General features: G+C 31.9%; 7 protein-coding genes across 8 annotated transcripts; 4 read left to right on the forward strand and 3 right to left on the reverse strand.

Annotated features, from left to right (window-relative positions):
- The first annotated feature begins 3,531 nt into the window (after nt 1-3,531).
- On the forward strand, nt 3,532-5,245 carry LOC137807944 (GDSL-like Lipase/Acylhydrolase superfamily protein). Its single transcript, XM_068608810.1, has 2 exons — nt 3,532-4,236; nt 4,564-5,245. Exons 1-2 carry the CDS (start codon nt 3,595-3,597, stop codon nt 5,068-5,070), a joined length of 1,149 nt encoding a protein of 382 aa, XP_068464911.1. The 5' UTR covers nt 3,532-3,594; the 3' UTR covers nt 5,071-5,245.
- A 1,925-nt stretch (nt 5,246-7,170) lies between these two features.
- On the reverse strand, nt 7,171-8,914 carry LOC137805940 (E3 ubiquitin-protein ligase AIRP2). Of its 2 annotated transcripts, none has more exons than XM_068605817.2 (4): nt 8,705-8,914; nt 8,002-8,173; nt 7,841-7,907; nt 7,171-7,394 (listed from the first exon to the last, which is right to left on the reverse strand). In XM_068605817.2, the coding sequence occupies exons 1-4, from the start codon at nt 8,791-8,793 to the stop codon at nt 7,195-7,197; spliced, it is 528 nt and encodes a 175-aa protein (XP_068461918.1). In that variant the 5' UTR covers nt 8,794-8,914; the 3' UTR covers nt 7,171-7,194. The 2 variants fall into 2 exon arrangements, with proteins under 2 accessions (XP_068461918.1, XP_090155719.1); XM_090299593.1 differs by having other exon boundaries at nt 7,830-7,907; nt 8,705-8,910.
- A 3,553-nt stretch (nt 8,915-12,467) lies between these two features.
- On the forward strand, nt 12,468-16,789 carry LOC137807945 (26S proteasome regulatory subunit Rpn7). The gene is made up of 8 exons (XM_068608811.2): nt 12,468-12,785; nt 12,867-12,981; nt 15,075-15,165; nt 15,246-15,391; nt 15,486-15,705; nt 15,819-15,927; nt 16,162-16,330; nt 16,423-16,789. The coding sequence occupies exons 1-8, from the start codon at nt 12,650-12,652 to the stop codon at nt 16,595-16,597; spliced, it is 1,161 nt and encodes a 386-aa protein (XP_068464912.1). The 5' UTR covers nt 12,468-12,649; the 3' UTR covers nt 16,598-16,789.
- A 3,355-nt stretch (nt 16,790-20,144) lies between these two features.
- LOC137807946 (uncharacterized) lies at nt 20,145-28,506 on the forward strand. Its single transcript, XM_068608812.1, has 12 exons — nt 20,145-20,516; nt 20,618-20,746; nt 20,972-21,166; nt 22,804-22,851; nt 22,928-23,056; nt 23,815-23,939; nt 24,610-24,720; nt 25,665-25,773; nt 26,012-26,130; nt 26,939-27,092; nt 27,800-27,944; nt 28,155-28,506. The coding sequence occupies exons 1-12, from the start codon at nt 20,382-20,384 to the stop codon at nt 28,181-28,183; spliced, it is 1,428 nt and encodes a 475-aa protein (XP_068464913.1). The 5' UTR covers nt 20,145-20,381; the 3' UTR covers nt 28,184-28,506.
- A 2,146-nt stretch (nt 28,507-30,652) lies between these two features.
- Nucleotides 30,653-31,906, forward strand: LOC137807948 (uncharacterized). The gene is made up of 2 exons (XM_068608815.2): nt 30,653-30,846; nt 31,120-31,906. Exons 1-2 carry the CDS (start codon nt 30,753-30,755, stop codon nt 31,533-31,535), a joined length of 510 nt encoding a protein of 169 aa, XP_068464916.1. The 5' UTR covers nt 30,653-30,752; the 3' UTR covers nt 31,536-31,906.
- Nucleotides 31,907-32,056: 150 nt separating this feature from the next.
- NDPK2 (nucleoside diphosphate kinase 2) lies at nt 32,057-35,711 on the reverse strand. Its single transcript, XM_068608814.2, has 7 exons — nt 35,477-35,711; nt 35,329-35,385; nt 35,075-35,161; nt 33,721-33,801; nt 33,517-33,629; nt 33,318-33,367; nt 32,057-32,283 (listed from the first exon to the last, which is right to left on the reverse strand). Exons 1-7 carry the CDS (start codon nt 35,702-35,704, stop codon nt 32,216-32,218), a joined length of 684 nt encoding a protein of 227 aa, XP_068464915.1. The 5' UTR covers nt 35,705-35,711; the 3' UTR covers nt 32,057-32,215.
- A 12,609-nt stretch (nt 35,712-48,320) lies between these two features.
- LOC137805941 (GRAS family protein RAD1) lies at nt 48,321-50,232 on the reverse strand. The gene has a single exon (XM_068605818.2). It carries the CDS (start codon nt 50,084-50,086, stop codon nt 48,530-48,532), a length of 1,557 nt encoding a protein of 518 aa, XP_068461919.1. The 5' UTR covers nt 50,087-50,232; the 3' UTR covers nt 48,321-48,529.
- Nucleotides 50,233-72,089: the final 21,857 nt, after the last annotated feature.

Consider the following 72,089-nt stretch of genomic DNA (forward strand, 5'->3'; position numbering starts at 1 on the left):
TTTCATAATAAATATAGGTTATATATGTTTTGCTTAATTTAATGTGTTTCTATATTGTACGGACACTGGTATATTCTCCTTTTTATTTATTTATTTTTTTAATAATTTTTTTCATGATAACATAGTGATGGCAAAGAAAAAATGTTTCTATAAAAAAAAAGTGAAATGAATAAAGTGGTAACAATCTAGTGGATCAATAACTGTATTAATATTTGGGAAAGGATCATACTTTACATTTATTAGCATTAGTTATTTTTTACTCCAACCTTAATTTTAAATAAAGTTTCTTGGGACAGTAGGCACTGCGCTATTGCCACAGCTGTATATTTAGCCTGAAGAAGACAGAGCCATGGAACATAAGCCAACCAGACTTAACTTGGTAGCTTTGAAAACTCAAACCACCTTAACTGTTTGTGACAACAATTTTCATCACAGTATTTAAGGTCACACACTGTAAGTGGTTGCCATTACTACCCCCACATGGACATCCATCTTCTCACAACTTCTTCCAAATTCCAATTCCATTCCTTTAATATCCTAATCCTTATTTCCACATTGTTTCTTCTCATTCCTTTAATATAATTTTTCAAAAAATAAAACAAACTATATCAGATTTGTTTTTCTTTGGAAGGAAGATTTGATATTGGAATGTGGTGTGTTAAAAATTGGACTTTAAATTTAATTCAATCTCATAAAATCGGTTTATAAGGTGAGATTTTAACCCACTTATATACAATGAAATAACTTCATCTCTAGTTGATGTGGGATCTCCAACACACTCTTCACGCTGAGCTACCAACTCATGCATAGAGATATATGTTATGGATGGTACGATAACGGTCCAATAGTAGGTGACCTGATAAATCAAACAAATTGTGGGAGTTAGCTTTACAATTTTAAGGTGGTTTTACAAAGAATGAAGAGATGCAATTTTTGTTTATTCTTATATAAAATATGTCTAATTTTCTATTTCATTTTTTTTCCTTTCTTCATCTATAATGCAAAAAAGATGTGTAATTCATTTAAAATTTAAAAAACATAAAAGTATTATAAAAATAAGACAATAAATATGTTAGTAAAATTATAAGAAAAATAGAAAATAATAATTATTTTCCAAAAAATATAAAGAAACAACGGATGTAATAAACATATATATTTAGTTGGATTAATAAATGGGGATTTTAACAAGAGACATAATTGACATATTTTTATTAATACTTTTAATTTATTAATATTTTAAACTTTTTTTTTAACTATTTAAGCTTTATATTTGGATAAGTTAATATGATTATGATTGATTTAAATTAAACTATTATTTATTGACTTTTTTTCTCAATAATGGATTAATAATAATTTATTAAAAATACCTTTTATTTAAAACAATTATTTCGTATGAAATCTACATTTAAGAAACTTTTGAGATTAGGTAGACAAAACATATAAGAAAAAGTTTTTATAAAATTACTATTTCTCTAGTCAAAATTAAAATGTTGGGAGTATATCATTAGAAATTAATAATTTATTTTAGGAGTATTCATATTAGTTTTTAAATAATCTAGTCAAATGTATTTAATAATTAGTTGAATTTATGATTGAATCTCTCTTTTCACGAATGATATTATTTTTATTTTTAATTAAAAAATAGTCATATATCCAAGTTCTGTTATCTATCTAAATTGTATATCCAAAATAAGTATATTTAATACTGGTTATGAAATAACATGTACTTTTAATATATATTTTTTTATCAATATCTTCCAAAAAAATCAATAATTTTTCAATAGATATTTAAAACTAACCTTTGTCTAACTAAATTTGATAATCGTTTCACTACAATAAATCAAACAGGTCCCAAGTATTTTAAGGAAAAATGTCCTCCCTAAACTCTCACTCTCTTCTCTTCTTCTTTCTTCTCCTTCTCCTGCTCTTTCATCCCAACTTAATAAGCAATAAATATCAGCATCCATTAGAAACTAAATAAAAATGTTGACATAATATTTAACATTTTAATATTGACTTTAGAATTATGCTAATAATCTTAAGTGATATGTTTTGAAAAAACTATGTCTTAAAGAATGAGTGGAACAAGGAGACAACGGTGGTTGGTGGATATTAATGAGGGACACAACAAAGTAACTAAACATAATATATAGCTCACATATTTACTTACAAACCTTTTTACTTTCATAAAATCACCGTCAAAGGCGTTGGTGTGGTGGGGACATACTCAATAAATTGTGCCTTAATAATTTCAATTTCAATAATTTAAAAATGTTTTCTTTTCCATCTCCTCACCAATATATTTATGGAAAATATTATTAAAATTTTAAAACAAGCGGCTATTTAATGCTAATAATACACTTTTACTTTTATTATTTTTGAACCAATATTTCTCAAATTATTGCTTGTCAGTAAAATTTTATATCTGTTATTAAATAAAGTTTTTTATTTTTGACTATTTAAATGTCTCAAAAAATTGTTCAATAAAATAGAAGAAAATAATGCGTGGTGAAGAGTAGTAGGTTCCCAGCTACCTCTAAGCAGAAATATTAATGGTAAGAGGGACACTGGATCTACACGTCAGGACGGTGCATGAGAATCATAACAATAGGGGCCAAAGTCAATTCAGGAACAAATATAGTCTTCAAAATACGACTATGGCTTTCTTATTTCCTACATTTTACTTTTAAAAAATAATTCTTCCTTATTTTTAAATTTTTTATTTTTTGGAAGAATTTTTATTTTTCTAATGAAATATTTTCAGGAATTATTATTTTATTTAATCGGAGTTATCTTTGATTTTTGTTCTTTTTAGAAAAAGTTGTGTAAATAGAACTTTAAGAAAATAAATATTAAAATCGATTATTTAATGAAAAAATTTAAAAAAAATTATTTATTTTTAGTTTTAAACAAGAAAGGATTTAATCTAAATCATTAATGTACTTATCAATTAATATAAAGTTTTTTTAAACTTAATTAATAGTTTTGAGTTTGAGTTTTTAGTATTTTCGTTAAAAAACATCAAATCTGAAATCATAGTTTTCGAGAAAATTTACTCTAAATAATAAATTTATTGAATAATTAATCTTAACTTTAACTTGGAATTTTTACTTTTAGCTTCAATTGTAAGCGATCTATATATCAATTTACAACTTAAATACCATTAAAAATACATAGTTTATCTTGCATTAAATATATCATTTTATTTATTTACTGTTCTAAAATCCTCCCTGAAACATATTTAAATTGAATTTTGAATCTTAATGCACTACACTAATTTAAAATACGATTGTGCCTATACTTTATATCTTTCAATAAAATTAAGTCATAATCCAAAGTATTTTTATACAAAAAATAATGTGAGATAATCTGAATTGATTCTTATAAAAAAAATTATTTAATTTTATTTTTTAAAAAAAATTCTTTTTTGTGCTTTCGCTTTAGGAAGATACTAAATTAGAGTCAATTTATATATATATTTCAAAAAAAATGTTGAATATTAAAGTTAAAGTAATGAAAGTGTTATATATATAAGATGAATGAACTCTAGCAAAGCGGCAACTACACTTGGGGTAATTAAGGTACCCTTTTGAAATGGCTTCTTGTGTGACATCCATGTCTTCTTCTACCATCCTCCTCATTACCATCTGCACACTGTCCTCCATTCTGTCAGTTGCTTCTGCAGCAGCATCATCTGTGGAAGGAAGGACAAGACCCTTTAAGAAGGTTTATGCCTTTGGGGACTCTTTTACTGACACAGGCAACACCAAGAACGCTGAAGGTCCAAGTGGCTTTGGCCATGTCTCAAACTCTCCCTACGGCATCACTTTCTTCAACCACTCCACCAACAGGTACTCAGATGGAAGGCTTGTGATTGACTTTGTGGCTGAAGATCTTTCTCTCCCTTACTTGCCGCCTTATCGTCACAGCAAAGGCAACGACACTTACGGTGTTAACTTTGCTGTTGCTGGTTCTACCGCCATAAACCACTTGTTCTTTGTCAAGAACAACCTCTCCCTTGACATCACTCCTCAGTCCATCCAAACTCAGATGATATGGTTCAACAGGTACCTCGAAAGCCAGGAATGTGAAGAATCAAAGTGCAAAGACTTTGATGATACTCTCTTTTGGTTTGGCGAGATTGGTGTCAACGACTATGCCTACACTTTGGGATCTACTGTCCCAGATGACACCATAAGAAAGCTTGCAATCAGCAGTGTCTCAGGAGCCTTACAGGTAATAAATTACAATCCTTTAAGTGGTTTTGGTTTTGTTTTCTGGTTTTTTGTCTTCATAATCTATGATGTTGATCTATATTGTATTCTGAATTATTGAAGTAAAATCACCAACCAATGGAAATTGGATTTAAAATGATATCAGTCTTTCACAATAAACCAAAATACAAATCACCAGCATTGGAGGAGGAATTTACCCTTAGTATCATGTCTTGAATGGAATTGTAACAATAAGAGAAGACACGTAAGAAAAATGTATAGAACAGCATTGAAATTTTGTTTATTTCAATTTCATTATAATTCCTTATTTTGAATCGTTGTTTTGCAGGCATTGCTAGAGAAGGGTGCCAAATACCTAGTTGTGCAGGGTTTACCTCTAAGTGGGTGTTTGACATTGTCCATGTATCTGGCTCCTCCTGATGATAGGGATGAGATTGGATGTGTGAAAAGTGTGAACAACCAAAGCAACTACCACAACCTTGTCCTCCAAAACAAATTACAGGAATTCAGGAAACAGTACCCCCAAGCCGTCATACTTTATGCAGATTACTTCAATGCCTACCGCACTATCATGAAGAATCCAACCAAGTATGGATTCAAAGAAGTCTTCAATGTTTGTTGTGGATCAGGAGAACCACCTTACAACTTCAGTGTGTTTGGCACGTGTGGCACACCTAACGCCACTGCCTGCACAAACCCTTCTCAGTACATCAATTGGGATGGTGTTCACCTCACTGAGGCCATGTATAAAGTTATTTCTAGCATGTTTCTGCAAGGAAACTTCACCCAACCTCCGTTTAATTTTTTATTGGCACAAAAAGAGAAGGCAGGGTGAATGCTTCACCCAAGAATAATGTTTGGAATTTGCTTGTCCTAAATGCTTTAATGCATCTCATTATGTAACTATGAGTGAGAGAATTAGGTTTTATCTGTTTTACCAGAACTTGTGTTCACTGCTGCATCATATATGAGAAGTTCAAAGGAGTATATGTTATGCTGTATTTGTATTATATCTTCTGTGTCTGTCATCAATTTGGTTTCAAATTGTGCTGGTTTAGATTAGTTTATTTTTTTTCTTATATGTATAAATGCCTTAATCTCCTAAAAATAAAGAATTGAGGTTGGGAATAAGGGGGAAATTAGATAATAGTCTCTTTTTTGTTTAAAAAAAGTAAGGACAACTAGTTTTTCCCTGTAATATGAGATATAGTACTTTATTCATAACTTTTAAATATAAATATAAAATTTTGATTTAAAGTTTTCTTGTTTATTTTTATAATATTTTTCAATAATCCATTACATAATTATTTTTTTTTATAAAAATATTCTCAATTGTTTTAGTTCACAAATAATACATGTTATAAATTGTCTTTTATTGAAGAGTTTAATTTTAAAAATTAAAACTCTACTGTTATATATTAATTATTTAAAGATAAATTTAGAAAAAAACATTATAATTATAAATTAAATCAATATTTTAAATTAAATTAATCAATTTTGTTAATGTCTTGATTTCTTATGTTTAAAAATGGAGAAATATGTAATTATTTTCTCAACCATCAATCTAGTAGTGTGAAAAATTAAATTTAAGTAGGGAAAAAAGAATTAAGTGGTCGGGTGGATATTATCGACAATCATGTAACAAATTATAAGTGTCTCGTTCCAACCACAAGATGGTTCATGATGGGATAAAATTAACCAAGATTTCTGGAATTGTCATTGATGAACCCCCATAGAATTATCATCATTCTAATAGCATTAATTTGAATAAATATATTTTGGGAATCAATCTTATCACACAATTAACGTGATTTTATTTACACAATATTGTTGATTATATTACATAAATGTTCTGAATTATTTACATAACATCCATGATTATATTACATAAATGCTCTGAATTATTTACACAATATCCCTATATTACATAAATGCTCCAATTTATACAAAGGATATTCATATTTTTGTGAAATAATACTATGATATGCCACATTAAAATTGGAGAAACTAGTGTTAAAGGGCCAAGTCCATGAAGACTTATAAATAGATGACCACTCCCACAAGGAGTAAACTCAACTCATATTTAACACTACATTTACTATATACACAAAATTTAATATTCTATCCGACTGATCTCGTCTCAGCGAGAACAATAAATAAATAAAAAATAATATTTTGTTCAATAGATTAATTTTAAAATTATTGGCCAAATTTTTATTTTTGCTTTCTTATTGAAAAGAAGTTGTTTTTAGAAAAATTAAAAATATATACACGACTAAGTTTAAATTGAAATCATATTGTTTTGACACAACTTCATCTTCTTGATACTTAATACGACTTCTTCACAATTCTAAATTGTGTTATGTTTATCACATTTTTTCATAAATGTAATTTTCTAAAAAATATAACCTCGTTTCAATAAGAAACAAAGAAAAAATTACCCCACTTTTATAAAAAAAATAAAAAATTAAGTAGTAATAACATGAAAGTGGAAACTTCTACTGGTCTAAGAAAAATGAATCCAATTTTGATGGCATTCCCTCTTCCAAATTAATGAGGGTAGGCCCCTTGAAAGTGGTGAAAGGAATTAAAGATGGAAGAAACTAGAATACTATTAATGGCCCACACATACTACTCAATTCATGCAATTCAGCTGGAATCCTTCCAAGTCTGCTTCATGTCTGCAGACTATGATTAACAGTAATTAGCACATGCTGATGGTTCTGGACAGTACCTCTCCTTCCTTCCCTGTCTTTAGGAAAGAAATATATATAGTTGAAAATGAGCATATGAAACCAAACCAGATACTCCTACCAACTTTCCACAACATTTAATACCAACCTAAGCATACGGTCTTAATAATAATAATCCAAAAGGATATATGTAAACCAATACAATTCTATTTATATTTGACAGCATTGATTAGCTCATAGTGTTTTCAATCAAGTGATTTAGAATTTTAATTCACATAAAGTATTTTGGTGGTAGACTCTAAGCAAATGCCACACTCATGCTCTCTCTCCAAGTCCAAATCTGAACCCTTCCTCTTATACTCCTTACTCCTATTGCTTATCATCTCAATGTTGTGATCATTTTCTTTAGCAATGTTAGCTTCTACTGAATCATCATGCAGGCGCTGGAGTGAAGGTAATATAACACCTGCATTTTTAGATCAATGAATGAAACTTAAGTACAAAAATGGAGAGCACTTTTAATATTAATCAGAAATTTGGTTTAACTTATTGCAAATTTTTATTACAAATGAAGTGTTGAGGTAAAACTTATATTCTGAGAGAACAATACTAAAAGCACTTCAAGAAAAATGAACCCAATTTTGTGACAGATTTGGTTGTCTTGTCCTTACATGTTCACAAACTTATGTCTGACATCAAGTTTTCATAAAAGCACAAACAAGTTTCCTTGTATATGTTTGCTGATAAAAAATAAAAAACTTCGTTATATATACTCAGTCTACAAAATACAAAATACTCCAAATCTAAATTTGTCAACTTTTAAGTCATGCACTTAACAATTTCAGGACATCATCGTATGAGAATTATATATGAAATAAGTCATCAAGAACAGAGTAAGTACTCAGTATTTACTGAAGAACTCCCTTATGGCTGCTTTCCTCCCACTAGAATACATATCTGATTTTCCATTAGTGTGCACCTAAAAACAAAAAAACAACAGATCAATAAAAATGAGAAAATTGAAAGAAGCCAACAGTTCAGCGTAGAAAAAAAAGAAAGGGAGAGAAAGTAACCTTATACATAACTACTCGGAAAAGATTTAAATGACTAGAAGGTAGACACGAGCAACACGAGCATGAGTAATCCAGCCATTGAAATAAAAACAGAAAAATTGGTGCCAGTTTACTGTATACTAACTTCATTTGAAGGTAATCCTCGCCCTTCCCCCTTGGAATGGAAGCTGCCCTGCAAATAATCATAAATGTACAAGTTTGCTTAGGTCCCTGCTCCATATATCATTAGCATGCAAGTAAATTCATCTAAAATGATTAAATGGATACAATGCCAGGGTTACTGAACTTCTTCTTCCTTATCTTGTTAGTCACAAGAATGATTTTAAGATCACCTTAGAACTTTTGGTTAGATTTTAACTCAAACTCAAAAGTCAATTCGTGTGGATAGAGTATGAGAAGTAAATGTTGCACTAAAGAGTGTGATATTTGCATTACTGAACTGGGGATTACCAAATAAGTTCAACGACAATTACTAAACACAGTTTAAAACAGAGAATTTAAATTTAAGTTTAAGTCAATTAGTAACTATTTTGGTTGTATCCTAATGAGAAATTTACAGAAATTGAGTTTGAGAATCCAAATTGTGAAAATACTACTTAGGAGGCGTGTTAAAGGTGCACATATCTTACAGAATATGAATTGCATTAGTTCAAAAAGTGATACAACCAAAGCAAGAAATACGAAAGAGAGAAAGAGAACTCACAGCACATTGGCATGTTGGATGTCAGCCTGAAGTGCCTTGAGGGGATCAAGAAAAGAGGGTGGTGAGTGAAGCATTTGGTAATACTGCATTGGTGAAAGTAGAGATTGTGATGATCCTTAGGTTGAATGAAGAGAAAGGAAGGTGGAGAATAAATGGAGTCATAAAACACAGACAAATGAGATGGAAAATTGTTGGGAGTTGAGCCAGTTGACCAAGAAACACAGACAGAGAAAAGTTCTTTGGAGACATCAGTGGCGCTTTGTTGACCAACGCTGCCGTTTGGGACACAACATTACTATCATTCATTAATTCTATTCAACCTTCACATTTCCTATCAAAAGTCCATTTTTGTTTCTTTACTTACAAATCTTTTAATTATATTTCAGCTTCTATAAGTTTTTTAAATAATATATTTTTTAAATATTATACACTAAACCCATAATTTTCGATTTCTGGAAGATTTTTTGTGCTAAAAGTATTTCATTTCGTACTCCGGTTTCCACAAATACCTGTCCCCATCACAAACTTTTCATGCAAACTACAGTGAAAAGCCCAACAGTGGGAGGCCATGGACACATGTGAGGCCCAAACCCCAAGCCCACTTCACATATTTACACTTAGACTGTTTCTTCCTGCACCTCCATCCCTTCTTCAACCACCTCCATAAATTTCAAAATCCCCAAAATTACTCTTCAGTAAAAAGATTAAAATAGAAGCAATGATTTACACCGAAATTACGTAATTAGAAATTCAAAAATTATCACTTCCAGATTACATAATCCGAAAGTAAAAAATTATCACTTTTAGATTACGTAATTCGAAATCTATTTATCAATTAACAATATTGGATTATGTAATCTGGTATCTTGATTTGTTAAATAGGTTCTGAATTACATAATCTGGAAGTGTTAAATAGGTAAGCATTTAATATACATATTTACAAATTTTGTTATATAACATAATTGAATAATAAATAAGATAAATATGATTTTTTTTATTTTTTTATAAATTTTATTTTATATCATAAATCAACTATATCTTATAATTATATTTAGAAAAAAATATTTTTATTAATCGTAGTATGCTTTTTCATAGGTATCTTCTTTTAACGAGGTATGAAGTTGATGATAATATAAAATAATGCAACAAGGTCTAATTCAATAAAGTATTTATTAAAATATGTCAACAAAGATTTAGATAAAGTCATACATTAAAATTAGTGTTATTTTTACATTCTTTGCATAAAAATCATAAAAACTAGTTGTTGATGAAATAAAGATGGTTACAACAAACATTTATAATATGACTATCACTTATTAAGTTTATAATGTTAATTTACACAATTTTTGAAAATTTTTCTTTTTCTTCATCAGATTTCTAATATATATGGATGTGTGGGTGTATGTTCTCACATTAACCAATAGACCTTTTATATTATTAAAGCAAATTAAAGTTCAAAATCCAAAATCTATTTTATATGAATCATATTATAATTATAATATTAATTTACATAATTTTCTAACCAACATTGTTCTAGACATATATTTTGAACCATAGTAACATTTAAAAATAAAGTAAAAAATCTTTTATCAATGTAGCCTAGTTTTTTCTCTCCAAAATTGAGTTTGGAAGTCAAGAGCCATGTTAAGATTATTATTGGCCTCTTTCTTAGCCTGTAACATGGAATCAACTAGAATAAAATCAGATTAAAAAACAGACACAACCATTTCAGATTGAATGTCAACCAGATTCCTTTATTTGGTCTCCACAATTTTTGTTAAAATCACAAAAAGCCTACTTATTATGAGTTATGTGATTGTTATTAAGTAGTTTGATTTTGTACTGCATAATATATAAGACATTTGTAAATCAAAATAAACTAAAAGTGATTCACAACATTGATGCAACTCACGCTTTAAGTTTTAACTTTAAGAAATTTAAAAGAACCTTAGAAGCATCAATGGTAAAATAGAGCAACAGGGATCATACAAAATCACATTAAAATTCCCAATTCTCCATTAGGACGAATGAGAAGAGATGAACAAAGATAACTTCATCCACAAATCTCTTATAGGTAGAGGAAAATTATAACCATAAACTTTAACCACAAACAGAGTCTTATTGTGCAAATTTAAAGAGATACAAATGAACCGAACATGAACTTGGAATTTGATTTTCCAAAGTACCAAAGATTAGGGAAAAAAATATTTATAATATTCTTAGCACAAATACTATAAGCGTAGATTAGTAATAGTAAAAATAAATTTTATACCAATTAACTACATGCTTAACTAACATAAGAACATTAGGATTATGGTCATTTATAAACTTCTTGAGCACAAGTTGAGAATTAGTATTAACAAGCCCTCAAATATTCCGAAAGAAGCATTTAAAATCCATAACCAAAGATAAAAAAATCTCATAAAAAAACTCTCAATATCACTAACATACAATTTCTCAAAGCACAAGCCAATAACAATAGCTAATGAAACAGAAACATCAAAGATGTCATAAAATTACATTCTATTTCTAAAAGAAAAATGAATGAAATTGAGCACCAACTCAATAGTTAAAAAGAAGCCCTACACAGAAAAAAATCACAAAAACACACAAAACGAATTCCACCTAAGATATCTCAAAAAAGACCTCAGACAACAACGGTTAAAAACAACACAAAATTTAAAAGTAAAAAAAACCAACTCAAAGAAAGATAAAAACTCCATAATCTATAAAAATTTACTAAAAATAATGCTTATATTTCTTTTGACCAATTTTCGCGATTTCTTCTTCTTCTTCTAGATTTATTAGTATTCTTTAGAGGTCCTCCATGCTTCCTAGTATTTTGAGAAGGAATCAAATCATTTTCTTTCTCTTTATTTATGGATTCATCTTCCTCTATCCATATGATTTAAATTGAACCCTCTTTTATTTATTTTTTTTAAAATATTTATCTTGTTGACCAGACTTTAATTAACTAAAATTAAATTAGATTAATTGAATTAAAAACACGTTTACAAGAATTTAAACCTCAATACTCACCGTATTTTTTATACTAAAACTTCTTTTGTAAAATTAATTATATACTTTTTATGCTCAAATGAGTGACATATTCGGGATAGTAACTTAAATTTATAATTTTTCTATGAAGAGTAAATTTCTTTATTGCATTTGAAAATTGATAGTTTATGATTATTTTTAACATTTTTTTTTTCAATTTCATCCGCATTGTTTCTTACGTAAAAAATGGTATTTTTCATCAAACAAAATTAATTACTTTCTTCCAAACTTATTCAAACAAAAAAAAATCTGATTTTAATTATAATTAATTGTACATATAACTAACCATTGAAATAATTTAATTGTCACAATTGTTTCAAATAGAAAAAATGAAAAATCCTTGCTGAATTTGTTAGGCTTGGACTAAAATGTTAATAAAAAAAACGTTGTAATTTAGAATACTCCAATAAATAAAGAAGAATGCAATTTATTGAAGTCAAACATTTAAAAATAAAAAAGTATTTGCTATTAGTTTATTACTTCCTCCATTATAAAATAATAATGTTTTTATATTTTATTTTTGTTTCAAAATAAGAATATTAATAATACAATAATAATATTAACAATTAGAAGATAATTCATATTGAAAAAAAAATATATAAATAGTACCGAAAATTGAGAATATTTTTGTTTAAAATTGTATATCTTAATATAAATCCATAGTTTATAATTAATGATTAATATTCTTATTTTGAATTTAACAATTTGCTGAATTTATGAAAGAGGTCGATGGTGGTAACTTGTAAGTTGAGCTACGCATCGTTTTGTTGCGAGCTATATATGACACAGAAATAAAGGGGAAAAAAAGAAGACTGCATTTGGAAGGTGGAAGGTAAAGCAAGCAAACGCAAACGCAAAACGCAAAACGCAAAAGCGATAGCGGCAGTGATGGAAGGAGAAGAGGGTTCTCAGCAGCCACAGTTGGTACTCGCCGACAAACTATTCCTTCTCCGCCAACCCGATGTGCAGGACATTGACAAGGTTCGCTACAAAGAGGATGTTTTCAATCACGTCAAGGAAAACGGTAACTCTCTCACTCTCTCTCTAATCCCGTTTTCTATCTTCTTCTTCATCTCAATATGTTATCACTCTACTTTCTGTTCAGATATGGTTCCTTTGTACGAAACCCTAGTCGCCGATTCCGTGTTGGACATGGATCGTGCCCTTTTGGATTCCATGCGTGCTAAAACTGAGGAGGAGCTTAACAAGATCGACGAAAAGTGAGTTTCTATCTCTTCATCTCTCGCTTTACCTACGATGCTTGCGCCGACCCCCGATTTGGAATTTGGGATTTGAAATTTACTAGGTTAAATTGGGAATGTTCGGGAGAGTGATGTTGACTGGTACCACCGTAGGGCATATGGCCCTAATATGTTATTTTTATTTTCCAATTACCCTACCGTCTTATATGTATTTTAGTTGCTGTTATTTTTTGTGCATCTTGCTAGTTGGTATTTCGTTTTTCATGGTAATTGATGTTTGTTGTCACCATCACCGTTATCGTCACTTAGGTTGTGGTCTGCAACTTGGTAATGAAATTGAAAGAAGTGAGGTGCTGGATGCCTTACACTAAAGTATGTTTGAAGTTGTGAATCCACGTTCCTCTTTAGATTCTCACGACTTGAAGTTTTCTCCTCTAGCAAAGTATTTTGGAGTTACTCTCAGTAATGTTTTATGTGAAAACTATGTTTATATTGAATTCAACATGACAAGTTAAGTTACATGATGCATTGTTGAGGGTTGAGACAGGGAAAATAATATTTTATCATAATTTTAGTTTGAGACAAGAAATTAATTGCAAGATAGAGATATGGAGACAACAAGCCTTGGAAACGCATGGCTTTCACCTGAGTGGCAATAAAGTATGTGGAATGCAAGTTTGGCAAGATTCACAATAGCTGCGTCTTAGATGTAATTATTTCATACATACCACAAGCTACTCATTTGAGTATCTTGGGTACATCATACCAAATTTCGGGGAGATAGAAGGTGATGTTGTTCACCAGATCCAGCAGGGTGGATGAAATGGAGGGATGCTTGGATGTGATATGTGATAGAAAAGAGAGGATTAGGAATACAACCATTGGATAGAATTCCCATTGTAGAAAAAAATGGTGAAGCCTCTGTTTTAGATGGTTTGGGCTTGCGTGGAGAAAATCTGCAGAAGCACCATTAAGGAGAGCTGACTGGATGGACGATAATCCAACAATAGGTGGTAGAGGTAAAAAACTGTAGGTCAAACCATTAAGAGGGACTTCAGGTAGCTCCTCCGTTTTTGCACACATTATAGGAGAGAAATCTATGGCATCATATGATTCATGTAGTTGACCATTCCTAATTGGAAAAGATTTGGTTGTCATTGTAGTTGTATGCATGAAAGTAATGTCTTTTCTTATATATTTACAAGTTTATGTTATAGACCTAGTTGCCAAAGGCTTATAATGGCAGCCAAGCCCATAACATAAATGGTGCGTGGTGGATGGCATAGTAGCGACTGTAATTAAGTAAGGGAATTGTTTTAATAGATGTAAATTCACTACATGGTCATAAAGGTAAGTAAATAATGTATTATATAATTAAAAACCATCATAAAAATATCTATATTTTAACCTAAGCCAAGAACATAGAAAATAAGAAAACAGTAGTCTATACAGAACAAATTGTGGATGATAAGTATTCAGACTATGTAATGCTTTCTAGGAAGAGAGGGATCACTAAGACAGATCTATTTGGCTTCAAACAAGTTGTGTTTTGTGTAAGATTGAAATTTGATTCTTCGGTGTTTTTCCTGTGTTATTTTTTTCACTTAAGAAAAAGCTGAATGACGATTGTGCCCTATAAAACATAAATTTATGGGCTGACTGAAAGAAAGGTATAAAATATACAAAAGTCTACCACAATCAATGTCCACCACTCCTGGGGAGGTTGCTATTATTCTTCCGGATTGAAGCTGTCACAAAATGATCCTTGCCAGTTGGCTATAAGGCCACATCTACTAACATTGATTCTCTTAGAGTTATCTCAATGCATGAAAGTTGGCCCACCTCTGCAGCAATAATGAATGGTCCACAACCACGTGCTTTCTGGAATAGATTGCTGTTGCTTTTCTAGGTTGAAAGTGAAAACAGGGAAATTACATTATATCCTCAAAAACTATGATTCCAGAAGAATAGAAAATGCATAGACTGGGACAGATGTATTGAACTCATGCATTTTTCATTTATGTGATTCCTTGGAATGAAAACTATGGTTTCTGGCATCTACTCTAATAATTCTTGCAGTCATGATAATGCATGTGGGTGCCTCTTTTTAGGATTGCCGATGCTGAGGAAAACTTAGGTGAAAGTGAAGTTCGGGAAGCTCACTTGGCAAAATCTTTGTTTTTCATCCGAATTGGGGACAAGGTATATACCTATTATCACCTGCTTATTTCATGTCTGCTGCTTGAATTGAATTTTGGTAACACTCTTTTTTTATGTACCAGGAGAAAGCCTTGGAACATCTCAAGATAACAGAAACCAAGACAGTTGCAGTAGGCCAGAAGATGGACCTGGTGTTTTATACTTTGCAGCTTGGTTTCTTTGACATGGATTTTGATCTCATTTCCAAAAGCATTGACAAAGCCAAAAGGTAATGTTTTGAAAATCAAACTTCCGTTATGCTCTCTGCCATATTTTTTCAGTTAAGAGTTGTTTTTCTAACTCTTTACAGCATATGGTGGCAGTTTGTTTGAAGAAGGTGGTGATTGGGAAAGGAAGAATAGGCTGAAAGTGTATGAAGGCCTGTACTGCATGTCCACTCGAAATTTCAAGAAGGCTGCTAAGTTGTTTTTGGATTCTATTTCAACCTTTACAACCTATGAACTCTTTCCTTATGACACCTTCATATTTTATACGGTTTTGACCAGCATTATATCATTGGATAGAGTTTCCTTAAAGCAAAAGGTATGTTGATTCTTTCTTGTTTATACTAATTATCCTTTTCTTTTTACTGTTGTTTATCTTTCGTGACAAGTATTCTCTGTATTATAAATTATTAACAAGCTCATTTGCATCAGGTAGTAGATGCTCCAGAGATCTTGACAGTGATCGGCAAAATCCCATTTCTTTCAGAGTTTTTGAACTCCTTGTATGATTGTCAATACAAATCTTTCTTCTCAGCATTTGGTGAGCAGACATCTGTCAAATCTCAGTAATTTTGTTGTGAATTTTGAATGTTTTGATGCCTCACTGGAGGGGCACCTTAACTCTGCATTACTTTTTTTTTTGCGATATAATTTAAGAATCTGTGGAAATCATCCACAATGGACAATAGGAACTTCAAAGTGGCGATGGATGATCACTTCCTATCTGTTTGGACCCACTGTTAATAGTATTGTTTCATTTTGAAATTTATTGCAGCTGGTCTGACGGAACAGATTAAGTTGGACCGCTATCTGCATCCCCACTTCCGATATTACATGAGGGAGGTCAGAACTGTTGTGTACTCCCAATTTTTGGAATCTTACAAAAGTGTGACAATTGAAGCCATGGCCAAAGCTTTTGGAGTGACAGTGGACTTCATTGATCTGTAAGTAATTGCATTTTACAAACCCAATTTTGGTTTAGTATTTTAGTTTTTAGATGCGACGGAAAGTTACTAATTACAGTATCTGCTTCCAGGGAGCTATCACGTTTTATTGCAGCAGGGAAACTTCATTGTAAGATTGATAAGGTTGCTGGTGTTCTTGAAACTAACCGCCCTGATGCCAAGAATGCTCTTTACCAAGCAACTATTAAGCAAGGGGACTTCCTATTGAATCGGATTCAGAAATTGTCACGTGTTATAGATCTTTAGGCCATCTTTTGCATTTTAGATCCAAAGTTTATTGGAAAGGCAGAGCTAATGACATCTTTAAATCTGAAGGACATTCTGTTGAATTCATTTTACTATGAGGGTGTGAGGCATGGTATTTAGTTCTCATTTGATTTTGGTTTAGCAATGAACAGTTGAATTTACCGAATTTAAATGTCAATCAGTTTTCAATTATTTTGGTGATGAATATATTCAATTGTATGACTGGCCGTCTTGGCATGCACGCCCACACACTTGATCAATGTGCTTGCTTGTAAAGCGCACGACTCTTTCATTGTGTTACCAGATTATTCATTCCCTGCTTCTGCTAGGTTGAAACAGGAGTTGGTACCCCTACATCACCAAGTGGTGTGCCACCTTTAGATGGAGTTACCTCCTAAATAGTACCTGGTAAGGTACTCTGATTATCATCGAGTGTGCCACATTTAAATAGAGTTTCCATTCTTAATGTTTCCCTTCAGATAGAATGAGTTTCAAAGACTACCATACCATGCTGGTGCCTTAATTCCTACCACCATCAGGCTCGTGCTATAGTATTTAGGGCCCTAAGCATGTTTTTGTTTGCAACTTCTTGGACTTGAGTACACCAAAGTTGGGGAAATTGCTTCCTGCAACCCCCAATTTGAACCTGCACCCCCACAGCTTTCAAAAAGACTATTTTTTTTAAAGTGACTTCTAGATTACCACTTCTGGAAAATTTTCTGGAACAAACTTTTTGGACTTCATGAGCGTTTTTCAGAACATATTTTATGTTTTGGGAAGTTTCTTCTAGGATGATTTTTTTTTTGTTTTTCTTTTTCTAAATGCAGTATGAGCTTCTTCAATTGTGTGGTGCAGGTTCAAAAATGGGGTGCAGGACGTAATTTCTCAAAGCTGGTTTTGTGTTCTGAACTGAAATTCAAGATGATCTTGTTTACTTTTAAGATTGCTCTTGAAGAGGTAAAAGTTATTTTGGACGAAAATTGCTTTGGTGAATTCATTGATATGTTTACAAGTAGAGGTTCAACCTAAGATACTAAAATAAACTAAAAAAGAATGCATTAACGTTATTAAAACTTAAAAAGCATTCAATATTTCTAATCTAGTAAGTAATAATGTTAATAAGATTTTGTAAGATCATATAAAACAAATTTTCATCTCAAAATTTGCTCATATTTCAAAGTGTCATCATTAATAAATATATTATTAAATAATTGATTTAGAGTAAATCTTACTATTATTGCATCATTCACTGAATTTAAAAAATGTCTTTTCGAATTAATCCTTAAAAAATATGGCGTAATGTTAAATTAATATGGCGTAAAGTTTTCCAAATATTTAATTTGTCACTTAGTATATATTTTTTTATCATTGAATTATTTATTTTATTGATGTAATTATATTTTTTATAGTCTATTTAATAATGAGATTCCTAAATTATTAACTTGGTAATCTTTAAAGATTAATAACAAATTTGTAGGAATTAAATGCAATGTAAACAATTAACTTGAAGAAGTTATTTAACATATTATAAAAAATGCTAATTATTTTTTTATTCAAGAATGAACTAAAACTAGCATTTTAGAAAGGATACCAATATGATGTGTCATTGTTAGTTGATAATTTATCATTTAAAGCATCTAGTTGTGGATACAATATTAGGTTATTTTTTTTCATGGAAATGTAATATTAACGTGTTTAAAACTAAATCAACAAGTGAATATTCTGTGTTCTTCGAAAAAAAAAATTATTCATTTGGTGTAGATATAAAATGAGTACTTGCGGATAATAGAAAATAGAACAAATAATATTCAATCTCACCCAACAAGGATGAAATACAATGTCTCTAAGTATGATTTATAATCTCACACTATAGTGGATATGTATTCTCTCATTTACTTTTTATGTTGCTCTTCTTATTTGCTTGTCTTTCTCATCTTCACAAGTCTTCTTCATAAAGAGATAGTATATAATTAATGTTTTTCACATTTCCAAGATACCTTGAAAATACTATCTTCAACTTTCAAGGCTGACTTCATAGTCTTCAAGAGATATATAATTTCAAGACTTTGGAATGACCATCATTGATTATAGTCAATGGATCAATTACCAACATTCATTGATCATGATCTTTCACTAAAATTAAGGAGGGATTCCAACACTTTCTTATCCTTTCATGAAGAAAAAAAATTAAAATTCTCCAACAAACAAAACTCTATGAATAATCAAATAAAAAATTATTGATTACACATCAAAAGGTGCGTCATGAACTTGTCAATAAAATAAGTACTCTTATCTACTATAGTTATGTTATAAAACAAGTAGTTAAGTATAAAAAATAGAAGATAATTTAAGAGTTTTATATGATTATACAGTTGGTGATACTATAATTGCATTCAATACATCTTATGAAAACTGTACGCAAATACGAAGAAAACATAAAAAGACAAAGCCAAAATGGAAAAGTCATTGAAAGAGAAACTTGCAAGAGTAGTTTTTGAAGAAGTCTATAAACACGTAAGACCTCCTTGAGAAGATTACGAGTGTTGCATTTTCAAAAGCGAAAATTCTTGTCTATTATTATTCTATAAACAAACTGTGTTCCAAGCTTACACTAAAAAATATCTTCCAAATATAGTTGAATGAATGTTAAAATTAGTGATAAATTGTTTGTACTTCTCTTTAAGATATTAAAAGCTAAATTTTTAGGTTTTCACAGTTTTGGTTTGTATATTCATAATGATACCATGAGCGCTTTAGGGCGCCCTCAAGATATGTTTTCAGATACCGCTATACAATTACAGCCGATCTTTGCTCAATGGATCCAAAATACCCACGCTTTAGCACCTGGTACAACAGCCCCAGGTGCAGCAACAAGTACCAGTTTGACTTGAGGAGGTGAAAATTTAGTAGCAGTAGGCGGTAAAGTTGCTTTGTTACCTATTCCATTAGGAACTGCGGATTTTTGTGTGTTTGAGTTAAGTTTAAAGAGGCTCATTCAAAAAATATTTGAACGTTTATCCAGAAAACAAGTAAAAAACTACTTTTAATATTAGTTGATTTAATTATATCAAACATAATTGGTTTGTTTAGAACTAAATATAGTCTCGTTATAAAGATGAAATTATATAAAAATCTTGATGTTTTTATCTATAGTCTAATTTGTCTTTAAACTTGTTTAAAAAGGATGAATTTATTTTATATCACATAAATACCAAACGAAGTTTAAGCATGTCAAACAGTTTTAGTTAACAAAACCCGACACCCCTTCTCAGTTTTTGTTCTTTACAGTATAACAAAAGCTATCAAAAGAGGTTTACAAGCACAAAATAAAGAAGAAACAAAATTAACACAAAAAAAAACAATTAAAAATAATTTAAAGAAAAATTGAACTCTTTATTTTACACCACGGTTTGTTCCAGTTCTTTAAATTTTCCACTAGGTGAGTGTGTAGAGTGTATATATATATATATATACTTAGTACATAAATACATCCGAATTATTCTAATTAGTTTATAGAAAAAAGTTAATTTCTTAAGGAAATTGATGCAGAGGTGAGAAATGAAAAGGAGTAAGTACTGAGAGGTGTTATGTTTCCGACAGCTTTAACGTGGTTTTTGAGTGTCACAAAAACCAGGTTTGAAAGCAAGGTATAAATAAAGTGAGTGTTGTTGTATCCATTTGCTGGTTTTATGGTTTATGAGCCACACACTCGACACTGAGTTCAGAACGTAGCAATATATTTTATTTTATATGCGACATCGTATCGTACTCGTGGACGCATACCATGTTACCTCCATTTCCTGTTCCTATTGCTATTGATATCAACGCTATAAAAGATAAGCTCTCCTTTCAGTTGCGACCTTGGCAACGTTCATTCCAATTCTGGGTTCGAGCCATTGACATTTACACCGGATACAAGGTCTCTCTCTCACTCTCACTCTCTTTCTCTCTTATATTCATTATTATGCTTCGTCTTTTCTTCTGCTTTTGCTCCAATTGCAACATGCATTCATTGTTTAGGTGTTTCAAGTGAGAGTCAATTTCGTCAAAGATGTGCAGAAGCAGGAAGCAATGTGGGAACGACAGCACGAGCTTGCCGCCGACAAAATTTTCGCCTTGTGCTCTGACCTCGGAGGTTTCTTCCTCAAGGTTTCCCACATTTCGAAATCTGTTTATTATTGTTTTCTTTTTTCATTCCTTTTTCTCAGTTTGTTGTGTTCGGGTTATTTGACTCCTAAATTCTTTTTTTAATCGATCGGATTTTAATTTTTGGAGGATTTTTATGACTTGGCATTTTGGTTTTTGGCATTGCCTTATTATGATTGATTGTGTTGATCGTCCTATGGACTTGATGTGGTGTCGAATATGATGCAGATTGCCCAAATTGTAGGGAAGCCTGATTTGGCTCCGGCTGCATGGGTGAAAAGGCTTGTTACTCTGTGTGATAGGGCTCCTCCCACCCCTTTTGATGTGATGAAACTAGTTTTGGAGAGTGAGCTGGGACAGGGTATTGATAATGTGTTCGAGAGGTTCGATGTTGAACCCCTAGGTTCTGCTTCAATTGCTCAGGTCCGTTTGAAACTTATGACCTGCTATCTTATTTTCACTTCCCTGTATAATTGGCATCATTTTGAAGTGTGGGAGTATTCTTTTACCTTCAAAATAAAATGTTTATTCATTCTTCAACTGATCTATTAGAATAGTAGTTATGGATAACAGTTTATTTTCCTATTGTTGGCTGTGGCGGGATCAGCTGCAGCTACTCAGGTCACTGGAGGGGTCTGTGACCAGCTAGCTACCCATGGGAATTAGGGGTACTTGTAACCTAAGTGTTTCCAACACCTTAGTAGTGTCTATCAGAGGTTATCTGTTTACTGTGTCAACTAAAAGGAGAAATATAGTTGAAAAATAAGTAAGCTCACTGCTACTTGTAAGATTCATAGGTTTTGGGGACAGGTGATACTTTGGGAAGGAGTATGCAGTATGCACATGCTTTGCAATGATTTGAGTGAGATTTCCTGTGACAGTATAAGAAGATAACATGTGTCCGTTCTGTTATGGGAGAATATTTAGTTTGGACTCTTTCGCTATGTGGTGGGTTGCTTGTCTTCTGTATGATAATTGATCAGGATACCAGATTTAAGTCCTCTTCGTAAAAGTCAGGTTTCATATGGCTAGCTTGATGGTAAGGTGAAACAACAACAATATCAGTTTCAAAAGATGATTGATTTTTTTATTCAATTCAATCTTATACTAAAATTAATCATTTTTTTTTGCAAATAAAATGGAATGATTTTTCGTTTTTTGTGTTATAGAAAGAGTCTTTGAGATTGGGAACACTTTATTAGAGTAAAGGGTTCATAATAACTTTCTTCAAAATTCCTGCACAATCCTTTATTTCTTACTACAAACTAGTTAATAATCAATAAATACGCTTATAGAAATGAAATAACAGGAAAACTGTCCATAAGAAATACAAATTAGTTAAGAAGTTTACAAAAATTACGAATCTATAGTGCCCCTCCTAACAAATAGTTGTTATAAAACTATTTATACTTATCTGCTATAATAATAACTGGTGGCAATGGCAACACACCATACAATATGCTACCTTTGCATAATATTATCAGGCATGCATAATAACTGACAGCGACACTGTATCCTTCATCCATCGTTCTCCATTGCTGATAAACCTTATAAAATAGACACTACTACTACTCTAGCATTAAGTTTGATTGGTGAGAGACCACATCTAGTGACTGTCGAACTAAGAGTTGGTTCAGTAAGCATCCACTATCCTTGATTCAGTCTTCATTTACTTTAAGTGAATAATTGATGTTAATCAAGGGTCACTTATGGAAATTAAACAAGTTTTTCCATGTTTGCTATTCTTAAACTATTTTTATTCTTCTATTTATTATTTAAATTTTTATTTCGTTTTGCCAATGCATTCAGTATGGTTGGTGGAAGAATAATTTTGAAGAGTAAAAACCTTTTTGGGTATGTAGCATTGTATTTTTTCAAGTATTGTAAAATCTAAAAATATTTGCTTTGCTTCTTGAGGTTCATATTCATGTCCATGTCTCATATAAGTCCTCAGAAGGGTGATAGTCAGTAGTAAAAGAAGTGTATTTTGCAACAGTCTTGAATTCTATATTAGGATTTAGCACCATGTAAATGACATATGTGTTGTGTGGTCATACTAGGTTCATAGAGCAAGACTGAAAGGTGATACAAGTGATGTTGTCGTCAAGGTAAATGAATCTAATAAGCCCAATCGATTTCATTAACCAGTGAAGCTCTAATTCTGATTTCTTTTGTGTATAATAGGTTCAACATCCTGGAATTCAGGATCTGATGATGACAGATATCCATAACTTGCAAGCATTTGCACTGTACATGCAAAAGACAGATATCAAATTTGATCTATATTCCGTGACTAAGGAAATGGAAAAACAGGTGGAATTTATTTCTTTGTTAGATTTCTTCTTTAATCTATGTGGATAATTTGATTCCCACATGTTTTCTTCCCCTGTTTTATGAATTTGTTTTTCAATCACAGATTAATGTAGAAGTTCCTATTAAGAATAGAATGTACTGTGTACCTTCATTATGTGTGAAGTGTATGACTGATAAGTTTTGAAATTTGGATGCAATTCATACTAGAAACATGCAATCAAGTGGTAAGGAAGTTGCTAACATATCTGACCACTTTTACCCAATTTTTGTGTGTTTTTGAATGAGTCACATCACATTAAATATTTTTTGCCGAGGGCAGGAAGTCATCATTCTTACAGAGGTACCTAGGAGTATTTTGTGATTAAATGTCCTACTGAATCTTTATGAATGTGGTGATTGTGTTGCTGGAGTGAATGTTCATTTAATTATTGACTTTCCCTAATTTTTCTTTCCTTAATTGTGTTACCAAGGTTTTGAGAGGAAAATAGGAAATTACGCTTTATTAGGCTTTCCTTTGTTTTTGCTACTTATATTTGTTGACAAACAACTTGTTACTTCTCTTACGAAATCTGAACAAGCATCTCTTTGATTAGAATACTGGACAAATAGTGCTTTATCTATTAAGAATCAAGGTTTGTTTGAGAAAACTAACTGGCCTGCCCTCTTCAACCTTTCAGTTGATTGTCTTTGAATTCTGTATAAATTATTTAGTTTCTTTCATAAATATTGAGGTTCTTCCTGCACTTATGACATTTCAGATTGGATATGAATTTGATTTCATGAGGGAGGCTGATGCGATGGAAAGGATAAGAAAGTTCTTGTATAAGAATAACAGAAAGACTCCGGTATTGGTGCCACGACTAATACGAGATATGGTTACTAGGTATATTATGCAGTCCAGCATCTTACATAATCTTGATAAGATGATATTAGTGATGTAATGGACAATAATGCTTAACTCTATATTATTTCCAGGGAAAAGTGCCAGCTATTTATTCATTTGACACAAGAGTGCATAGCTGTTTTAGAAATGTTTGATAGTTTCTTAGGTATAGCTTTAGTCACCGAAGTCCAAATTTGCATGTTAAATGTTAGTTGGTACTAGCTGTACTAATTTGTTTATGTTGTCTCATGATTTTTTTGGCAAACTAATTTGCTAATTGAATAATTTAGGTAATTAGTTTTCTTGGACCAAATATTAAAAATGAAAAAGAGTAGAAAAACTTGAATGGTGGTGCATTGTTAAGTTGTGCAGTATCACGATCTATAATTACATAGCATGCTTCAAGCTTGCTATCAATAACTTTTCAGCTCTCTATTCCAACCATGGTATGTTATGAAAAGACCCTTTATTGATAAAAGCAAGGTTGAACTGAAAACAATAAAAAAAGAAATCCTAATATTTTTCCTATATTACACATTCGATCTTGATCAAAAGAAGAGTACAATACTATACACACATTGCTTGGTTAAACTTTTTAAGATGTATTGGTTCATATGCATATTGGTTGTGATGAGTTTTTTAAGTAATGACGAACTTTTGGATTGTACAGGAGGGTCCTAGTCATGGAATATATTGATGGGGTTCCAATAATGAACCTTGGTGACGAGATAGCTAAGAGAGGCATAAATCCTCGTGGTAAGGTTGCGGCAGCAGCAAAGCAGTAAGCTCCTGAGCTATATATCCTAAAAGTAGTCTTTTAAACCACACTTCTAAGTTCATAACTTGTAATTACATGAATTCTGACTTATGACACGTGCTTTTAGCTCTCTTCTATTTTCAGTCATCAAGATAAACTTATTCATTCATTCGCTTGTGTCTTTGTTATTACATAGAAAAAGAAACTTATGAAAAGGAAAGTAAAACATGGGGTAAGGACACTATGTTCTCCAAAATAAAAGGACAAGCGTAAACAAGAATACAATTAAGATTGCAGCATGGTGGTAGTCACACTTAAAATGAAAAATAGCCACTCCTTGAATAAACCATGAAAAGAATGTCATGTCATAAACCTAAATTCTATCCCATAATGAGTTGAAGAGAACAACATGCCCTTATATATGTAAGCATTCAGCTCCAACTAAATGTACCAATGCTCAGTTTGCATTTTTTTCTGCCAAAACCTCTGACAAATGATCAAATATTTGTCGTTTAGCATCATAGCTGAATAGAACAAATGAAAGTGCTTTCTTGCTCTTGTTTTGTTTTGCATAAAAACATTTCAATTTTATATGGATATCTTCAAACTCCTATTGAAAAATGGATTAAAAAAAATTTGGAACAACCTGGCACTGATTTCCTACAATTTTCTGTTCCATCATCAAATGTACGTACGATGATGCTTATGTACATCTGATGGTGAAGAATCAATTAACAAATTGTAAGACTAAAACAACTTTAATAAATCTTGGCACTAGTTCAATTTTCCATATGTTTGGTAGTGGTCCTGGTTTTTTAGGGGGTGTAAACAAATGTCAGAATCAGATAACAAGGGGATGGTTAAGTTTCAATAATACCAACCTTTTTCTGGGAGATTTATAACATAGATGATTTATTCGTGTAATTTTTTAAGTGTATTGCACTATTAACTTTATCATAAAAGTGCAGGAAAATTCTTCAAAACTTGACTCTAGCATATGGTCAAATGATTTTAAAAAGTGGATTCTTCCATGCAGATCCTCATCCAGGAAACATCCTGATTTGTAAATCATCAGAGGCAAGTCATAAAATATATTTCTTTTTTAATATCTCTTTTTATGTTATTTAATCTCTCTTCAGGTGAATCCTACTCTTATTTTAGAGATGTTTTAATCAAGAGGAATTTGATGTGGAAATGACCGTAATAGTGGGTAGAATATTGAAAATCAGTTTTCAACATTGATGCCTAAAATAATTTTCTTTCTTTTATTTTGAACTATTAACCATCCTAATGTTAGTGACTTCCCTCAATTCAGGTTGCCTTGCTAGACTACGGGCAGGTGAAGGATCTACCAGAACAGTTGAGGCTTGGCTATGCTAATCTAGTTCTTGCAATTGCTAATGGTGATCCATTAAGAGCTGCAGAGAGCTATAGGTACTGAAATGAAACTTGTCTTATCCATGTAATGCTCTCTTGTTTGTTGAAAATCAGAACAGAAGTATATATCTTAGCTAATACTTAGTTACAAACTGCACTGCCAGTGCTGTTGGGAATAGATAACAAAATCAAGGGTTAATTGATGTAGAATATAATTAAGGTTTAAGAGATAAGGAGATTAGAGAGGAGAAATAATAAATTGAGGTAAATGTTGGAAAAAATGAAATATCTATATTAATTCTTCATTGGTAACAATAAGATTTGATGGCTTTCTGTATTTCCTTCATTATACCTTGAGAAAAGAAACTGGATTTGGTACCTTTAAAGTGAGATGTAAGAATGCATTTACCCTTAATTTAAATTATAATATCTCACAAACTTAACCCACTTTAAGTCGAGGGTGGATGCTCCCTTAATTTGTCACTTTAACGGATCCAAAATCCAAGAAACCGTGACTTGAATCTCAATTTGTCTACAATAAAATTGAAGGTACCCTGAATGTATATGAAATCGAGATTGGGTCAAACTATATAGTAAACGGTAATAAAAAAATCTAGTGCCCAATATATATATACCTTGGTATCCTTTCCTAAAGTTGATTTTTTTTCCCTTACTTTATCTATCTCTATAGATACTAAAGTGTTTCACCAGAATGGTTTACTGCTAAAGATGGACTATGTGAAATATGAACTTTTGGAGGATGGCTGGCTTTTTAACTTCGTATTTTGATTTGAAAATGATAGCCAGTTAGTGCGTATCTGCAAATCAAATTATCTAACTGCTTGTTTTCCTCTTTATTTTTTAGGGAACTTGGTATTGAAACCTTGAGCAGTTGTGAAAATGGGCTACAAGAATTGTTTAAACTAGCAGAGACAATGTTCGATACAAAATTGCCTCCTGGGGTGGTAATGCTGCAACCTTTCTCAGATGAATCTTCAATTAAAAAAGTTGCTGTCAAGGTATGTTATAGAATCCAATTTACCGTTTCCCATTTCCTGTTCAGTGTATAAAATTTGTCATGTTAAAAACCTGAGATTGAGGTGTTAGTTATGGATAAAAGAGAAAGTTAATCCCGGGAGGACTTGAGTAGAAAACAGAAGAAAGAGGAAATTTGTTTTTTTAATGGATTTATATATATGATTTTATTTATTATGTCGAGAGAAAGGGATGGAGGTGAGGTTGCAACCTAAGACCTATTGCTAACTACACAAACCTCCCAACCACTAGATCGACCCGATGGTTAGGGAGTTGAATACAAAGGGAAGAAGCCCAACTATACCAGAGCAATATCAGGTTGCGAACTCCCTCATGACCCCAAATTTCCCAACAATTTAATATCATATTTTGATTGTTTTGGTTAGTCTGTGTTATGTATAATGATAATGCGGTACTTTTGAATGTTACAGTAACTACAATGCGAGAAAAAGTCTAGTTTCTTTTACGTCCAACATTGCTGGTGGAAAACCTTTTTTTTTTTGACAACTCATTATTAGTAGATGGAAATATTTTGGCACTGAATCAAATTATTAAATAATGTAGTAACTATTGATGCATGTTAGTTAATGATATCTGTAGAGATGGAATAAGCAGGCAATACTTGTTAATGTTTATGCTGCTAATTTTTATTTACTGAACTTTGGTTTCTTTCTGTGCCTTTTTACTATAGTCCTTTCCAGAAGAACTGTTTTCTGTACTTCGGACAGTGCATCTACTGAGGGGACTTAGCGTTGGACTTGGAATCAATTATTCTTGCGCAGAACAGTGGAGGCCCTTTGCAGAAGAAGCTTTGTCCCAAGCTGGCAGATTAAAAGGTGGCGCTATGAATGACCCTTGCTTAAAACAGACTTTTGATAATAGATGCCAATAAACCGTTTAAGATTCATTTAATTTTTTATAATCTCTTGCCTTACATGTTTTGGATTTGGAGTGTTTTCATTCATTGGTCGCTTTTATGTGTCTATGTCTGTCATATTAAGATACCTTTCCATCTTACTTAGCTACCTCACTTGATGTTTTCACAGATAAGAATGTTAAGACCAGAGGCAGGTAAATAAACTTTTGAAGGGATCAAATGGGAAGATCTATCAATCTAGTTTGTTGATTTTGATTAACGGGTCACTTCTGGGAAGTTGAAGAAAGGTAAATTCAAATGATCTCTCTTATATACGGTAAACTAGTTTGACATTGATGTCATTCACAATAAGATTGTGGTGCCTCCTCAGCAAGTATTCGTTTGGAATTTTAGAATGTTTCGGGATTGTACACGTTTCATTTATGAGTATTACATTGCCAGTATTTTGAAATTTTGAGAAAAATGTTTAATTTATGCAGCCTATCCCTTGATTAATAGAGCAACATACTATTTGGGTGTCCCATCCTTTTCTTAAATTTATTGTTCTTTCATACTACTCTAGTGCAAATAAAATAAGTTTTGCAAGTTGCTTAACAAATTAAGACGCGCGGTTAAGGATGGCTTAAGAGACTTCCTCGGCTTATTCATGAAATGGGTATTATTGAAAAGCTTTATTATATTAAGTGTCAGAGTAAGAGTCTCTAAAGTTGACATAATCATACTATTAGGAAAAGTTAACTGTGACATTTATTTTAGCCCATGGATGAGATTTAATAATTATTGGTACTGCTGTGCTGTAAGTTGAGAAGAGGAAACATTCTAACTGTTGCCCACAGAAGAACTTGATGCACAAAACTAGAAGAAGCTTGATTAACAGAAGCTAAAGAAGATTTGATCTTCTTGTTTAGATGGATAACCAGTCAACCTGTGACACTGATTCTTGACATGACTGATGATTTCACAGTGAGCACACATGGGTCTATCTTTATTGCTCTTGAAATCAAAATCATTCTTAACTACGAAGGTATTGGAAGATTCAATATTGACTGAACTACCAATCTCCTACTGCTTCTCTTCTTGGATGACCAGAGAAAACACCTTGGTGATGGAGGAAAAATGATTCATTGAAAGAATCCGCCCCTAATCGAAGAATAGACTTCATTAAGACCCATAAAAAAGTGCATGACATAATCCATTTGATCATAATCACATCATGGTTGGATGTTGTTGCAGGTACACGAATGAGCAGACTTCAGTTCAGTTAAAAATTTCCAAATTTATCTTAACCTTACTTAATATGATAAGATTGACACGGATCCTTGTTGAAGTGATATAAAATCGCATTTTTTTAAGAAATCAAGGATACATTGTGTTGTTGAAAGCGTTCTTGGACATAACTCCAAACTTGCTTAGTTGAAGAACAAAACACTCATATGCATGTCATGTCCTCTGAAAGGGAGTTCATGAGTCATGAACCAACAATGTTGTTGTTGTGAAGCCAAAGAGAATGTGCATCAGATCCAACATGTTTTGGAATAGAACCATCTACAAAACCATATTTGTTCTTACTACATTCTTCCATGAACTATATTGTCTCCATAAACATGACATGGAGTATTAACTCTTGGAGGGTGTTTGGTACAATTTTTTTTTTTAATTTTAAGGAATGAACAATTATGAATGTTAGAAATGAATAAGATCTGTTTTGTTGTTAAAATATATTTCTTGAAATGTTTACAAGTTTCCCTACGAATAAAAATGCAATGCATTATTTTACTAAAACACTTATTTTTTATCACATTAATTGATTTAATAAAAGTAATATTTATGAATTTGAGAAAGATTTCCACCTCTACTAATAATGAAAATGATTTTTAGAAATTTAAAAAAATTATATCCAAGAAACAAAAAAAATAGAAAAAATATTTTTTCAACTTTAAATTCCTGGAAAACTAATTTTTTCTCGTGTACCAATCGTTCTCTTATACTGTGTTTGTTTCAGGGGTGACATGGTTGTTGACGAGGGATGTGTAAGTGCCACCCCTATTTGCTTCAAGGGTTTAGGGTTTATTTGTCATTTTACATATGGGGGTGCAGAATGCAACTTCCTAAAAGATGACATGTAGTTGGGCTATAGCCCAATCCAAAAGAGAACCGCGTACTGGCTGCTTCTTCCTGCACCTCCATACCTTCTTCTCTCACCTCCATAGATTTTCGTATTTCCAAAAATGACCCTCTGTAATATTCCGGATTACATAATCTGGAAATCATTTTTCAAATTTGTAATTAGCTTCCGGATTATATAATCCGGAAGTCTTTTTTCAGATGCAGGATTACTTTATGGATTACATAATCCGGAAGTCTTTTTTAACTTCCGGATTATGTAATCCGGAAGTCTTTTTTCAAATGCATTTTCGGATTACATAATCCGGAAGTTATTCTATGGGGGTGGCACAAGAAGGATAAAAATGTATTTTCATGTTGTGTATGGAGGTGCCAGAAGAAGATATGGAGGTGCAGGAAGAAACAGTCCCGCGTACTTGGTTGAGTACTTTTGAAGGGAAAAAAAATCAGAAAAGAAAAGAAAGAGGAAAATAGTGAAGTCCTAATAAAAGAAGGGTGCGGGGTACGATTCCCGCTTTAATTCTGCAATTCAATCAGAAAAGGGCGCCAACAAAATCTGCTCCTCTGTATTTATACTTTTCTCTCATCTTTGCGTTGCGGATTACCCGTCCCCCACAGAACCAAAGCCAAGAGAGCATCACAAATGTTCGGCAGAATCAGGGCATCGACTTCATCATTGGAAACCTTAGAGGGTTCTCCTTCCAAGATTCTCAAAGATGACACTCTCTCCATCTACGGTACTCTCTCTCTCTCTCTCTCTCTCTCTCTCAATTCGCTTAAAGAAAATTTAGGGTAACGATTTTAATTTTCAATTGCAAAAATGTGAGTAAAGAACCTAAAAGAAAATCTTGAAATGTTCATTTTTGCAAGTTTAGATTCAATACGAAAGACAATTAACCTGAGATTGTGCATACTCCGTACCACTCTTTGCGTCAGTGCGTAATTAAAAGGCACTGTTTGCGTATATGACTTGATATTATCCTTATTAAAATGTCTTTCCTTCGATTCAGAGGCTACTCTCATGAAGCTAAAGATTGGTGCGCGACTCGATACAAGTGAGGTTATAGATGATTCTTCAGTTAGTTCACCTTGTGCTAAAGAAGCAAATCAGCCAGATTTTAATCCAGAAAGCACTTCAAGTCCTGAGACAACGATGATGGACACCGAGTCTGATAACTCTTCGCCTAGGGTTAGTGACATTGTTTCTAGCGGGGACTCGGAACAGAGAAGACAAGTTAACCTTTCAATTCTAAATTTCTTCAAAGTTGTGGATACCGGACATGAACGTGCTTCATCTTCTGTAAAGACAACAACTTCAACGGAGAGTGGAAGTTCTGAATCTATCTCATCAACTTCTGTTGAATATGATTACGGAAGTGAAGTGGTCGGTGTTCAGATTTTGCACGATTGTGAAATGTCGGATTAAAGATGTATTTATAACCTGGAAGCAATGAAACGAGTAATTATGCCAACACAATACCTTCCACTGCTGTTATCAGTTAAATTCCATGAAATTATTTTCTGATGTGTTGTATTGTATATCTTCTGTTTACACTTCAGGTGTGGACCATGTTTTGTTTCAAGTATATTAGATACTCTAGTTTTTAGAACTAAGTTTGGTAAATGAATAGTGTTTGGGAAAATCAGTGAGTAAATGGGTATGAGTTGAAATGCTAGTTAAAAATCAATAAGCGAGAGTATATGTATCTCCAGTGATCTGAGACTTCGCTACTCCAAAAATCTTTCCGTAACTTCAAAGAAATGTACACTATAAACCTTTTTCCTGTTTTGGTCATTATTCTTGTTCACTGGCTGGGCTCGTTTTTATGAGTAAATTTCACTAGATTGTGGATTTTCTATTTTCCTTTAATCTCAACACTTGTTTGCAAAAGTTAGTATTCAAGTAACATGACCCATTTAAATCTGACATGATAGGAAAAGATGGTATGGGCTAGAAGAATCCCGAGTCAAGCAAAATTTAACAAAATTTGAGTAAGTGTTTAAACACGAAAATTAAAGCAGTGCTACACTTGCCACTGAAAACAATTGATGGATTATTGAAACTAAAAATGGCATGAACATTGTAACTGGAAATCTGTGATTTTATTATTCTCTAAGCCACGGTGCTTGAACAGGGGTCCATTCGCATAATTCGCCTTCCTTGAACCATAGAGCTGGCATACATGGAAATAACAGTAAATCAGGAATCACATTATTATGAGTACCATCTACACACATTCCTCTAACTATTAAAATATTATTTCCAAACACGATAGCATCCTGTTTACTAGCATCAGATATTAGTGCCCAAAATTACACCAGAAATTAAACGGGAAAATGCCATCCCAACCCATTATTGTTTAAAAGAATAATCTGGGAGAAGTCAACAAAACATTTACTATCTTTAATAAACCAGATTATTTGGTTTGCATGACATATTCAAAAGATTAAGAATATAATTTTATTTATGATTACAACCTTAAAAACATAGATGGTAAGATGGTCTAAGGCAGCATTTGATTTATTGGCGAACATGGTAGAAGTTCAGAATAACAATGGGTAGGATTATTGCATAGATGTTGATCTAATAATGTATTCAATATGCATTACAATTGTCTGTAGTTAAGCTAAGCTAACTATTGGAAATGTATCTTGATTCTCCAGTTAACTCTCAAACGGTTGCAAGTTTACAAGAAGAGGGCACAGGTAAGTTTTGTGTATCTACACTAATTGAAGTTACAAACTTGGGTTTATCAATGGTTTCAACCTCAAAAATTGATCTTGTATACTCAGCTCGAATTACTATGCTCTGAAACATATATTGAGATTATCATGCTAATTTTAAGTTCTCATTGTTATTTTTTTTCATGTTTTGTCCACTAAAAAATAATCAAGTGCTGGGCTAAGCATAATATAGCAGTTTGGTCAATAGAATTATGTTTCATATTTTAATACCTTAAATTGCTTTATTATGAAGTTGGAATGTTGGATATCAGTTAGGATGCTACTATTTTATGTTTGGATCCTGTAAGTATGTTCTAAATGATTATTTTATAAGTGTTTGCAAGTCATGCTTTTAGTTTACAAATGTGATTGATAGATAAAATTTCATTAAAAGTATCAAGAGTTTTCGACAGTGATTAATTTATTGGTAAATACTTCGCACCAATGTCATGCTGAAAAAAAAAAACTACATCAGAGGTCTTACCTATTTCACGCTTGCCATTCTCAGGACTGTCACTGCCATGAACAACATTCCTGCCAAGTCCAACAAAAAAATCTTGTCACTCCAGAATCCTGTTACTCGAGTCAACAAGAAATACACATGCTCCGCAGCATATCTTGATTCTTAAAAGAGTGAAGAATCTCAAAAGCGAAAGTTAGATGTGAAAGATTAAAGGCCTTACCTTCCTGTTTGAACAGCAAGGTCTCCTCTTATTGTGCCTGGTTCAGCTTGAAGAGGATCAGTAGCCCCTATAAGCTTACGTGCGGATGCCACTACTCCAACACCCTCCCAAGCCTTGCAAACATGGCAAAACGAGAAAACAAATTCAGCAGGTACATTACAAAAATGTAGGTGAAAGTGGGATTCTACTGGATCGGGTTTATACCATAGAAACAACAGGACCTGAAGTAATATAGTCAATGAGCTTGGGGAAGAATGACTTTTGTTTTAGGTCCTTGTAATGCTCCTGGAACCATAAACAGTCACCATAAGCCTTATAAATACAATAAGAACATTAAGATAGACAAACACGATAGAATCAACATTACTGCAAACACAAGATGTAAGTCCACATCATATGGTCAAGTATTCAATTATTAAAATATGGAACGAGTTATTCAAGCACTCCATATTGTTGCAGTACATGCAACTACAATCAAATCAAATAGACTGTGTTATTAATTGTTAGAAAAGTATTTTATTATTTTTCTATTGGAATCGTATACACAAAATGATTGATCTAATATACCTTTCAAATGATACAACATTTAGAATATATCATAATATCTTTGGTGTACCTTGAAATGCTTTGAAAGATCTTTCTAATACATTTTATATTCTTATTGTAAAAGCAATATTCTCATTGTTTTTCTCTTGTTTAGTTAGGGAAAAGAATAATCTTTATTGTATCATTGGTATAAATAGGACCACTGAGTTAATATTTTGTAATGATATCACTATATATTCTACTAATTTCATAGATTAGAATTAGGAGGCTCCTTTCTCTATTATCCTCCTTCCCTACCCAAGACCCCATAATCAGACCATGGTATCCACCTTGAAGAGAGCCTCTTGTCTCAAGTTTATGGATCTCATTAAATCTTTACTCACCTCCACCAAACCCAGTTGCTGTTTTTCTTCTAATCTCTTTTACTCTGTTCTGTTCCAGCTGCATTTTAAACCGTAAAATTCTGCTCCAGTCTCCCTCTTACTACAGATTGAATCTGTTTGAGCCTGTCTAAGAACATGTTGGGTCTGTTCCAACCTGTCCTTTTCCAGATTGGCTCTAGAGCAAAATGTGGTTTGGCTCCTCTCCCATTGTGTTCCCCAATGAGGGTACTTCTTCCGGCATGCTCCTTGACAAGAGCACGTCTCCTATCGCATGAATTACTGAACATAGAGTTGTTTTTGTGTTAATTTATAGCAACCTAGAGTCTATAGAAGAATTGTTACTATTGTATCCTCTTTGTGTCTTTGAGTATCATAGAAGATCTTCAGAGAATATTTTGGGTAATCATTTAGTTTTCTAATCAAAGAAAGGATTTCCTTAGTTAATTATAGTTAATTGTAGATTTAATACTGTGTATCATTTCATAGTCATTATTATCCATATCAATTTAATAGAATATCACTGAGCCTCCGCTCTCTCTTTTCCTCCTTTCCTACCTGCACCCTATAACCCCAACAATAAAAATAAACAATGCACTCAACACAAGATATTTACACAAGCAAGCACAAACCTCAGCCAATTCTTTAGAGCACTGGAAGAGCTTCAAGCCAGTCAACTTAAACCCCTTCCTCTCAAACCTAGAAATAATTTCTCCCACCTATCAGTTCAACACAACAAGAAAATTCAGCATTGAGAACAGGGAGCCAAATCAACAATGACCTAAAGATAAGCATAAAACAACTACAAGCTTAAACTCAATTTTTCTCTCCTTTATTCCTCAAACCAGAACAAATGAAATTGCAATGAAGAAATCAGGAGGCTTACGAGGCCACGTTGCACGCCGTCAGGCTTCACCATTATGTATGCCTGGTCAACTTGTTGCTGCAGAATAGAATAAATAACAATTACAGATAGGTTCTGAGAAATTAGAGTAAGAAAATTGAAATAGTTGAGAGAGGGAGAAAGAGTAAACCAGAGAAGCAATTAAGTGGGGAAGGAAAATAGCGGGTTTGGTAGTGTTTCTGGCGCGGAGGGTTTTGGCATAGGGTGGAGATTGATACGAGAATAGATGGGATTGTGAAGGAAATGGTGTTAGGTGTTCGTAACTGACTCGGTACACAGGAACACTGCTTCTGGTAAGCCTTGCTGAGCGCGGAAGAGATGCTGTGACGCAAACCCCCCTTCCACACACACCTTCCATCTTCGTCTACGGCTAAGCACCACACTTCTTCGCTCTTTCTTCTTTCGATATTTTCTTCTCAATAGATTTAGAACATTTATCTTCTTTATATACACAGTGGTAATAAAATTCTTGCCAGGAAAGAAAAAAAACAAAATAAATTCCCCCCGACATTTAATTTTATTTGTTCTTGTAAGGATGATATTTTATATATATATATATATATGCATAAATTTTGGTAAAAAAATTACACGAAAAAGTAAATTTTAAATTATTTAACGACTGATGATAAATTGTATTTCAAAAGATAATATAAAAAATTGTTCTTTACAATATAATTTACTTTTTAAAATAAATCAAAGAATTCATTTCATTCCCCATTTAATATTTGTTTAAATAATAAAGAAGTTTTAAATGGATGTACGATTTACCTTTTTCTTTGAAGTTTTGAATTGATAATATATGACTAGAAAAATTTATTACATTAATTATTATCTAAGATCATTACATTTATTAATGTTTTATTTAATTTTAAGAAAAACAAAATTATTTTTATGAATCGATTTTTTTAAAATAATCGTAAACGTATCATATAATCAAGATTTTAAAATTATGACGTTGAAGTAAGACTACAAAAATTCTCTATCCTAATGATTTATCATAATTTGTTACATTGTAAGTCATCTTAATATCCAACTATCACCTACACAATCAAAATTCTTATACTTGTATGAATATTTACAAATAATTATGAATATTTACAAATAATATATCTCAACATCTTGGGTAACTTTCGGAAAATTAAATAATCCACTCGGCATGAAAAAAAGATAAAGGTTCTGTTGTTTTGAGAATTGTTATTTTCGAGTAGACTATAAATCTACATTAATCACATAGATTAATTTGAAAATTAGTTCAAACTATCATTTTAATTACTATATTAAATAGTAGACCCAAAGAGATATGGGTTTTTATTAAGTTCGTGAGTATTATATTAGTATAAATAGGACCATATTTCACCTTAAGACATTTGTTTTGTCTTTATAATAACATTAAAATTGATAAAATATTAACTTAATCTTTGAAGTATATTTATAGTTACTTATAAATGTACCGGTACGGGGGAGAGATCGGGACCCACCCGGCTGCCCGATGCCGTGTCAGCCTGACCGAGACCATGAGAACCTGGTCAAGACCTTTGAAGACTTGGCCGACCGGCCGGGGGCCGGAACCTTTGAAGACTTGGCCGACCGGCCGGGGGCCGAAACCTTTGAAGACTTGTGCCGAGAGGCCGAAGCCTTTGAAGACTTGTGCCGAGAGGTCGAAGCCTTTGAAGACTTATGCCGAGAGGCCGAGACCTTAGAAGGCTTGGCCGAAACCGCCAAAGACCACAGGGATTTGGCCGATGGCAGACCCGCACCGTGGGAATTTGGCCGATGGCCGAACCCCATTACAATTAACGCTCAGACCGAGATCAGTGAAGCTAATCCATCATCAAGAATTAGGTAATGCAACCCTAAGCGGTATCCACCTCGATAAACGGGCCCAACAAGGTAGGCCCACTAGAATAATATAAATAGCACGCATTTCAAGGAGTAAGGTATGTCATTATTACTGTTCACCTACCTGAGAGCTAACCACCCGCTTTACTGACTTGAGCGTCGGAGTGCCTTCGCAGGTACCCCCACCATCCGGTGTTCACCCGACGACCGAGTCCCGAGTGCCGAAATATAAGCAGAAGGAAGAGAAGGATCCCAGTTCATCACTCGGCCACCTGCCCGACCGAAGGAAGGAGAAGAAGACTTCAACAGTTCTCTAGGTCCCATCTCCCTAGCAGGAACAATAAATATCTAAAATAATTGAAAAAACTAAAAGTACAAAAATTCAAATTAAGACAAGACACAAGATTTCACCATTTCTCAAAAGTTCATAGAGGATAATATTGGAGTATGTCATTCTTTTAATTTTTTTAAGAGAAGGTGTTAAAAAACATAAAAATTGGGCTTGTTCATGGCCCATAAAGAAACCCTAACATATATAAGATCTTCCATATGTAGTCCCTAGTCACACTTCCCACATTAAGCACATGCTTAAATGTAAGAATAATGACTCTCTTAGATCCACTTTTAGTGGCACTAAATTAGAAAGCTTAAGCATGTTTAATTTGAATTTGAATTTCTCTCCACTCCTTAAACCTCAAGCACCTACACTATAAATAGGTGGTCACCCCCTCTTGTAATAACAACACATTTTGAGTAAAGAAACTCTGTTTGAGTGAATTTCTTAGTATCTAGTTTTCTCTGAGTCTTATCTTGACAAAGATGCTTCGAGTGACGACTCACTTCATCACTTATCATGAACTTCTCCTCCTCCAAGTGGTGTGACTCTTAATCTCTCCACCTCCATGGAAGTCTTCAACCATCTATGTTCTTCTTTTCCTCTCTTTCATTTTCGTAAACTCCTATTCTAGTATTTTTTTTTTTAATTTCTTAATTTTTCGCTTGCATTATCATTCCTTGTGTGAGTCTTTTTCTCTTTGCTCTTTAAAGAGAAACTTCACACTTAACTACTTGGTTAAGTTCGTGTTGAGTGGTGACATCACCTTATTTTGTTAATCAAAATCCTAATCAAAGTGAAGTTAATAACTCAATGTGTGAGTCTACTAAATCAACTCATATCACCATTAGGATCAAAACCCGATCAAGAGAAAGTAGCGGTATCTAGCATGCCTCCCCCATCAAAGTCAAATGAAGGAGAGAGTTACCATATGCCATAGAGTAGACTTCCCACTACACATATGGTTTTCGGCTTATCCTCTAGAAGACATCATTTTACTAAAGAATTATGGAAACTTATATTCTTGCCAATTGGAAGGATCTGACCTTTGAACCTTATAATGGAAAACCAAACCCTGATGAACACATAGATATTTACATAATTCAAGTTAGTCTATATATGTCAAATCTTGTGCAAAGTCTTCCCAACCTATATACGTCAAATATTGGCAATGTGAGCTACCCCATAGGACCGCCCCACATTTGGCCTGCAAAATGCGGGTCAGGTTGACCCGCCCCACATAGAATATGTGGACTGATTTTACTAGCCCGCCCCACATAAGGGTTGTCCCGTGGACCAGCCAACATAAGATACTTCTTTTAAAAATTAATAAAAAAAATTAAAATTTAATTTGAATAAATTTATTTTTTTTTATTTAGATGCATTAAATAAATGGTCTAATAATATTATTTTCACGACACATGCATAATAAGATGTGAGTAAAAAATTTGGAATGTGAAATATGAGGCTACATGAAGAAAATATGGGAGTGTAGAAAGAAATTTCAAGATTTTTAAGTTATGCGGGTCAGCCCACTCCGCCCCGCACTTGGCCTGCACGGGCTATGAGTTATGCGGGGCGGGCCAATGGGTTGGAATAAATAGTCTGCCTCGTGTTTTTCTCAGCTGCCCGCAGGTCGATCCACACAATCCATCTCGCTTTGCCATCCCTACTTATAGGAGCAACACTGAGTTGATTGTTGCCAGGCCTTTGTGAATTTGAGCTCATGTTGTTCAAGTACCAACTGATGTGCCATTTGAAGATCTTTCTTCAATCAATCATTTCTCACTTGTTGGACATGGTGAGAAAGAGTCATATCAATCAAACATTGGTGAAGGCCCTCTACTTCGTCAAGAAGTCTTTTCTCCGTCGTAATTAGTTCGATAACCTTTATAGACAAAGTTAAATTTTCTAGACCACATAAAGAATATGCATCCTCTAAAGCTTTCACTTTGTTGTCGAGTGAGACATTGTCTTGGAGAGCCTCTTGTTAAGAGCTAGAAAGCTTGACCAACTCTTTCTTAAGTTTTTGCACTTCAGCAATCGGCGTAGCCTTTGATAATTCCTCACTCAATCGGGTTCCAATCAACATAATACGACCAAAAACTTCTACCAGGACATGAATTAATTCAGCGGGAAAGGCTAACTAGTATAAGTCCCTCTCAACACTGGTTAAACTAAAGGCCATCTTCTCAGTAACCCTTAGTTCAGTACCGAACAAACCATTAGGCAAAGAGGCGCATGCATCTCCGAGACCTCACTGACCTCTCTTTGGATATCTTGTTGATGAATACTTCCCATGGACTTTTGAGAAGACTTCTCTTTCTTCTTGTGTCTCTTTTTAGCATCAACTATTTTCATTTTTTCCTTCTCGACAATGCAAAGTTGACGAGTTAAACCAAGTTCCTTAAAATAAACTTTTACTTGTTGAGTAGCAGAACACATTATATTTGCAATAAGAGAAAAAATTCATCAAAATTAAAATTGGATAAGACGCAACAAAAAGGGAAAAAAAACACATACCATAAAAATCGTCCTAACAATAAGGCGATAAGTAAAACACTGAGAGATTTTCGAGTCAACAACTTCTTCGGAAACTACTCAAGCATGTTCAAGTTTTTCAAATTTTTGGTCGTTGTTAGAATTCTCGTTCTCGACCAAGAATTACATTTAACTGGATCTCTAGTCCAACAAAAGGGGAATTTCACCCTATTTTCGTCATAGAAATGTGTCATCAAGTGTCCTTAAAAAATAACAACCAAATCATGATGCTTGAATTGCTAACTTATAATAATAAAAAAAATACATTCTAACTATCAACTATAATTTATAACTTTTTGTATAACTATCAACTATAATTTATAACTTTTTTTTATAAGTATAACTTATAACTTTTTTTATAAGTATAACTTATAACTTTTTTGTAGTAATAACCATTTATAGTTTTTAACTTGAGTTTGACCCAATAACATTATAATATAATTTTAAAAGAAGAGCATAAAGAGAAGATTTAACCTGTACTTGATCTAATAACATTATAATATAATTTTAAGAAAGAGCATAAAGAGAATATGCATGTATGTTGGGAACCCTCCTTATTTTAATGAGAACTCTTATCAATAAATCTTGATAATTGATGGTCATTCCAAAGTTTTGGAATTATATCTCTCTTGAAGACTATGAAGTTCAACCTTGAAAGTTGAAGATAGTATTTTCAAGGTAGGTTGAAAATGTGATAAGCATTATTTTTCCACTATCTCTTTATGAAGAAACCTTCCTCTTATTCTCTATATAAAGAGAACTTGTGAGGAAGAGAAAGGCAAGAAAGGGTGAAACATAGAGAGAATAGATATCCACTATAGTGTAAAATTATAAATCCTAGTGAGAGGCTAGAGAGACATTGTATTCCATTCTTGTTGGATGAGATTGAGTGTTATCCTCACAGAGTTAAAGAAACAAATATTGTAATCCTACTTTCATAATGAAAACATTTTATGGACTAGGTCCCGTGGATTTTATTTTTTAAGACAAGAAGATTTTCCCACATTAAATTTTGTTGGTGTCATTATTCTATTTTGCTCTATTTTTTTTTATCTGCTTATCGCTTCTGCAAGTGCCCATTTTGTATCTACACCAAAGAGAAAGAATTAATTTTGATTTTTCCAATAATGCATACATGACTTTTTATTTTTATAAAACCAAAGAAGGGAAAGAAGATGAATCTAGATTCAAGGATTTACAATCTCAACTTAATTAAATTAAAGTTAAATAACAATAATTTAATTTAAACCAACTTTACACCTTACACCCAAAGAACACAATTACATATATAATAAAAAAATATCATTTGCATGAGTTAAATTTAATCGTAAATAATACAAAGAACTTAAAAAAAACTCTTTAAGAGAATTTTTAAATCGTAATAGTAGTAATGTGGAATAATTTTAACAATAAAATAGGAAAAAAATTACAGCATATATGGTTTTTTTATCTTTTATTATTTCAAAATAAAAATGTAAATGATTATAAATATTGAGTTAACATAAATAAAATCAGTATTAAAAATAATTTTAATAAATTTATAATTTAGAAGTACACTGGTAAAAGACTTTTACCTGAGTAAGAATACAATATAAAACAAAAATTAAATATAGGAGTGACCGGAAAAAAAAATACTTGTATAGAGACAAAGAAACCTGAGTTATGATAAATAATGAATTGTGTCAGATTTCAACCATTAAAAATAAAAAGAGAAATGATTTTTTATAGAAACTTTGAAAGTTGGTAAACTGGGTTTGACTATGCACTTGTAGTTGAAGTAACATTTTTCAAGAAATCTTTTGCAAGTTCTTCAACCGCACCACCGTGAACTCCAAATTAACGATCTAATTATTTGCGTAAATTGAGATTTCATCACCAATGATTTGGATCACTGATTGAACCATACTGTCACTCTCAACTCATCAATCTGTGAACCAGTCCCTCAAAGGCTTCCAACAGATCTTATAAACCAACCTCCAAACTTTTCCCTTAATTTCTTCTGAGCATGTTTTGCTTATTTTCTCCTTTCTAAAGATTCTCAACAACGCTCTGAAAGATTGTCCTTCCAAATGATGCCACTATATATAAGGCACAGTGACACGGACCGTGGCGTGTTAATTTCATAGTAGACGTGAAGTTCTATGATGTAATTTCATTGGGTACATATGAATGAGACCAAACGTGGAAAGCAAGATATCTCCTAAGCATTGTTTTGAGCAAAGTTTTGGACTTCCATTGACGGTTTACACTAAGCATTTAACTGGAATACTTCTCCACAACATATGGTTTTGGAATTTCATGAGCGGTTTAAACTGAGGTCCCCACAACAATATATTCCGTGATTCAACAACATTTTGTTCTTTTCTACCTTGTTCTTTTCAGTGCCACAACCGACATCTGCGGTAAATATTTAATATTATTTGGATTTCTGTATAAGTTGGCATCACTTGCACGAAGGTTCTCTCCGAATCTTCAGCAAGCAAGGTGAGGGAAAACAAAGGTGTTGCGGATATTTCCTTCTGGGGTGAGTTTGATGGTGAAGATTGGTCTAGGTTTTGCTTGTGACATATGAAGATATCCCTATTTTTGTGAGCATCAACAAAAACTGTAAGTTTCCATCTGAAGTCCCTTTTCCTTGACAGTTATAGTAACCATGCATACACATATACACTATACACACCCTTGATGAGTTACATTAGTCAAAACTGAGTGCTAGTATTCACCAACTTTTTACAGAAAATTGCCTAGTAATAATTCTTAGCTTCCTTATCAGTATCCTATTCTGAATGGCTTGGCAGAAGGCTTCATTTCAGAGATATGATTAGACTGAAGTGAAGATATCTACTTTTGCTGCAAGAATGAGGCTGCACAAGATAATACCATAATATATATGGGGCTAATATCTTGTTTAACTCCTAATTATTAATTGCTTTTTTCAGGGGAAGGTCGAGTTTAATTCATAGCTTGAGTTAAGAGATTAATTTACTGAAGTTTGAAATTTATTTAGAACTAACCTACAAGTAGTTTAGCATGATGATATACTGCGGGATTGCATAAACATGATGAGAAATCACGTATCACTATTCAACTCTTCCATTTCACGCTTTCTAATGTATAAAATTGAGAAGCTACTATAATGATATATTAAGAAAAAACGGAAACTAGTTTCAATTGAACGTTTTTTCAAACATCTGCTTTGAATAGTTGAGTTCGATCAAATTGTCACTGCAACAACATGTTTAATAGTACCTGAAAGTAGAAATGAACACTCTAGTCTTGTACTACACTAACAAGATCAGATTAATTTTCTTAATCACAGTTTCTATTCAATTCATGATCCTTGACATGCATAAATTTCTTTTCAAAAAATAATCTGAAATAAAAGTATGAGAAAACTTTCAAATGAAGGTGATATTGTTAAAAGGAGTTGTTATCACACAAATAAAAAATTTGCTGAGAAAGGGGAAGATATGGTCACACAGTGAGACCATGATAGTGATAGTCATGACATACTATGAAAGGAAAAATTATCATTACTACATATTTATTTTTCTTATAAGGGTGGCCTGTAATATCAGTAACTTTTTCTTTTCAATTTTTTTTAATCTGTCTTCCTTGCATACATATGTTTCCACATTTTTAAGGAATCCGTTATTCATCCACTTATATTATTTTTTATCTATACGATCAGGGTCTGTATTTAGGGTGTTTGGCACTAATATATGGACGAGGGACTATTCTTTAATATTTTAAAATTATATTTTTTATAAAAAATAATTATTTTTAAATATATTTTTTATAAAAATATTTTTTTTTATAAAAATAATTACTTTTTTATTATGTTAAAAATAAAATTGGATATATATATCCTTATTTATTTTTTAAAACTACTTAATTTTCATATTTTTTAGTCTTTATATCGTATCAATAGTAAAATCATAACAAATCTTATCTATAGATGAGAAATAATAAATTTATTCTCTATTCTAATTTTAATGGAGAACCCATATTGATCAAGATTGTTTAAATCGGATACAAGAATAAAAATATGTATTTACATATTTGTAGTGGTTTCAAACTACTAAATAGTTCCATTTCAATAGAAAAAGTCTTTTTTTGCTAAATGATTTTTCAATCTTTCTCTCAATTCTTCGCCTCATTTAATATTCATCTTCAAAGATATTTTTGTTCTCATCACAATCTCAAATACACACTTTCTAGAAATGATGTATTGCATTTCAAAAAAATAAACTTCAATTTTATCGAATTAAATTATTTTTAGGAAACACATCTAATAATTTATGTTCATTTTTAATATTTTTTTTTATTTTATATTTTTTGTCTCAAGAAAATGTTTCACTACCAATTTTGAGTATGTAAATCCTTAATTTTGTTTCATTTTAAGAACTCTTCTTTTGCTTTACAAATTTTCATTGTCTCCTAATGGTTCAATTCCTTTAATATTCACCAAGTTCATTGAAATCCTTAAGGTATTTTCCCTTTCAATAGTTGCAAAAATAATAGATGTCTTAATTGTAATGAGATTTCAATTATTTCTAGTTGTTTACTCTTTTATATAATTACTTGACATTTATGAAATTGCTATTTTATATTTTATTTTGAGAAGATGTGTTTCCTTTTGATATTTAATTTTTTTTTTAAAAATATTTAATTAATTATTGAGGCATTGTGGGAAAATAGTGAGTATATATATATATATTATATATATATATTATATATATATATATATAATTTAATTTGATAGGATTGCTTTTGATTGAAATTAATTTTAATCATCCAATATAATCAGATGTATATGTAAATTAGTCTGATGTACATAATTATATTAAAAAGAATATACTTTTCTTAAGAAAATAATAAATTAATTTTGCAACTTTGAAAAGTTGTACCATAACAAATTCACATGCTTATATTAGTTACCTAGCAAAAATCTAAATATGATAATGAAAGTCACCGTTTTCTCAAGGGAGACAAGAGGTCATCTATGTATTTTATAGAAGAAATTAGAAAGACAAGTCCACTAGTTTAAGGAATAAGTGATATATTTAGTGTAAAAATGTTTTTGAGAACCCACAATTATTGCACTAGTGAAAAAGAACTGTATGAGGTAGGATTCACTAATTCCATTATGTTTAAAATTAATTATTATAATTAATTATATTTGGTCAAATTCATTCTAAAGATAAAGAGTACTAATTAACAATAAAGAATATTTGATTAGATGATGACATATAGGAATTACATTAAATATTGTAGAAAGAGATTCAATATAACAGTATAACAATAGTTTAAAGTGAGAAATAAAAAAAAATTAAATTATGAAAATAAATGAAAATAAAATTTAATTAATACTAATTATATCAAGTTATTTAAATAAAAAATGACTTGTCCAAGTAAAAAAACTTAGACAAATTTTAAAAATAAATAGAAAATTTCAAAAATTTAATAAATATGTTATTAATTATAAAATATAAAATTATAATTTGATAATAATATATTTTTTCCAAAATATAAATTTTATTTATATAATAAGACTTATATAATTTTATTCTGAACTAGTTTACCAAACTCTGATAATAAATTAACAGTCTATGCCCGAGATAGGTTTGTCCAAAAAGTCTTAAAAATACATTTGACCACATTCCTTTTTATCCTGTGTAGTAAACACAAACACATTTGACTAAAATAATTATAAAACAAAAAGGCATCTAAAAAGAACATATTATAGCGGTTGTAGGTTCTAACTGGTGTAATATGTGCTTCGGAGTCACATATTTAATGTACATATTACATCGATAGTAGGTCCTAACCGAAATAATATGTTACATTTACATCAGTTATTCACATAACTGATGTAATATGTGACATTTATTTTTACAAAATTATTAAAATGTGATTTTTTCCAACATGTAATTGTGAAATCGAACCATAATACTAGCTAGATCAATTTCTATATTCATAAATATAAAAACATGTAATTAAAACTAATCAAAATGATATAATTAAAACTAATGAAAGTGTACATATATGTAGAAAGTTACAAATCATGACATGTTTTGATTCCTAATCTCTAAAAAATATGTGGATCATTCTTGATGGATTTGTTCAAGAGTTTGTGTGCTTAGTGGGGTTGTTGCAAAAAACTGAGAAACGTAATAGTATATTAGTGTTCATAATAACAAATATGAATTTATAATGAGATGTTAAAGTATTTAAAATCTTATAATACTTGCTCCCATCCATAATATTCACACGGGCTATGGTCTACATCCAATGCATTACATAATAACCACATTCAAAGTTTCCTTATTGCTTATTGCACTATTATGAATTATAAGTAACAATTAATTTAATTGAACAACTAAAAAAAAGTAAAATTTAATAGTTTTAGTGTAAAGGTAAATATATACCCTAGGAAAAATCCAGTAGATTTTGTAATGATGTGGCGGATCTACCACCTAAGACATTGCATACATTAATTGCACTTAAAAGAGAAAAATCATTACTAATTGAGAATAAATTATATAATTTACAATAACATATTAATAAAAACATACCTTTATACTATTGTCTTCATATCTGGACTTGGCTTCCTGTGCAATGAACAAAACCACACAACAATATTGTCCATGGGGCAAATAAGCATCAATTGCCAGTGAGACCTAGTATAAAACATTTTATTAGTTATTTTTATAATTATGTAAACTCTAAAGGTAATAAGTTTTACTTGCCCATTTATAAAAGGAGTCATATATATCCTCTGGATGTCTAAATTCATCTTTGAATGTAAGTCTGACATTCAATTTTTTTATTCCAAAACCTTTGTATGGATTGCGGCTCAAGGAAACCATAAATATCAACATTGCCCATGTTGATAATTATCTGATTTATATACCTACATTGCTAATATAAATATCGGTGACATGATTCATGAAACATCATTCGATTAAATAACATGTAATTATTAAGGATACTTACATCATCCATAGTTGAATAACTTTGATATTCAATAATTGATTACCCTGGATGATTTCAAAGACATCCATAGTTATGTACAATGGTATACCACCATTGTTAACACCAAATATTGTGGCATCCCAAGGAATGACACAAGAATCCTAAAACAATTGATGTGAAACCCTAACCAACTCCTGGATTGGATTCACACATGGTTGGGCTTGTGGTTGCGGTTGAGGGCTTAAATCACCACCAATTGAGGCATGTTGTCTTGTACCAGAGTCCTACAAAACATAAAAAAAAAATATAAAGTATAAATCTAAATAACATTAATAGCCCTTAATGAAATATGCCTGATAGTTTTTTGAAATTGCCTTACTCGGATGTGTAGGCATGCAATAAATTTTTCAAGTACCTCTCCCACTGTATTAACCTTTGTTGTGGGCACTAGAACTACATCAGATGCATCTCTAACTTTTTCAACCACCACTCTTGAGAAATCATCTTGCATGGGTAGAGTGTGCATGATTGAACCTCTTGGATACACTCTCCCAATGACTATTACACGAGGAGGATTTTCTTGAACAAACAACCTACATTGATAGGAGGATTCATTGTCATCATCTTCTAAGTCCCTCGACATCATAACTACCTTTTGTGCCAGCTCGACTACGAGCATGAAGTACATCTACTCGTTCTACTGGATTATATTGTTGCTCGAATTCAGCTCTTAACTCATTAGTAACTTATTCTTTTATGTTCTAAGTTAGTTGTGGTGTCAGTCTCTCTATCAATTGTGTAGCTAATTGCTCCACCATCTTCTGACTGACATTTGCAGTAGAAAAGTTGGGTCGAGGAACTGATCCAAAGTACTGTCTCACCCCAACACCAAAACCAACATGTGCTTAATGTGGGAAGTGTGATAAGGGTTGCACATGGGAGACCTTCTAGATGTTAAGGTTTCTCTATGGGCCATGAACAAGCCTATTTTTTATGCTTTTTAACACCTCCTCTTAAAAAGATTAAAAGAGAGAATAGTTAGTATCCATCTTGAACCATGCTCTGCTGTTCTGCTCTTAATGATTTTCTGAGAGATGGTATGACCTTATGTCGTACATTGAGATGTTTAACCTAACCTTGAATATATATTTTTTGTTTTGGTCATTTTCTTGTAAAGTTGTGTTAGTTTGTGTTAGTTTTGATAAATGCTCCTTTTATGGTTACCTGAAATATGTATGATGCCTTTGATTTGTTGAAAATAGAAAGAAAATAGTTGAAGATATATATAACCAAACACGAAGTTGTTTATTTCATGTGTTGGATCAGGATCCAGAACACATAATTACTGAAAATAACAATTATTATGGGTCTAATTAACAAGATGCATGTTAAAATGACATTATTGAATCACACAACAGCCCCCGAGAAGCTGTTATTTATTGACATGGCCACCAACTTCAGACTTAAGAGGAGATTCATGATTTCTTTAGCTCAGCATTTCCAGCAAGAAACCGCCACAATAGGCTTCGATTTCCATCCAAGAACCAAACACCCTTTCTCTTCCACCACCGTGTACCCTTCACACACCTTGCTATTCTGAAGCCACTGCTTCGCCTGAGCCACCATCTTAATCGGCGCAGCCTGAAACCCCGCCCTGCTCATCCTCCTCCGCCACTGATCAACTCTCTCGTGTCTCTCCATCCTCAACGGCCCCTCACGGCTGACTATGTTCTTTATCTCCTCAGCGAAATAAAACTGCTCCATCTTCGCTCTCTTGGTGTCATACTTGGGCAACATAACATCCAAGGAGTCGAATATGGCAGAATAATAGTGCAATGATTCCATAAATCTCCCGAGAAAAAAGGGTCCGTTGTGACTCGAGTCCTGCTCCATCATCACCAACACTTTCGGACCAAGCCCGTGAACCATCTGCAGCACTGAATTCAAAGCCCCTCGGCTTTCCTTCACCACGCAGTGCAGCTGCAGAATGCTGTTCACCGCAAGAACCTCTTCTTCCCTCACTTCTATGTCCTCAGGTTCCAAATTTTCCAAATTCTTTTTCACCACTGAGAACTCGAAGTTGATGCCCAAATTAGTTGCATACACTGAGAGTTCGTCACCAATGGATTGAAGTCTGTCGCAGAGTCCCACTGCCGTGATTCGCAGACGACGAACACGTTCGTCGGCCTTGCGATTGGCGAGGCTCTGCATCAGTCCTCTCCATTGGTGTCCATGTCGTAAACCCAGAGTCATGCCGAGATCCACGACATGGACAAAACTCTCACCCACAAAGGCTTCCAATACTATGGAATTAGTGACAAAGTGCCCGAACTGGATGTGTGGACACAGCTCGTAAACCAATCTGAATGCTTCCTCCATTTCTTCCGAGGCTGTGTCCATAATGTTCATCATGGCTGGCATCGGGCTCACGGGCCCGGTGGGCTGAATCAGATTCAGCCTCTCCGTTAGTCCTTGAACAAAACAAGAAGCAACTCTCTGAAACGAAGATCCGAATACTAAAGCGTTGGCTCTCAGTTCTGATAGTAATATTGAAGCGTGCGATTTATCTCGACAAGCCACTGCTTCTGCACATGCTATTAGAAGTTGAACCAGCCTCACTCCGTCGTGACAACCATCTTCTTCAACCCCACCACCTTCTGAACTATTTGTATCTTCTGGTGCCTCTTCTTCTGGTTCCGCTGCCAGATATCTTTGAGTGTAAGTCCGTATGTGATCTCTGAAATGAAGCTTTGGTATACTATCCCTATTCCTATTGCTGATGTTGTTGGCGCTGGTGTTGAGGAAACTATGGGAGTTTCCGATCAAATTTTCTATCCAATCAAAGGGGATTCCCACCGTTCTCTTCACCCTTTTGTTATCCCTTATGGTTCCGTCACAAAAGGGGAGAACTAAGGTAGAACTGCTACTCTTGGAAATAGGTTGATGAGGAAAATAGGGATAGTGATCGGTTGCCCAGATATCAAACACGTGAGATAGGTTTTCACCATCGATTTCTCCGTTGAAGGGACTACAATGGGTAGGGGCCATTTATTCAACCTTTTTCTTCCCTTTTTTTCTTCTTCTAAGGATATTCAACAACGCTCTGAAAGAGCCTCCTTCAAATCATGCCTATATATACACGTTAGTTTCCTAGAAGACGTGAAGTTCTATGTTTTTCATTAGATTCATAAGTATATATTCTATGTAGCATGAATTACAGACTTGCCCTGTTCAAATTCAGCATAGATCAATTAGATATCTCCGAAGCATAGTTCCTCCCATGATTTTGGAATTTCGTGAACGGTTTACGCTTATTGGTCCCCACACCATACTTTATTCCCTAATTAAATTACATTTATCCATTTCGTCGCTTTCTATGTTGTCCCATTTTCAGGCACAGAACTATGTGATATATGCATGGGTAACATAGTTTCAACAATATTTAGTATGATTGTATTTACTGTGGTAGTGTGAATTGAACCTATATCTGCGGCTGCGGTTCTCAACTCAACCTCTAACTCGTTCAGAACTTCAGGCTAATCGTTTTTCTCAATCTGCATTATACAAAACACCATTCTTCATAGATGGGACTCTGCTTATAGAAAGGTTTAGTTTTCAAACTCGTTAAATCCTTTAATAAATCCTTTGGAACCTCGGCTATTACAACGGCATCAATAAAGACGAATCCTTCATCCTCAAGAAAATGAAGTAGTTCCAAATATAAATTTTCCTTCTCTTAAATTTTCGAGTGAAAAATATCTTTAATTTCAAACCTCCCTTACGCTGAGACTCTCCCTCACGCGACTGTCAACTCGTGCGTAGAATTATATGTTATGGGTGGTCCGATAGCGGTTCGATAGCGGGTGACACGATATGTCCAACACAAACACTTATTAGAATAGACTCGAAATGACTTTGATACCATATTACAAAGTGAACTTTAAGTCTAACTCAATCTCATAAAACCGGCTCAATGAAATGGGATGTTTACACTCATTTATATACTAAGAAAAATTCTAATTCTAATCGATAGTGAGATTTCCAACAAAATCATATTTCCTTAAATTTGCCTAAAGTTCTATGAAAAAACATGGATGGAGTTTTTTTAATGTGAATTTTTGCGAATGCAAACTTAAACGGGACGATCTCACATGTATCCACCTCAACCTAAAAGGAAAGAGGAACAGTGAATATTTCCATAGTAATAATACAGCAAATATAGAAAACAACAAAGTGAGAAATTAATAATTGATGTGCATTTACTGCACAGAGTTTTCGCTTTAAACTAGAATTTTAGCATCTTGCACTATCACACTTACATTTTACTTGATTTTTCATTTTATCATCAAGGCTAACTACTAGTTTTACCGTTTTTTACAGTCTAAATCCTTAATTAATTTAGTCTCTAATTATTTATCAAATTGATCTTAAATTTAAAAAAGTCATAAAATAGTTTCTCAAATTATATATTATTAATCAATTTAGTCTTTAAAATTACAGTAATAAAAGTGGTTCTCGAACTAGGTTGGGGACATTGGAGAACTATTATCTTCGGATGTCACTCGGTCGGTCGTACTTCACTTCCTCCTTCGGTCCTTCACGCTGAATGACTCCTCAAGTAGGTGGGGTACCTGCAGATGGCACTCCAACGCTCAAGTCAGTGGGTATCGTATTCGGCTGGTTAGAATACTGTAGATAATGACGAACCTTCTTCCTTGGAATGCGTGATATTTATATTACCTTGATGGGTCCTCGCTGTTGGACCGAATTAGGGGGTTGTTTAGCGATTAGGATTGGATTAGGTTGTTCCCTAACCGTGGGTTGACCTTTGCTAATTGGGTCAACGGTTTGACTTGAGCACCTTATGTCGGTCGGCCACACATGACACGTGGTCGACCTCATACCTTAAAGTATGGTTTTGACGCATGGGTTGACCGGGTCAATGGACCGGTCGGCCATCCCGGTACAAAAGTAAATTTTAAATTTTGAAAAGCATTTATGGATTTGGTGAGGAAGAAGGAAAACAACAGGGTTTAGAAAAGGGGCCAATGGGTCCCTTTCCCTCACAATTATTATTATTATTATTTATTATAATTTGTTTATTAAAAAATACTTTTTATGCCCATGAAATGTATAATAATTCTACCTAGTATATTCTATAGAATCGACATAAATAAAGTCGTTTATAATAGTGAATAGACACGACCCTTCACATTTTGTTCATTCTTATCAATAACCAAATTTTCATCATCATATATGTCTAATAGACTGTCAATATTGTCTTCCTAAAATAAAAGATAATATTATATTGAAAAATGCAAGGTTACAAATCACCAAAAAAATTCAAAAGCTCAAAACACATTTATCCTAATTAAGTAAAAAGTCTTCCAAGTATATATACAATCGTTCTTAACAAGTGTGGAATGAAACTATTCCTTTCTATTCTAAATTAGTAATTACTTTTTGACAAAGACCCTAATAAGAGAGACCACTCAAGATAAACATCCCAAATTCTCAAATATTAAAGTCAATTGTGGGTAGACTATTGTTATTGATTATTATTTTGATTCTTGGAGCAAATAAATAACCAAAATATTGTCCTTCTAAATAACATAAAAGTTAAAAAAATTAATACACTTTAAAAAAATAAAGTCATCCAATTAAGTTCATATGATAAATCTTAAATAGAGTTTATCACGTAAATGTCATCTAATTGCATTCCATTTCACAAAATTGAAAAACTATAAAATAAAAGTTTTTAATTGAAAGATTAAAAAAAAATAGTACTCCCAAATTAAAGTACTTAAATTATATTTAAAATCATATATAACTTCATTAGTTTTTAATATACACAAAAATAGAATATCTCAATTCGAGGTTTAAAATGCTGCTTTATTTTGCTTTTATCATATTTGAGAAGAAAAGAAATTGACTCTTAGATGTTTTTTTTTAAGGGAAAGATGGTTTGTCTTTCAAATCATTTTTTCATTCTCACATATGGTGATGACTCGATGTTTAGATCTTAGGTTCATTACAATAACACTACTATAATTAATTACTATCCTGAGGTATTATTTGTTTTGAAATTTGAAGTTTCATTACGAATTTATCATTGAAAGGCGTCTCACAATATTAAGAGAGGAATGTATATCACTACAAGAAAATCATTAAATAGAAACTAATTTTAGAAACCAAAATAATTAGTTACTATTTGACTAAATTAGAGACCATTTTATAAATTAAAAAAATTATTGATATCTAAAGTAATTTCTGTTATTAATAAAAAATTATAAAATAGTTTCTAAATTAGTATTTAATCATTAGCTGCCAAGATTTTAGCTACTTGCTTCTTTATATTCTAAATTGATCTCTATTAGTCTTTTAGAGACTAATTTAGAATCTAAAACATAAGTAGCTAATTTATATACCAATTTATAAACCATTTTATAAATTTTTATTAATAATAGAAAATATTTTAAATACAAATAATTTTTTAATCTCTAAATTAATATCTAATTTAGTCAATATAGTGACTAATTATTTTTTATCTCTAAATTTGGTTACTATTTAAAGATTTTTTTTATAGTGTATTTAAACTGCTCTAAACTCTAACTTGTGGGATTAATTGACCTATCAAAACAAGAACCTAACAATTTGTGTACATGATTTAACGAGATATTCTTTAGTACATCATTGTTAATATCACAAATTCCAATTATCTATCAATATATTCGTCGGTAATTAACAAAGGCCTCATTCGTCGATAATCATTTGTGTACATATCATTTAACGAAGGATTTATTCATCGGTGATTAATGAAGGGTGTTATGCGTCGATAATTAATGAAGGATGTTATTCGTCAATAATTAACGAATGAGACTATCTATCGATAATTATCGAAGATTTCATCAAAGGATACAATAATTATCGATGGTTGTATAAATTTATTCGATAACTATTATTGACATTTTTACCGATGGATATATTGTCGTTGATTTTCCATAAAAAATAAGTACTTATTGACAAATTTTTGGTTTTAACTGTGAGGAAATAGTTTGAAGATTTATAATAAAAGTTTGGATAATTATTGTAATAATTATATTTAGTAATATATTTTGATATTTTATAAAAATAATTTAATTTATTATTTTTAATCTATTTTTTCATTAAAATTTTATAATTATTCATTTTAATTTAAAATTAATTATAATTTATATTTTTTAAAATTATTTTTTTATATTAACTTTTTTACAATTTTTTAATTTACCACATCAATAAAATCATCTACAAACTTCCATACTACTTTTTACTTAAATCCATTCACTTCTCCAACATCCAAACAACTTCAATTCTCACTCTGTTTCACTTCATTTTCTTCTCTTTCCACCCTCACCCTGTTCTAAACAATGTCTAAAATTTGATATAACTTAAGAATAACACAGTAATGAGCAGTAAAAAATTGTTAAATAAATCATCACACTTGTAACATAGTACTTTTAAAAAAGAAATTGCTTAAAGACTGAATTTGAATTGCCGGCTTTACACCCAAGTAACGACAGCGAGAAAGAACAAACAAATTAAGGAACAAAACATGGGTTAAATGAGTCCCATACGTTGCTTAATGTAACTTTATATTCTATTTCCACACTGCGTCTAACTATTTAGTAATGAATAATTAGTTTTTATTGTTCCTAAAACTCTAATACTTTTTCTCCTCTTGTTTCTCTTAGACGAAGCAAAATTCTTGGTCGATGTCGTCGCCACCATGAATATTCTATTCTACTATCAAAATGCTTCAAACGATAATATTAATTGAAAAGGGAAGAAAAACAGCTATATATTAAAAACAGGAAGGATAATTAGTTACATTATTTTGTCTCTATACGTGTGTAATGTATTATTGATTTATTTTCTTTACAAATTTTAACCACTAAAAGGTAATTATGTAATAATATTGTTAACGCTCATGGTTATATAATGATAATGTTCAAACCAAAGCACCATGGAATAATCATGGATTCAGAATTTTTTGTATGGAAAGAATCTCCCTCTTTCAATGTCAAGGAATCTAGGATCCATATCCAATGCCTTAGACCTGTCATCTCATCATATTGTATTGTGAATCTTGTGTGTAAGCCATTATGTAAGCAACACCTTAATTTACATAATAAAATATGTGATTGTGTCAAATCATGTGTTTGTTATATTTAGGTGTCAAAAAGTAATAAAAAAATAGAAATCCTTTGATGAACAAAACAAATGAATGAAAAGAAATGTTATCTAAGGAAATATGAAAAAAGAAAAAAACTCTTTGGTGTTTAGTTTTTCACCCTACATAATTTAACTCAATTAATTCTAGAAAAAAACATTTTTCTCTATAAACATCTATTCAAACCGATATTCATAAAAACGCCACAAATAATTTTTATTTTAATAAAAGAAAAAATACCGAAAACAATAATATATTGGTTAATTTTGCCGGCTGTTTATGTTTGCAATCATAGATACAGAAATATGTTATAAACTACAAAAATTTAAGAAGACTAAATCAATCTATATACATAGAATTTAATAACATTGAAAATAAATATGTAACTCTTCATAACTAGTATTGGATATGAAACTAAGGGAAATAATATATATTTGACTACATCATAATGAGTCTTTTTTTCTTGTTTTAGTTGCATATAGTATCTCTATCCTTTTGTTTGCAATCGCATGACACTTTCAACTTCCTTAGCATGGTAACTTAGCATGTATCACATAGAAACAGTTATTTTAAAGAAAAAATAGAGATATATCTATTTACTTTTAATTTTCTTGAATAAAAGTACAATATATTGCAAGTTAAATTATAAATAAACAAATTAACATTTGTTAATTAAACACCAATCTTTTTTTATTTTCTGCGTGATAAAAACATCAATATCTTTATTCTTTTTTGTTTTCTTTCTAGTATTGATACTAGGTTGTCTGTAATTCACATTTATATATATATATATATATATAAGTGTGAAATCTTCTTATAAATTTAAATTTCGAAAGTAATTTCTGTAAATGTTAAACTTATAAGAAATTTTGCCAGTAATTTTTCCGTGGAATTTGAATTACCTGCAATTTTTTGTGAAATTTTTTTTAATAATTTTTTTTTATTAAAATTATTCATATTATTTAGTTTGCTTCTTTTTCAGATAATATGTTTTTTTACGTTTGAATCTAGCGACTTCTTTTGGGTGTAGGTTTGAGCCTTTGCTTAATTAGAATTTCACAGCTTCATAAAATTATATATGCACATAAAAGGAGAGTAGAAACCTCTCAACAAAAACATTATCCAAGAGGTTTCAACCCCATTGTTTTAAAGTTCAGTTTGAATGTATGTAAGGAATGTGAGAGTGGAAGAATGAGATGAGGTGAAGGAGGAAGTGAGGAAATTCTTCGAGAAAATATTTAGTGAAAAAGCTTGGGATCAACATAAGATGGAGTTCCACTTTAAATTTATTAAGTTTTGTTTGAACTTGCTGAAATAAGATATTACAAGGATTTTGGAAAAAATAATCAAAATGGAAAATTCTTTCTTTTAAGTTAGCAACTCTTCACTCATTTCTCTAATTCCAAAGGTAGACGACGTACAAAAGTTAGAGAACTTTAACTCTATATAAATATATTAGTAAAGAGGATGAAGAAGATGTTGTCACAAATCATTGGCCAAAGGTAGAGTTTGTCCTTAGTTTGAAGGAACTTACAAAAAGTGTGTTGGTGATTAACGAAATCACTGATGGAAATTTAGAAGAAAATAAATGTTTGATTTTAAAAGCTATGAGAAAGTGTATGAAATTTGTGTATCTATATGTTACAAAGACAACTTGGTTTTAATGAAAAGTGGATGGAAATGAGTATTTGTTCTCAATGTTAGAAATCAAGCTCCGTTCACTAGTACAAAAAGGTAAATTAACGACGGTTAAAATCGACTTTTAACGACGGTTTCCAGAACCGTCGTTAAAAGGTATGGACTTATAACGACGGTTGTGAAAACCGTCGTTAAAAGTGGTTTCTATTTTTTTTAAAAAAAATTACGTGACTTTCAAAGACGGTTCCTCTAGGAACCGTCGTTATAAGTGTTCCTTTTAAAGACGGTTCCAAGTGGAACCGTCGTTATATGTACTGTTTAAAAAAAAAAAATTTATTTTTTAAAAAATCTCAAATAACCTGCATAAAGTTTTCAATTTCAGAAAATAAAAACATTTCAAATCATAATTTAAATATAAAAATTACATACAACAAATTATAACATAATACAAAAAAGTTTGGTAATATATGAAAAAATTTGTCATTGTAATGATTTATCTATACTAGAGTGTTATACATGGTTACAAAATACTTTGACCATGTTGTTCTCACATACTTCAATGCTTCTAAATCTAGCGGGTGTTGGTCGTTGAACAACTGTGACATTTGAAATATTTTGAATTAGTGCATGATTAATAAATCTCAAATTTTAAAGTGTTTATTGTATTGAGGTATTACCTTATCCCAACCTTTCTTAATTTCAGCTTGCAAAATAGTCAACATCCACTGCATAACATAATAACCGCACTCATAATTTTGAGGTTGCCTGTTGGACTGCATGTGAAAATAAATGTATTAAATGAATGAGTGAAACACATTAAATTAAGTGAACAAATATACTTTAAATACCTTAAGGTACATCCAAATGAGTTTTTGTGCGTTTGAAGTTCTCCTCCCACACAACATATTATATCCAGAGTAAGCACTAAAATAATAAGATTTCATGTTAGAATACATAACATTATATAATATATAAGTAATAATAAATGTTAAATGAAACTGTCGTACCTATCTATAATGTTTTTAAAATAGGTAGGAGGTTTTTTATGCAAGGAGCAAAACCATGCAGCGGTATGATCTTGAACAGATATGATCAATAGTTGCCAATGACGCCTGTATAACAAATCAGTTAATTAGTTTCTCTTATTTCAATAATTTATTAAAACTTATTTAATAAATAAGAACTTACTCATGGATGTACGGAGCAAAATAAATGTGTTTTCCACCATTCTTTAAGGCAGTGGTGATGTATGTTTGTGTTTCCGACTTCTTGTTTCCAATTGATTGAGTGATTTGAGGGTCTAAAAACCCATATATATTATGTTTCCCCTCATCAAAGCATAATCCAGAAAGATACCTAAATTTCAATAAGTTAGTACTAGTATATTTAATAAATCAAAAGTATAAAGAATTTAAAATTTGAACTTACATCATCCATAATTGCAGAACTGTTATGTTAATCTCTTGATCTCCAGATGCAAGGTCCAACAAATCAGACATGTGAACGTACAACGATAGATTACTATGCCTTCCAAAAACATTGGCATCCCATGGAACCTCTAAGACGGTTGTATCTAAAGCTGTAGCAACTTCCACCAATGCCGCCAGAGGATCATCAATGGAGACTATTTTCTTCTTTCCCAGAGGCAAATTTGTCTTAGGTTCCTGCTACTCATCAAAACAAAAAATACTTAAATTAGTTAGAATGTAATATATCATAATTGTATTAGTATTAGTGCAAATATATACCATAGAGTCTATAGGTCTGACGAGATGTCTAGGCCAGGCAACGAAAGTATGTAATGCCTCTGCCACAATTGTCACCTCTGATGTCGGCACAGGAACTGCAAGATCACCATAAAGGACCTTCTCCACCGTGACCTTCATCAAATTAGAAGAAAGAGGCACATTGTGTAACATTGTGACCCCTTCATAACACTTACCCAAGGCAACGAATCGGGTTGAGGAATTACACTCAACATATAATTCGCATTGGCTAGTTGAGCCAAAGTCATCCCCTGATAGATCAACTGCCGAACAACTCCCTTTAGTGCTGACTTTCTTAATAGGAGGCGGAGGTGGTTCATCTTCTACCATAGTAGGTGGTTGCTGTGAGTGTCCTAAACCCTCCAACCGCTTTTTGAACTCCATTTCCATTCGCGCACTAAACTCCTCCATGAAGCTTTCTTTAAGCTCTTGAGTTACCTCAGTCTTTAACTGCTCACGTAGTTGTAGTAAATACTCTTGGCTAGGTTCATTGGACAATTGTTCCTTGCTGTGTGATGGAGGTCCAAAGTATGACCGAATCCCAACCCCATATCCAGCTACACGAACACGTCCAGGGTGTTCAGGTCGTCCGAGAGCAACATTAAGAATATCATTGCGACCACATGGTTTAAAAGTCCCCTGTGTTGATTGCTCATTAAGAGAATCCTAAAACAAATGAAAAGAAATTGACAAACTTCAACACATTGAATTTAAAATAACACATAGAATTTAAAATAACACATTGAAAAGAAATTGTCAAACTTACAATGCGTTCAACTGTTTCTTCTGTAGACTTAGAACTCCATGTCCCTAATGTGTTTATACGGGCACCCTTCCACATCTCATGTCAGAGTGGTGGGGATGGAGGTCTTAAAGAATCTACACTATTCATTTCCTCAATGGAAGTAGAACGTGCTTTAATCTTTTCTTCAAGCATCCTCTGCTCTAGCAACTTATAACCACCACGAGACAATAGGTGTGGGGTATCATTATGTGCCTGATTGGCTTTTGCTTTGTTTCGAACCTCCTATCATAACACTCAAAATTTAGTAATACGTTAATATAAACTATATTCAAATATAAAAGTGATACTAACCTGCCATTTTTCAGTTTGTCGAATATTGACAAACTGCTGCCAAGTTTCTTCATCAATGGATGCATATTTTGCACAAGGATTTTCTTCTTTCCTTTTCCCATATATATAATCTGTTGTCAATTTTGATTTAAACTGACGAAACTTGACACCCACATCTGAAAGAACCTTCGCTTTCAAGGTTTCCACATTCGGGATGTTGTAATGTGTCTACATTGTTTGAAAGAATTAGTTCATAAACAAAAACAAAGTATAAAAGAACTTTAGATTTAGCAAAGTAAAAACAGTTACATACCAGAATATCTTGCCAAATCATGTTTTTCTCGTGGTCAGTCACGTGATCCCAAGACTGAGTTAAGATAGAGATCCTTTCACGAGAAAGTACTCCGAGATAACTCCTATATTTCTTTGCATGTTGAATCAGCAGGATGACGAAGTAATCCATCACATTTTCTATTATCTGCATGCCACCTAAGGTTTTTAGCGTCATCTGCATTTGCAAACAAACGCTTAAGCCTTGGAATTATCGGAAGATACCAAACAACCTTAGCAGGAGGACCTTCCTTTGTCAATTCATCAATTTCATCATTCTGACCAACCTTAACCTTATAGCGTAACAAACCACACCTGGGACATCTTCTTAAATCTTCATACTCATTTCTGTATAAAATACAATCGTTAGGACATGAATGTATTTTTCTATACTCCATACCCATTGGACAAAGTATTTTTTTCGCCTCATAATTTCGATTGGGCAAGGTATTTCCTTCTGGAAGCATGTCCTTAAGCAATTGAAGCAATTCTGTAAAACTTTTGTCGGTCCATCCATTCATTGCCTTCAAATTCATCAACCTTAACACTGCTGATAATCGTGTGAAGTTAGTTGAACCAGGATACAAAGGAGTCTCTGCATCATTAGACATATTTTCAAAAACTACATTAGCAAATGATTCTGCTCCCACGTCACGAATCATGTCTTCTAATCTATCATCCATTGAGAAATGAACTTCCTCCGAACCTCCGTGCACACTTGGCAAGTCTAACAATTCACCATGCCACGTCCATGTCGTATAACTTTTCAAAAATCCATCACACAAAAGATGTTCTCTAATTTCATAAACAGTCAATATCCTTCCATTTAAACAATTGATACAAGGGCACCTTATCCTTACTCCATTATTATAACTAACGGCATTATGTTCTGCGAATTGTATGAACTCTTCCACCCCTTTTTCGTAAGTATCACTTATTCGTGATGTATTAATCCAACTCCGATCCATAGAACTGTTAAACTAAGAACCAGTGTGAACTCAGAATCAATACGCTCAATATGTAATCATTAAAAAATAAATCAAAATTGCCGAAGGTCGGACACCTCCGGACTCAGAACCAGGGCGTTCAATATGTTAAAACAATATAGAACCATTAAAAAATAAATCAAATTTGCCGAAGGTCGGATACCTCCGGACTCAGAACCAATGCGTTCAATATCTCAAAACACTATATAATCATTGAAAATTAAATCAAAACTGTCGAAGGTCAGACACCTTTGGACTCAGAATCAGTTTGTTCAATATATAGAATCAATAACTCTAAACAAACACTTCTAAAATATAGTAAAAAATAAATAAAAATATACTAACCTCAAAATGGGTGGCGGTCGCGGTCGAAGGTCACAATGTCGCGGCTTGGAGGGCACGGTGGGAACGGTGTCACGCCTTAGAGGTCACGGATTGCTCCTCGGCGGTCGCAGGGCGTGGGTCAGCGGTCACTGGAAGCAGGGGTTGGGCGGTCGCGCCTATCGAAGGTCAATGCAAGCGGGACGACGGTCGGGGGCGGTTGCGCGCGGTCGTGCAGTGGGGTGTGGGTCGCGGAGGTCGCACGGAGCAGTGGCGGAGGTCAAACGGTGGCGAAGGTCGCACGGTGGTGGAGGTTGTGCGGTGGTGGAGGTCGCACTGTGGTGGAGGTCGCACGGTGGTGGAGGTCGTGCGGTAGTGGAGGTCGCGCGGCGTCGGTCGTGGTGGTCGCGGTGCAGGGCAAAGTCGCGGCGGCAGCAGATTTGGTAAGAGGGAAGAAAGGAATAGCTGTGTGAAAGAAGAAGAGTGAAGAAGCAAAGTTCAGCGCTGGAATTTTGAAAAGGGGACCCACTTTTAACGACGGTTCAGTGTGAACCGTCGTGGAATATCTACTTTTAACGACGGTTCCAGGGAGAACCGTCGTCAATTCCTACACGCTCCGCTTTTAACGACGGTTTAAGCGGCAACCGTCGTTAAAAGTGTAAAAAAATTTCAAAAAATTTACGAAGTTGCCACCGCCTCGTTTATTACGATGGTTCTTTCAAAACCGTCTTTAAAGACTGTCGTTAATGAGATATTTTGTACTAGTGGTTATATTGAATAAAAATGAAAAAAATTGAGTATCATAAAAAAAAATACTCACAAACTTATTACAAGGTTTTGAGTAGTTGAGCATGTGTGGGATATTGGGAGGGAGAAAATAAGGTACAGGATCTAAAGTGGTGTACGAGCTTGTTTGAATATGGAAGACATTATGATAGAGAAGGTGCAAGAAGTATCAAATGTGAGGCCACAGAGAGAAGCAATTAACAACTGGATTTGGACGGAACTATACATAATAAATTTTGCGTACGTTGTATTCACAGCAGAGAGGAAGCCAACATGAATTTTTACTGAATTTGACTTGAAAAATGAAAGCTCAAAAATTGTACATCCAACTTTAATCATTCTTTCTCACTATGGACAGCGAACCCGGGTTTATCTGCTTCCATGGTAGTTGAATTAGGAGCATAAACCTTGCATTGCAACACTCGGATCTGAGTGCACAATATTGGGTTTGGGAGTGGCTACTACTACTGGCAAAGGGAAGACAAACCAAGACAGCGTGAGAAAACAAATTTAGTTTTTTCTTAGGTTTCTGCAACAGAGAGCAAACCATGGAGTGAAAGTACATAAGAACCACTAGAATAAAATCATGAAATATAAACAAATTTTTAGATACCAAAATAATTAGTTACAATAAGAACTAAAATAGAGACCATTTTAGAAACTAAAAAAAAATTGGTTTCTAAATTAGTTTATATTATTTTTTATTATTGTTAAATAGTTTATAAATTGGTATCTAATTAGCAACTAAGATTTTAACTACCAATTATTTAGTTTCTAAATTTGGTAGCAAAAACCTTAGTTGTTAATTAGATATCAATTTAGAAACTATTTAACAATAATAGAAAATAATAAAAACTAATTTAAAAACTAATTTTTTTTTTAGTTTTTAAAATGATCTATATTTTAGTTACTATTGCAACTAATTATTTTAGTTTCTACAAATTAGTTTCTATTTCATGATTTTCTTGGAATGAAAGAGAGATACATCAAGAGATCAATCAACTTTACTGCAAACAACTTTGGTGATTTTGTGCTACAATTTAAGCAAAGCCTGAGCGAAACAGAAGACTGCTAGAGGTTTGGTTCGTGTTAGAAATTTTTCAGGCAAAAGTGAAATTGGGAGTGCAAAGGACAAACTCCAGACACATAAACTAGAGAGTTTGTTTTACTATAGATAAAAATTGGTAGATTGGCATTGTACCAAAAAAGGTTCAGGCTACTTCATTTAGGGTCCTTAGACAAGTGAAGATGAAGAACCTACCAGACAAAAATCACAAGACAATAGTTCGGTGGAAATTATTTTAGAAAGGACCAATGGAAAGTGTTGAGGGCGTCAACATTATTCCGCTCATCTGCCCTACAAAACAACATAAAAAAAAAATCTATTTCTTTTCTTATATTTATACAACATCTTTTATAACTATTTTTAATTTATCACTTACTATCAAATGGTTAATTATTATTGTTACTAAAATTCTATATCAACTAAATATAAAAACATTTCATAATATATAAATGGATATAAATTTTATTTATTTTGAACATTTAAAACAAATAACTACAATCGATTAACAGAATAAATTACCCTAAAATTTAATGTCTTGATTTTGTGTTTATTTCAGTTTAACAATAAAAAAATTCTTTTCCTTATTTTTTTTAAGAACTCCGCAATATATATTGTATAAGTTAGAAATAATTAAATTTATTATACATTTTAACTAAAACCTGTAAAACTACATCCTTACATAATCATTTTTTTATGTTAGGAAATATTACATTAATAAATTCATTTTTTTTCTTGGAAACTTAAATTCGAAATGAGCGTCAATTAGAAAATAGATGATAAATGTTAAGGTATAGGGATGTTTCCATTTAAATATATACATTGCTTTTAAATATGATCCTACTCAGACTTATTCAAAACAAATCCACTCAATAATTCCTTTTTATATAGTAAAAAAGTGTTGTCCCACACACGCATGATATATCCAATCCAATAAACGCTGCTAAACTTACCATATGACTTTTTTTTCTTGTTTTTATCTGCATACAAGATGCAGTACTGGTGTGCTACTGGCACAAACTCCAACCATTTCTTTGCTGTTTGAAATTGAAATTGAAATTGATAATACTTAAACTAAGTTCAAACATTTTTTTTAATCCTATAGACAGGATAGTATTTACTTTTAATCATTAAAAAATAAATCTTCGTTGTTTAATCTTATTTTCATAAATTAAACAAAAAAAAAACCAGACGCATTTTTGTAAGTACTTAGAGGATAAAAGAGAGATCGTTTATTTTTGAGAGATTAAAAATAAATTTCATCTTGTTTTCTGAGACCAAATACGTGTTTAATTCTTTAAAACATCTCAAACTATATGTTAAGTGGAACGAAAAAATATTGAGTGGTACTTTAGAAACTTACTAATGTATTGAACCATGGTACACTTACTGAAAAAGAATGAACTGAAAAACCCTTATAAACAGGATACAAAGATATAGGAAGGTAGAGTGGAAAGAATAAGGAAGAAGAACTGAAGTTATCTATAAATTTCTATTTGATAAGATAGACAAAGAGAAGAAGGAATAAATTGAAAGTGGCATTTATGGAGGATTGTGTGCACTAGGCGTAGGAAGGGGCACAAGCTATGCAAGCAAGAAAGAGAATGGCAGAAGAAGCACCATCCTCTTCAAGATTGGAGCTGCTCCTCTTGAACTTGCCAGCTTTTCCTTTGTTGCACTGAATTTGTTTCTGCAGCTGCTGTTGCTGATTCTGGCCTTGTGGTTGCATTTGCTTGTTCCTCTTCATTGCTTCTTCCACTCTAGACACCATAGTTTTTTCTTCAGTGATGTTAAAGAAAATTGAAATAGAAAATTAGGAGGCAAGAGAGAGAATATTGTGCATGGAGACAACCCTACATGCACCTCCCCTTTTATAGACTTTTCTGGAATCAAAATGCCCTTGATAATAATACAATGTATATTTCCCACTTTTCACTTACTTCAAGTGGTATAAGATTGGGCCATGTTAAAAATGAGACACCCCAACCAAGAAATGTGTTTTCAATGTATCCCAGTTGTAAACTTGGAATCAACTAGTTGTATACCTGATTTTCACTGTTATGCCAATGTTTGATGGTAAATTTCCTAATCTGCATTACTTGTTCCCTTCCATGTCTGACTAATAGAAAAAAAAATGACACCTAATAAGCTGAAAGAAATTATTCACAAAACAAGACACATAAAATGAGAGTTTTGAAATGATTGCATAATTACAAATTACAATGAATGGGACTACGTGCAATTGCCAGACTAGAACTTAAACCAGGGTTGTCCTTATCATATTATTGACATTTAAGAAGAAATAGTAATCATCATAATTGAATCAGCATGTGCATAATTCTTTTAATTTGGTCATAAAACGGCATGATATAATCCTCTTTGAGACCAAATTAACAATAAGAACGATGTTTTAGTTCATAATTGAAATCAATGATTACACACAAAGGCTCATACGAAGTTGTCATAGTGTACAATTCAAATCTGATGAACTACCATTACACGGCAAAAATTCTATCACTTCAATGAAGTGCAATTATAAAGGATAGATATGAAAGAGGTCACCATTTTCTTTTATATAATTTGAGAGTATCTTACAATTTCTATTTAATATCTAACTGATTTCTGTCCTCATTTAAGGATAAAGTTAGGTCTGAGTTGGATTCTTAAAAAAAATAGTTTTTTATTATATTTTATTTATATCTGATTCGAATTTATTAATCAAAATAAAATGATATCTTGAATGGAGCTATTAGAAAGTAAATTTAAAGTTTAATTTAATTTTATAAATACTAAATAAAATAAAATAAAATATTTTAGAAGTATAAGTCTAACTCAATCTCATAAAACCAACTCATGGGATGAGGTTTGCACCCACTTATATACAATGAAATACTCTAATCTCTAGTCGATGTGGGATCTTCAACACACCCCTCTCTAGTCAATGTGGGACAACATATTATGGGTAGTCCTATAATAGGTGATACGATAGACCAACAAACACTCGCTAGGATAGACTTTTTAAATGACTCTGATACTATATTACGAAGTAGACTTTAAGCCTAACTTAACCTCATAAAATCGGCTCATGGATGAAATTTACACTCACTTATATACAATGAAATACTCTAATTTTAATAAAATACTCTAATTTCTAGTCGATGTGAAATTCCAACAAACACATTTTTATGTCCAATTGACGTAACATTTTAACACAAGATTAAGTGACATATTTGGATGAAGAATTTGAGGTGTTGAAGTGTATGGTGGTGGTGAGGGTGGGGTATAAGCATGTGAGCATGTGCCCAACTTCTTTGAAGTTCTTGTCCTCTTCTACTCTCATCTACTTCCTTTGGGCCCAATGGTTTTCTTTGTAACTAATAATAACAACAACAAACTAATAATAACAACAACAATAAGTAGCCGTGGTATGCGGATTTTGTAATGCCCCACTTCTATTTTAGTCACCTAATAACCCAAAATAATCATTAATAGCCATATACTAAACCTTGTCTGTGATGACAAAACATGTTACGTAGCTATCTAGCTTGGTTCATGAATTTACCACTATAACTCTACCCCTACATCTCCTCTTCATTTCACATGTTATCAACTGAACACCACGTGACTCTTTTTGTTTTCCACCAACCATGAATCATAATTAATGTGCTCATCTTCCCAGTACCATCACACAATCTCTCTGGGTATTTATTATTTAATTCATAATGAATCATCATTGAATTATTGCTTATTATAACTTCCTCTTTTAGGTTTGACTTAGTCTCTTGGAAAACATAACCTCCTTTGTCCATTTATTTAAATACTTATCTAATCTATAATTTAATTAATTATATTTTAAAACTACAACATCTTCTTACTAATCGTTATAAATGTACATAACAAAGAAAAACACTGCCATAGATGTACACTAAAAGAAAATTTATGGGTAACTAGCCTTGATACTCTGACACACAATTTTTTTTATCTCAATAAAAAATAAATAAATGGGAACTAATTCAGGGGTAGTCTAACCCTTGTACAAAAATTACTTTACCAACCTTCTAACAAAAGACACCTACCAGAGACTCAAACAGTCTTAATGAATCATCCTCATACAATCCAAAGGATTCATCACCCACATAGAGTTAGGAAAGATAGTCCAACTGGACTTTGCAAAAATCCAAGACCAAACTTTTACCTGCATTGAAGCAAACACTTCTACCGCATCTGTCACACCCCTATTGAAGATGACAGAGTTCCTGTGTTTCCAAATTTCACTCACTACTCCAACCCAAATTGTACTCCACACAACGTTGAACGAATTTGAAGCCTGACACAACCTGAATTGTAAAAAGTTTGACTTAGGGTCCTTGTGAATTACTGACGAAATTCCAAACCACTCAAAACATAGACTCCAGACACGCCAAGCAAAGTTGCAAGTAGAAAATAAATTACTAGAAGATTCTCCTCCTTTCCGCACAAACAATATTCACGGTAAAATATTAATTAAACCGAAAATGAAAAAAATGTGCTTAATCGGTTGAATGATGGGAACATGAAAATAGTGGAAAGTAATTTCACACTCTACTTTATATCTTACAACAACACATATACTTTATTTAAATATATATATATATATAATTAGTATAAATATTATATAGGGATGACAATGCAAGACGATCCATGTGAGTCGACTCACAATCCGTTACCAAAAAGTGTGGAGTAAGCTCACTAATTTAGCTCACTGACCCGCATCGCATAATTCGCAGCCTACGCAAATCAACCGCGGGACGGGACGGGACGAGACGGGTTGGCCTGTTGGCCCAATAAAAAAATAATGATTTTATTTTTTTTGTAAAAAAAAATCATATCTCATTCATCCATTATTGCAATGTGACATTTATTTTATTTTAAAAAATTGAATTTAATGAACTAAAAAAAGAACGTTTTATTTTAATCATTTAAAGAAGTTAGTTTTTTTATTAACAATAAACAAATAAATAAATAAAAACCACTTTATGAGTGATTCAACTCATGTACAAAATCGCACAAAAATGAACAACCCTTCATTCTAGAAGTTTGTCACTAACTTCCTACTAAAACAAATACAGTCCGAAATGGAAAAATAGCACAAATATCTTAGTTTCGAGCTTAAGGGTCAACTTCCACAAGTCAAAGATAACATCAATAGGTATTGAAATGGAAATAACTAATACTTATGCTAAAACTCTAAATTGTAGTCAAATGACTATCCCTTTCAAGTATTTAGGTCTCCAGGTAGAAGACATGTTGGAGATCCCACATCGACTAGAGATAAGGACAATTCATTATATATAAGTGGATGCAAACCTCATCCCATAAGCTAGTTTTATGGGTTGAATTAAGCTTAAAGTCTACTTTGTAATACTTTTCATACAACCAAAAAACTTGTTAAATTTTACAATAAGATTAAAATCAATTTTTTATTTTTATAATAGTTTTTTATTCTCTTTTTTCATTTTACAGATTACTTAATATGGACTATAATGAATACTTAGTAAAAAAACACATTTAATATATGATAAATAAGTTTATGAACCTTTTTTAATAACTATTTTTAGAGTTATACTAATAATTGATGATTTTCCATTAGTTAACAATATAACATGGTAAGTTATGTTTTAATAAAATAATTTTATGTTCTATTTATACTTTTATTGGAAAAGTCGCATTACTTTCAATTGATTTTATTTAAAAAAAATAGAAAAAAAAATAGTTATCATTTTCACTTGCGGTATTTTATGTATATATTTTTAAAAGAATTAGAAACAAAACCAAATCAATTTTTTTTTTTCAAATCAAACTATTCCTAAATTTGCACTAAATTTGCAATTATATCCCAAATTCAGATATGGTTTATGGCTTGACTATGCAATCTGCTTTTGGAGTATTCTTCATGGATTTCTCAAATTTAATTTCTCCATTCTCAACAATTAGTTAATGATTTACTTTATATATATATATATATATATATATATATATATATATATATATATATATATATATATATCCAGTCTCATCACTCCCTAGGTATATAGGATTTGCAGTTAAGAATAAGCATATATAAGAGAAGAATCTAATCACCAACCAAATCTTAACTCAACAATAAAATTTGGGAATCCTTTTCCATCTCCCTTTGATCACCCAACATATCATGTGACCAGACATAAAGGAATTTGATTGTTACATGTGTTTCTGTTTTTTTTATTATTATTATTGTCGTATCTTATTTCTTCTTGAGATGTGTTGGGTTTATTAGTTTTGTGTGTATAACATATATTTCAACAGATAGAGTATAATAAATAGGAAGAGAAATAAAGAGAGAAAAATTCTAACATGAATTTTATATAATTGTAATTATTGAAATGAAATTATCATTGTTAAGTAATTATTGAAACAATTTAATAATTTTATTATTTAAAATTATCATTTTTTATTGCATATTTATAAACACTCACATAAGATACTACTGATTGCGAAAAAAAAATAGTAATTTGAAATTGTTTCTAACTTGGTTATGATAAGTTCAAGATGCGCATAAGGTTACTCAAAACTTATATTTATTTATGTAATAATCTTCTTATGAATCGAACAAAATTATATTTAATATAATACTTATACAATTAAATTTAAAGTCGGCCTTAAACTTATAAATTTAGTAAAATAAATAAATTAACTAATTGAACACGTTGATTTCAAATAATTAAAAATAATAGTAACTCACCGAATTTTCTTCTATATATATGTAATATTTCCATAAATTTGGCAAAAACATTGAACATTTGGTTTAGTGTATTTTGATGGAAAAGGTTTTTTGTTTTATAGTTTTTGTAGAACTTTATTTCTTGTACAATTTTTAAAACAAGCTTTTTCCAAACATGTACTTATTCTATCCACTTTTGTGTTAATAAAGAAAAGTCCACTTTAGTGCATACAAAATAATTGAAAAAATAAAATGAAATCTTAGAGTACTCTGATTCTATTCAACCGAAACAATTTAATCGCTAAATGCTAATAACATAATACAGCCAAAAGTGGTTGCTATCTATGCTTGCGGTGTTGGCTGCAGTGAAAATGATTAGCCAAACATCTCCAATACCTGACTAGTCTTTATCCTACAGTATCAATTTTGAAATTTAATTAGTCTCTTGAAATATAGAATAATTCTATTTTTATCCACTAATATATTTTTTTTTAATCTTTCAAAATAAAAAATTAAATTTGAGAAATTAAAATTAATTCTAAATTTTAAATTTAAATCCTAAAGTTTATGTTATAAAAACTTTAGACTCTAACCCCTAACTTTATGTGTGGAAATAAATTTTTTTTTAATACATTTAAATTCAAATTTTATTTTAATTATTTAACTTTTTAAATTTATTATTTAAATAGCACAAATTAAATTTTAATTTTTTGTTTAAATAAATTATTTTCTTTAAATATAAAATATAAAATACAAACAGTATTGCTTTAACCTTTCATATATTCACAAAAAATAATCACGGCATAGTTTATATATTTATATTTACGAATTATTTATGAATTATTAACATTGAAGGTTCTTAACAATTAAGAGTCTAGAATTTTTATACATAATCTTATTTTTTTTTAAAATTAGCTCTAACAAATATAAAAAATAATATTTTAATTATAAACATATAAATAAATCAATCAAAATTTTTTTCAACAACTTTACATTGATTTCATTTAAAATAGATAATAATCCAGAAAATCATCAAATATAAATCAATTTTTAGATATCAAAATAATTAGTTGTAATAGTAACTAAATTAGATACCACTTTAAAAACTAAAAATAATAATTTTAAAATTAGTTTCTATTATTGTTAAATAGTTTTTAAATTGGCATCTAATTAACAATCAAGATTTTAATTACCAATTATTTAAATTCTAAATTTAGTAGAAAAATCTTGGTTACTAATTAGATACCAATTTAAAAATTATTTAACAATAATAGAAACTAATTTAGAAACCAAAAATTTATTTAGTTCCTAAAATGGTCTCTAATTTAGTCACTATAACAACTAATTATTGTTGATTTTTAAAATTAGTTTCTATTTCATGATTTTCATAAATTTTCATAAAATTTTTATACTTTTCAACTATCTACCTAAATTTAAACAATCTTGTTTTTTATTTTAAAATTTTCTTCAAAATCATCTCAAATTCAAAGGATTCAAAGTGTCTGAGTGGAGAAATTTTGTTGTGTGAAACGAGATTTTACAAGACATTGAGATCCTCCTCCTAGAATAAGAAAGACAATTAACTAAAAGCAATTGTTAGTTTTAAAAAGTGGTCTAAAATGGAGTTCTGGAAATAGTAAAGTTGATGAACTAAAAAAGTTTGTCGGCATTGAAAGGGACAAAGAAGTAAAGGATGAGGAGGTGAACCCATAATTCTAGGCACGCAGGGCCCTAGGTTTAAGAAAATGGGATGTTGGGCATTCAATGAACAAACAACCCTAGTTCATTGTTTGGGCCCCAAGGACCCTTAGTGCAGGAATTAGTTTACTCTGTCACTTGCCCAAATTCATTGCTTCTCCTACCCTCAATCCAAATAAAGATATCATGTACGTTATCAATTTTTATCTGAAAAAAAAAAAAAAAAGGAATAATATCTACACTTTGCTTATAGTTTCCAATATTTGGAGTTTCTTGTATGGCACATGAAATTCTCCAGGCAGCTAGGGACACTGAGGTAACCATCTTTAGGTGAGGAATGGTCCTACTAAATTATAACTACAACTTCAATCTCTCCTTAAAAATTCATTATCATTAAATAATTCAAACCCAAATTTTTTGTGATACAAAAATATGTAAGT

Source organism: Phaseolus vulgaris, chromosome 3 (genome assembly GCF_051622355.1).
Source record: "Phaseolus vulgaris cultivar YP4 chromosome 3, ASM5162235v1, whole genome shotgun sequence".
NCBI classification, from domain to species: domain Eukaryota; kingdom Viridiplantae; phylum Streptophyta; class Magnoliopsida; order Fabales; family Fabaceae; genus Phaseolus; species Phaseolus vulgaris.

Coding starts and splice junctions, on each gene's coding strand:
- LOC137805940 (XM_068605817.2), bottom strand. CDS start 8,793: ATGCAGTATTACCAAATGCTTCACTCACCACCCTCTTTTCTTGATCCC. Junction 7,908..8,001: donor TCCGAGTAGTTATGTATAAG/GTTACTTTCTCT, acceptor TTTTGTTTTTAG/GTGCACACTAATGGAAAATC. Junction 7,395..7,840: donor AGCCATAAGGGAGTTCTTCA/GTAAATACTGAG, acceptor CTAAAAATGCAG/GTGTTATATTACCTTCACTC.
- LOC137807946 (XM_068608812.1), top strand. CDS start 20,382: ATGTTACCTCCATTTCCTGTTCCTATTGCTATTGATATCAACGCTATA. Junction 24,721..25,664: donor GTTGCGGCAGCAGCAAAGCA/GTAAGCTCCTGA, acceptor ATAAAAGTGCAG/GAAAATTCTTCAAAACTTGA. Junction 25,774..26,011: donor TGATTTGTAAATCATCAGAG/GCAAGTCATAAA, acceptor CCCTCAATTCAG/GTTGCCTTGCTAGACTACGG.
- LOC137807948 (XM_068608815.2), top strand. CDS start 30,753: ATGTTCGGCAGAATCAGGGCATCGACTTCATCATTGGAAACCTTAGAG. Junction 30,847..31,119: donor TGACACTCTCTCCATCTACG/GTACTCTCTCTC, acceptor CCTTCGATTCAG/AGGCTACTCTCATGAAGCTA.
- LOC137807944 (XM_068608810.1), top strand. CDS start 3,595: ATGGCTTCTTGTGTGACATCCATGTCTTCTTCTACCATCCTCCTCATT. Junction 4,237..4,563: donor GTGTCTCAGGAGCCTTACAG/GTAATAAATTAC, acceptor GTTGTTTTGCAG/GCATTGCTAGAGAAGGGTGC.
- LOC137805941 (XM_068605818.2), bottom strand. CDS start 50,086: ATGGCCCCTACCCATTGTAGTCCCTTCAACGGAGAAATCGATGGTGAA.
- NDPK2 (XM_068608814.2), bottom strand. CDS start 35,704: ATGGAAGGTGTGTGTGGAAGGGGGGTTTGCGTCACAGCATCTCTTCCG. Junction 35,162..35,328: donor ACGGCGTGCAACGTGGCCTC/GTAAGCCTCCTG, acceptor TTGAACTGATAG/GTGGGAGAAATTATTTCTAG. Junction 32,284..33,317: donor GAATGGCAAGCGTGAAATAG/GTAAGACCTCTG, acceptor CATGTATGCCAG/CTCTATGGTTCAAGGAAGGC.
- LOC137807945 (XM_068608811.2), top strand. CDS start 12,650: ATGGAAGGAGAAGAGGGTTCTCAGCAGCCACAGTTGGTACTCGCCGAC. Junction 12,982..15,074: donor CTTAACAAGATCGACGAAAA/GTGAGTTTCTAT, acceptor GCCTCTTTTTAG/GATTGCCGATGCTGAGGAAA. Junction 16,331..16,422: donor ACAGTGGACTTCATTGATCT/GTAAGTAATTGC, acceptor ATCTGCTTCCAG/GGAGCTATCACGTTTTATTG.